This window comes from Talpa occidentalis, unplaced genomic scaffold (assembly GCF_014898055.3).
Source record: "Talpa occidentalis isolate TD23 unplaced genomic scaffold, MPIMG_talOcc4v2.1 talOcc4.2, whole genome shotgun sequence".
In the NCBI taxonomy this organism is placed as follows: Eukaryota; Metazoa; Chordata; class Mammalia; order Eulipotyphla; family Talpidae; genus Talpa; species Talpa occidentalis.
In genome coordinates, this window is record NW_023602073.1 from 144,395,616 (window position 1) to 144,467,704 (window position 72,089).

The following is a 72,089-nucleotide window of genomic DNA, read 5'->3' on the forward strand; positions in this document are numbered from 1 at the left end:
GATTAAATAAACGTGCTGGTCCTACAAGCCGGCTCTCAATTAATTAACTTAGCCGTTCGACTGTTTTCTTCCTTCTCCACCTCAACCCGCCTGGAGAGCCTGAAACGTGAGCCGCACCGAGGCGGCCACACACCCATTTTTGTGGTCAGTGGGCAGCGCCCCATTCCCATGAGTTCTTCCCGATCCTAGTTCTTTCTGGCGCTGGGAGGGAGACTCTGATCTGCAGGTGATTAGTCTTTTAAGCAAAGGAGAAGACACACAGGAAGAGGTTTCAGGGAGTGGCTGCCATTTGTCACTCAAAACCTGCTCTTGGGGACCACCAGGTAGATGAGGACCATCACTCGCGGGAATTGCCAGCAGAGCATGTCTGTGCAGAAAGCTGGGCAGGGAGAATGGTGTCCAGTGACAGGGCATGGCCCCTGCTTGCTCTGGGGTGGGAGGTGCAACCTCAGTGGGGCTTTCCTGGAGACCAGAGGCCTCACTCTTGAAAGATGAGAGCTGGCAGGAGAGCAGTTGATGGCAGGTGGGCATCAGAGTGAATAAAGCTGAGTTATATTGGTGACATTGTGAGTGATATGATTTTGATAATGCTGAAATGAAAGGCTTGAAAGGGGGCTGGAGAGATTGGCAGGCCCCGTTAGAAGGGCCAGTTCCCGCCCAACAGAGGGGCTCATACATTATCCCCTGGGCACTGATGCCCCTTTCTCTGGGAAGTGACACAGGCAGACTTTCATGGCAGGTAGTTTGCTCATAGTCTATAGAATGGGGATGTCATTCTAGACGGGAGAAAACACTGAAGAGACTTCAGTAATAACCCAGAAGTGAGATGAGGAAACAGAGGGTGAGGAGGGGGTTGCAAGGGTAGGGGCTGTGTGGCACTTGGGGCTTCACAGGTTATGGGATGGAGGTGAAGGAAGGGTCTAGGTGGTCCCCATACTCCTGCTCTGGGAGACTGAGTCAGAGTGGGGAGCTGTTAATTAAAGCAGGAGTAAGAGGAGAGTCGTGCCTGCAGGAGCGGGGGAAATACGTCAGTTCTGTTTTGGATTTGATGAGTCTAAGATGAGTGTGTCCTGCAAGTTACTGGTTAAATAAAACAATTACTTAATATTCCCTAAAAGACTGGAACTTTCCTTGAAGAACCTACATTCCAAAAAAGACTCTTGTAGGGCCTCCCTGGTGGTGCAAGGGGTTAAGACACAACACTATGAAGCTATCCTCAGCCACTGAGCATGAGTTCAATCCCCGGCTAGGGAGCTACCCACATGGCGCAGCAGACCTCTCCTGACTCACCCACTGCTCCCCTCAGCAGTGTATTTCAGTCAATCTACCTGTTCTGTTCCCCACTCTGTCTCTGGTGAATCCTCTCACCCCCCTACACCTCTGGCCTGTACCCCAGTTCTTGTATGCATAAATAAATAAATCTTTAAAAAACAAACAAACAAACAAACAAAGACTCTTGTATAGGATTTCATTCCATTGTCATTTGTAAGCAGGCATGTGCATAAAGAGAAGGGATAGGAGTCAGGGGAGAGGCCTATATCTCATCCAGAGCCTCTTGACTTTAAACATATTTTAGTAACAGCAAAGAAAATAAAGATCTAATAGCACTGATAAAGTTATTATTCATTAGAACGACTTGATTCACTCTAATCTCTCCTCCTAATTATGGAATGGAGTTGTCATATTCGAATATGAAATAGGTTGGAATTACCCATGGAAAGTAAACGAGCCCCCGGCATATGAATCGCCCTGGATGATCTGACATCCCCTGTGCACTTGATCAAATGCAGCCCTCGAGCCTTCCGGCAGGTTCCCTTCTGATGGCAGGAAAGGCTCCTGGCCTGGGGACCCAGGAGAAGCTGGGGCTGCCCTGTGCCAGCACCGTTGAGAGAAGCAATTTCTCCAGGTCCTGGGAACCAAGAATCTATTTGCTTTTGTAACAATCCGAAGAATTATGGCATGGCTTTCACATTGGCCTTAAAATGGCTGTATCTCCACGCCGTACTGTTGCAGCAGTTTTCAATGAAATGTGAACGACCATGTGAATAACAAAGGTGTTGACTCAGGGAAGCTGGAGAAATGCCACAAGCTGCAAGACCAGTGGGTTCTAGGGAAGGTGTTTTAGCTTCAGAAGTAACCTAGGATGCATGCCTGTCTTCACCAGGGTTTTGGACACATCCCCTAATTGGGAGGTGATAGCTTAAAAGTATAGGGATTGTTTTTGAAGTGATGCAAATATTCTGTAATTAACAGGGATGATGGAGGCGCAACCGTGCACATATGAAACCCTTAAATCTCACACTGGATGAACTGTATGGTCTGCGAATTAGAGCTCAATGAAAGTGTTAGAAAAAAGCACAAATAACTGAAACTGAAAGCTGATATCATGCTTTTGGATTCCTAATTAATGTGCACTGTGTAGATGCAAAACATTTTATCTGTGATTATTAATTTTTCAAATTTGTAATTCTTCAAATGTTAGAATTGGGAGTATACCCCCAACTCAAAGATAAAATTTCCCAAAGGAAGAATCTACATTTTATAGAATATGCCTACTTTTTTTTTAGTATGCATAGACTTTTACACACACTACAGTGATTTCTTCTGTGAAGGTAGGTATGGATGTTCCAAAGCTAGTGATCTCTGCTATTTGCTGAGCTTTCTCTCTGTGATCTTGTGCCTTGGACACTGTCTTTGTCCTCAAAGATAATCCCCACCTTGGGGCCTCCCTGCTAGTGCAAGGGGTAAGTCTCAGCACTATGAAGCTATTGCAGCCACTGCAGCAGGAGTTTGATCTCCAGCCAGGGAGATTCCCACATGGTGACTCAGACCTCTCCTGTCTCACCACTGCTCCCCTCAGCAGTGTATTTCATCAGTCTGCCTGTTCTGTTCCCTGCTCTCTGTCTCTGGTGAACCCTCTCACTGCCCTCCTTCCCCACAACTTTGGCCTACACCCCAGCTCTTGTATGCAGAAATAAATAACATAAATCTTAAAAAAAAAAAAAGATAATCCCCCCCCACTCCCATTGTTGCTTGTAAGGCACAAATGCCTTCTGGAATTGCTCAAGGGAACCCTTATTTCTAAGCTGCACTGTCCACTTAAAATGTAGATCAGTTTCATTCAATCTTTTGGTGTATGGATCCTCACCACCCTATTTTTAGTTTTCTCACGGATACAAACAATATTAGTTGTCTTAAGATGGGCTTTGCAATCTCTATTGTCTAATAGTAATATAGATATAGCAACTTAACTTTGGGGATCATTTTCCTTTTCCTTTCAAATTTTCTTTCTTTATATTTCAGCTGAGACTTCTGAAAAGAGAACATGAGGGGAGTTTATTTTCTTATTTATTTGCTTGTTTGCAATTATCTGATGATCTCTAATCTTCCACTTCATTCATCGTGACTTATAAAATTTGTTTCTACCAACTTATTTTGTTCTTTTTTACTCTTCTGTTCCTCCTTTCCCATATTCCTTTGGCTTATGTTTTCTACTGGTGAGAACACCTTAAGTGTTAACTCCCATAATGGAGCTAACAAAGTCGAAAATCACTTAACATCTCCAGCTTCCTCCTGAGTGACATAAGAACCTTCAAATATTTCATTTTGGATGAACCCTTTTCCATCCTGCATGCTACCATAATGTTTATTTCTACCTTGTTATTACTCTACCCAAACTTAGGATATTGTTATCCTTTCAAGTAGTCAATTCCTATTGAAATGTATCTATAGGTGTGCCAATTTCTTTGTTCACTTTCCTCTTTGCCCCACTATTTTCTTGAAATAGACCTACTAGAAGCTCCTTCCAGAGTGATAAATAAATTCTTCCCAAACTTTATTCAACTTTTGATTTTTACAGTATGTTTTCTATTGGGAATAGTTACAGATTATAGGAAATTTCAAAGATAATACAGGGAGGTTCCATGCACCCTCCTCTGTAGCCTCTCCCAGTGATGACACCTCGCATAGCTATAATATGGCACTGGTAACAGAGCTTGGCCATTGGTAGAGTTTTGTTTGTTTGTTTATTTGTTTTTATAGATTTCTCTCCTTCTACATGCATTCATTTCTCTGTCTCCCTTTCTCTCTATTTTTATCAGATGTATAGCTTCATGTAACAATGCCACAGTCAGTACACTGCTCCTTCATGACCACAGCTAATTCTGACATTTATGGATGCATGCTCCCCTTCTTATCTCCATCTGACCCCTGACCGTCACTAGAATATTCTCCATCTCTATAATTTTGATTTTTCAGCACCATGATATGATGTAGTATGTAATTTTTTGGATTGGCTCATTTTTGCTCTGCATGATTCTCTAGAGATTCATCCAGGTTGCTGTGTTTATCTGTAACACACTTCATTTTCTTGCTGGGTAGTATTCTATGGTGTAGATTATCATAGACTGTTTAGCTGTTCACACACTGAAAGGCATTTGGGTGGTTTCCAGTTTTGTTTTTTTTTAAATATAATTTAGCTGTTCATATAATTGAAATCTTTGCAGTCTGTTTTCTTCAATGTTATTGAAAGTTATTTTTCATTTAATTATCTTTCTGTTTTAGGTAAAAAAAAAAAATTCCTCCTGGCTGCTTTACTTCTGACCACCAAATTAAAAAGGAAGAGACTTTCTCAAGTGATATATTTCAAAAGTGATATCAAGATACACTTTTTATGCCTAGAATCTTTTAGTTGAATGAATCATGGTTATATTTCATCTTCATATATTTCTGGAGAATCCTCAGTCACTATCTCTTTCAATTCTGCCTCTCCCTGTGTCTTCTACACTCTCCTAATTGACAAAGTTTGAATTTTCTTGTTCTATTTTCTAGTTTTTAAAACCTCTCTTCACATTTGTAGCTCTTTATTCTGTTTGGGAAGATATATTTCCTAGTTTACAAATTTTCTCTTTGTTTGTATCCAAACTAGTGGTTAAGCCTTGAATTATATTTTCAATTGATTTTTCATATCAGTTAATCTCTTTAATGGTACCCATTGCCTTTCTCGTGTTTTTATTGCCTATTTTAAATAAATGGATTACCTGAATTTCTTAGACGTCTGATTCTAATTGTTATTTTTGTTTATGGTGGACAGTTGTCCCATATCTTTGTTATATTGCATTGTGAGCTCATGCTTTCATCAAGGCTTAATCTATGGAAAACTTTTGCTGACTGGGTTTAAGATGCATCTTTCCAGAGAAATATTCTCTTTCCTTAGGTCAGCTCCCCAGGACTTTACTAGTGTGGAACGGCTTTTGCTAAGAGTTCTCAGGCCAAAGAAAATGTGTGAATTCAAATCTGAAAGCCAAGTGCGGACAGACCACTTATTTATTCTAGAGATCTGTTTTCTCTATTCAGGCTAAGAGAGACAGACTGAAACAGCAAAATAATGTATGTGCTGCGATGTGGTTGCAATTCCTGGAAATTGGCATTGAAACAAGCGTAGATTTATTCAGATTTCTCCCTCTAAACAATCCATTTCAGGATGAAAGGCCTAGTTTCTGGGACTGGAAATTGTTCTAAAGGTCATGCCCCTTTGCCAGGGGCTGCCATCACCCAATAAGGTGCAGCAGCTGGGTCCTCTTTTCCCCAACTCCCAAGTGAAATTCATCTTCAGAACTGTGGGGAAGACTGTGCAGTTGCTGTGACTATGTGACTGCCCAGCTTCTCCATCTTCTCCACCTTTCCAGTCCCTCTTCTGGCCCTCCTCTGCTAGCATTGCTCCAGAGAGACTCCCTAGTAAACTGTCCTGCATGCTACCTTCTGTCTGGAAGAGCAGTCTGCCACTGTAGGGCCATCCTCTTCCACTGACCTGCCTTCCATACGGGGCCCTGGATCAATAAAGGTGTCTGGTTACACCCGCCCCCCTCACCCCCATCAACTCATGTCTTCTACCTTTGCTTGGCCAGCAGGACACCTGCCACACCATGGCCAATCACCTCTCACTTTCCATTCTTCTTTCTTCTTCGTCCCTCAGAATTATTTTTATCATCTCCTAAGATCAGCTTTTCATTAAAATGATGTTTTCCTTATTAAATTCATTATTTCTAGGTGTTTTTTGAAACAGGGTTTGTTTGTACAGATTGGCACCTGGCTTTCAGAACAGACTGCTCAATATCATTATTGTTAGCATTGTCATTGTTAATTATTATCATCATTAATGGCCATTACTGTTCTTTCTGTGGAAATGGCAATTTGTTAATTCTCCCATTCTCTACTTTCTTTTTCTTTTAAAGATTTATTTATTTATGCATACAAGAACTGGGGTACAGGCCAGAGGTGTGGGTGGTGAGAGGATTCACCAGAGACAGACAGAGTGGGCAGCAGGACAGGTGGATCTGCCAAAATACACTGCTGAGGGGAGCAGTGGGCGAGACAGGAGAGGTCTGCTGCCCCATATGGGTCAACTCCCTGGCCGGGGATTGAACTTGTGCTGCAGAGACTGCAGACAGCTTCACAGTGCTGTGTTTAACTCCTTGCGCCACCATGGAGGCCCCACAATTCTCTACTTTCTTGATGCTTTGAGTTCTGGCTTTTATCCATCACCTCTCTGTGGGTGCTTTTTGGGTGCTCTGACCCCTCGGTTAACACAGCTTTTTCAGCCCCTGGCATGCTTTCCCGTTGCGCCGCTTTCCCCATGTCTCTGGGGTACCTGCTCACTCACTCCAGGGTAGTCAGCCTACATCATCTTTTCAAAGCAGAGGAAATTTCATCAATATTTTCTAAGTGATATTAATATTCAAAGATAAAACACACTTTAAATACATTTTGTGGAAATGTAAGTGGCAAATAATAGAAATCCTCCATTTTAAGCGCACTTACTGTGCTTTGGCAAACATAGACACACCCAGTACCATCACCCTATCAAGATACAGAGCTTTTCATCTCTCCTGAAATTTGCCTGTGTTCCTCTGGTCAATGTCCCCACAATTCTCAGCCACAGGAAACTGTTGATATCTTTTCTCGCCTATGCATTTATTTCTCCTATCCATTCTGCAAGTGAAATCATACAGCATGTGTGCTCTTGAGTCAGTCATCTCTCAGCATGATGCTTTGTGATCCATCCATGTTCTGGTGCATCAGTGGCTTATGCCTCTTCATTATGGATTGACTTTTGATTGCATGGATATACCACAACTTGTTATCCACTTACCAGTGGATGTACATGTGGGTTGTTTCCAGCGTGGGCTATTATGAATAAGGCTGCTCCAGACACCTAAAGACACACAACTTTAAATGTCCCTATTAATTCACCTTTCCTCTTACTGGAAAGATATGGGGTTCAAATCCTTTCACTTCTTAGATTTCCTAAGATATTTCTGAGAATAGATAAATTGGGTACTGAAACATCAGAGGATTCTCAAAAGATAATTATTCCCTATATCCTGGAACTTGTGAAAGTTCCCTTATATGGCAATAGATATAGGGATAGATAGAGATAAACATGTACAGATATGTCTATGCCTATATAGCCAAAACAAAAAAAGATAAAGTTGTTTTTTGTTTTTTTTGTTGTCGGTTTTTTTTTTTTTTTTTTTTGATTAAGCCATACATCTTGAGACAGAGAGCCTATCCCGGATTATCCAGGTAAACCCTAATTTACAATGACCAGAGTCTTTATAAGAGAGGCAGAGGGAAACTGACATGTGTCAGTCCTACAAATCAGAGGGTGCTGTAAAGACAGAACAAAGAGACTCTTGAAGATATGGGCCTTGAAGATTAGAGGGATGCATCCTTCTGGTGACTGGGGGATTAGGATTAGAGGATGCCAAGTGAAGCTGAAAAGGCTGAAAGTTGAAAGTTCAGCCACCAGAAGCTGAAGGGGCATCAGATTGTCCTCAAAGCCTCCGGAGGGAATGGGTCCCTGCTGACACTGGCTTTCTGTCAGTAATACTGAATCTGGGCTTCTGGTCTTCAGAAGGCATTTCTGTTGTTTTAACTGGTTTATTTGTTTTAGCAGCCATGGAAAACTCATACATTCTCTCTGGTAGCTCTTTGCCCACTTCTCCCCCATACCTCTTTTTTAAGGATAATTGAACAACTAATTTAAGCTTCCACTCTCATCTGATTTCTTATCCTATTCTCTTGTTGAGAGTTCTTATCTCTTGAATCCTGTGAGTTCCTAAATTAGTGTCTCTGGCTTCAGTCTTCTGAGTCCCTCTTAGCCAGTATGACTATTTTCCACATTCCAACCCCTCTGCTCACTGTTTCCACTGAGTGAGTAGCATATGAGTGGGTCTTAACACATATTGCCCAGAAGATTTCTGCAGTGAAATGACTTTGGGAGTGCTCAGTTAAGCCAAGTGAGAGAACGCTATTCCTTTACTAGAGTTTTCTCCTTTAACATGTTATGGGGCACACCTGGGAAAATGGCTGCCAAAGTGATGCCTTAATTTAAGATTAACCCCCATTCCTGTTCTTGAAGCTCCTAGAGGTTTGACCTCTGCACTCTGCTAGGGCTGCTCCCATTTGACTGTGCTGCCCACACACTGCTGGCCCGAGTGGGTCACTCTGGGCCACTTTGCTCTTCTTCATACCAGATTCTGCACTTCAATTAGAGTCCAGCTGGTGAAGCTATTTGGGGTCAAAAAACATGGGAAATTTTCTGTCTTTCCCCCCTCTTTTTGTGTACATGATACAGTCACATCCAGAGTAGGCACACCCAGTGTCCAATTTGAAAGTCACATGGAATCCCGATACACCTCTGATCTGTAGAAAAATACAAGTCATTATTTCTTTAAAACCCAAACAAACACAATTCTTAAAATACGCCATGAGCCAAGTAACACCTGGTGAGGTAATGAAAGATAGACTTGGGGAGCGGTGGGGAAATGAGCCCAAATACACTTGGCTGCGCCATCTGCCTCTCCCCAGACCCGCACAGCCTCCCAGCCATGAGCTGGCCACCCACTGCCCTGGGGCTGCCATGGTTTCCGGGGGACTCAGAGTCTCTTCCCCTGATCAAACCTACCATGTTCACTCCCAGCTGCCTCCTAGTTGAGTTTGTTTTCCTGCTCCCTGGGTTCTTGGCTGCTTTGGACCATTCCCCAATGGTTTCTAACCTGCACCCATCCAGGTCTGACATAGTAACTGGACTTGAGATTTTATTCAATATTTCAAAATTAATGGTAATCTCTAGCAAGATTGTGATGAATAATCATGAAGTCATGATTTGAGGGGGAAGGAGCCCTTTTAAATCAGTCCTAACACAAGTTAGTTGGTGATGATTAGAAGCTCCGATTGGCAATTCTGCATGCCATTGGTGAACACAAATGATGAAGCAAATTAATCAGCAAGCAATACATGTTGTGTGGTTAGTAGACAAAAATTTGTGAAAATGTGCATCCTACTGAGAAAAGTAATAAAGGTGGCCCTTGGTGGCAAAAGAAATTGAGGATTACTGCTATAAATCTTTCCAGGACTGTCTTTATACAAATTCTTTCTCAACTTAATTACTCCCTCTCCGTTGTACTTATTTTTTTCCCCTTTCATAAAGATTATGCTGCCGTTCCCTTCCCTCCCCTTCCTTATTTTACAATGCATGCCCAACACATGATTTACAGCGTTGTTCTGTAGTCCTTTTAAGTGATGACTTAAGGAGAACGGTTCTTAAGTCACAGGAATGGTGCGGTTTACACAGGCATCGTAAACCATGTACCTTGTATCATGCAGCTCACCACACTGGAATCTTCTATGACTTCGTCTCCCATCCAGCTGCAGGCCTCCCAAGTTGAAGATATTGCCAAGGGCAAAGACCTTTTCCCTTTTATTTCTTTGAGGTCTCCCGCAGCTCCTGGCATCATTTGAATATAGAGTAAAATATTCACAAATTTCTTGAACTGATTCAAAGTGGTCTGTATAGAATTTTATGTTATATTAAATAAGCCTGGACAATTAATAAATGATGACAGTAATATATGTTACCCCACACACACTCACTCAAGAAAAGCACATAGAACATTTATTTGACATTCACCAGTGAGAACGGCACATATTAAAAAAACTAACAACAACAAATGTTGGCAAAGTTGTGGAGAAAAAGGAACTCCTCTGCACTGCTGGTGGGAGTGCAAACTGGTCCAACCACTATGGGGAGCTGTGTGGAGATTTCTTGACCTACTAAGATATGATCCAGCAATTCCACTCCTAGGTATTTACCCAAAGGACACAGAAACATTAATTCCAAAGGGCACCTGCACCCCTATGTTTACAGCAGCACTATTTACAATAGCTAAGCTTTGGAAACAGCCCAAATGCCCAAAAATAGATGACTGGATCAAGAAGATGTGGTACATATCACAATGGAATATTACTCAGCAATCAAAAAAGATAAACACATGCAATTTGCAGCAACATGGATGGCGCTGAAAGGGATCATGTTCAGCGAAATAACCTGGAAAGAAAAAGAAATATACCGGATGGTCTCACTCATAGTAGGAATCTAGAAAATCTAAATAAGGGACCAGGAAAAATACCAATTAATACAAAGTAAAAATCAAAATCAACAAGCAACTATAAACCAGAGACACACAATGGGGGGAGAGAGGGGGAAGAGGAAGGACTAGGGTCAAAATAAGGGGGGGGGTGCAATTGTATGAGGAATATAACCAAAATGAAAAATGCATGCATTGTGCAAAAGTGAAAAATGATGTAAGAATTATATAAAATAAAATATTAACTAACTAATAAACAAACAAACAAACAAATAAATAAAAGAAGAGCTTGACATTTGTCTGGGTGTGTTGAAAAGACAGCGGATAACAAGTGCCTTTGTTCTGGCATACTCTCGGAGCAGGTGATTTGGCAATCTTACACCTCACACTGCCCAGGCACTTGCTTGTGGAGCTGCCTGTTGGGACAGCATGAGCAAGTGACTGAACCAGAGGGTTTGAAGTGAGTTATCCCTGGAGCCAGAGCTGCAGGGCTCTGCTGCCCCACGGCTGCCAGGCTTTCTGGTGAGCTGGTTGCCTCGGCGGTAGGTTAGTAAATTTGTAGGTTGCAGGTAATTGACTGCAAGTTCAGCTTACAACAGTGCAAACTTTAGGATGCAACTTGGTCAGACATTTCATTTATTTCTTTTGTCATACAATATGTTAATGAAAATTGAAATGGAAGCAAAACTGCCCAGAATTCACCCTTGCCATAATGGCCAATTTGATTTCTTCTTGTTCTATGTGCTTTTACTAAATGAATATGTTTTTGCTTGGTGATAACTATAATGTAGTTCACATTCTGTTTTACATTTAACATTTCATCACAACCATTTTTCTATGTCACTTCTGCAGCTCAAGGCTTTGCTGCCCAGAGTGAGTGTCACACACAACTTTGTCATCTCCCTGAAGGGAGTGACAGATGCTACTGAGTTTGGTCTGTTTGGGGCACAGCAGGGCCTGCCTGCTGCCCACTCTGCATAGCTGCTTAGCGGGGGTGTATTTTAGCATGAGGGCTGAGGTTGGGAGAAGAGGACCCTTGAGAGTCCATGGAAAAACCAAACTTGTCCATTTTCTTCCCAGAACAGGTCCTGCTGGGGATTGTCATCCTGGGCCTTGTGAGGACGTGAAAAAAGGAAACACAGGACTGGAAATTACTGTTAGTCCCCGGGCGTGGGCCTTGGGGCATAGTAGCTTCCCCACAGGAAGCAAGAATAACGCTTGAGCTTCCAGGTATCCCCGAGGAGCCAAGAGGACCTGGTAGAACCCACGCCAGCTCGGACACGGCTCTAAGCCTCACTAACTTATCCTAATTTCAGTCTACACTGCATAAGTGACTTGATTTCATTTATTCCGATTTCTTCCTCCACCTCCTTTCATCATAGATTTGAGATATCTTGCTCAAGACATCGCAGACTCAGTAAATCTGGCTGGGGTATTAGCATTCCTATCCCTTTTCTTTAGATCTGTATCGTACAAGGTGCAGAGAAAGAAGAGGACGCGCCGGAGAAAGACAAACAAAACGTAAGGCGGGTTGTAAAACACACCGAAGAAACAGGTGAGCTTGGCCATTATTTCTAGACAGGACACACCAGGAATAAAAAATACACAGCCTACTATTCCTCAGAGGAAATGATGCATGAAATAAATGTTATTAGAAGCCCAGGGGGATGCTTTTCCTTATTTGTTAATGTACCTCATGCTGAAAATATGCCAAAGGCTGTCAGCACTGGGCTGCAGAATTATAAGAAGCTTCTCTTCCGGAATCTTCTGGTTAGTGGAAGGCAGAGCCACCTTCCAGAGAGCTTGCACCGCCATGAAGTCTGCACCCCACTTTCTCCCTTTACACCTTGTTTTATGCTGCTGCCTCCTGGCCCACATTTGACAGTGGAATGGCTTTCCAGTATGAATTCAACGTTCCCCCCAACACCCCCGGCCCGGAACACTTCCGTTTACCCCAGAGCATCTTTCTTGCCCTGTATGGAGAAGCATCATGGTTCTCTTGCTCTCTCGCTGCGGTGACTGTGTGGGGAAAAGTGACTGTCGCCTAGACCTAGACCGTCAAAGCAGCGAGCAATGAACTCCAGTCATCCCGTCTCCCCGCGTGACAGCGCTGGAGCCTGAGCACAATGTGTGTCTGTCAGTGACGGGAAATCATCCCACCCAAACACATTAAAAAGATTTGGGGGGTGTCTCTTCCATCTTACTAGTCTAGCAGAGAGAAAGGGAGGGGCAGAGTGAGAGGAGGGAGCACCTGAAACTGGCTCACCAGCTGACAGCTCGCTCCCCTTCTCCCTCTGTCTGATGAAACTTTGTATTTTATACTCCCTGATGGTGCTGGCACTTCCTCTTTTCGTTTCAGCTTTCAAGATTTGTGCCCCAAAATGGCTTTATCTCAGCCCTTATTTTTCATGTCATTTCTGATGTTCAGTCCTGTGGGTTGGGCAGAAAAGGGTAGGGCTTTACCGAGTCTAGGGTAGGGCTGTGTTTATGGGTTTGATGAGCACCTTCCTGGGATGTGGGTGTGTGTGTGAGAAAGAGAGAGAGAGAGAGAGCTCGTAGCAAATGGAGACGAGGAAGAAAGAGCAAAGAGGAGAGAAGAGGTGAGGTGAGGAGGGAGACAAAAGCAACCCTGTAGCAGACGCTTGATCTTGCTTCTTCAGTCCATCATGTCAGGCATGATGGCGTCCCATAGACAAGCCAATATTCTAGTAAACTTAGGATCCTAGGTTTATAGTACCAGTCTGGGCCTTCACTCATTCAGCCAGACATTAATTCAACAAAAATTTAAGATATTGAGTGGCCCCAATGGTTACACATTCAGTGCATCTAACTGCTGGTTCACCTCTTTTGGATCTGTGGTTTCCACCCAAGACTTACTGCAGCACCACACGCAGAGTGGAGAGTCAGCAAGTGAAGTTTGCTTGTTCTTGGGCCATCACCAGGCCCTTTCTTTGCAGCCCAGGGAATGCACAGCCACTCCCAGGCCTCAAAGCTGGGTTCTCATAAGGAAAGTGCCCTAGCCCTCCAAGGTGCTGCAAAGTATAATTCCTCATGTATTAAATACTCACTTGGGGATTGACCAACATGGATTTAAATCCTACAGCAGCCAGAATTTTGTGTCTTAATTTTTACACCTGCAATGAGTCGAGTCTATCGTTGATGTTTTACCTCTTCTTTTTTGATCACCAAACACTTCCCATATTCCCATTGCTAATTCTAGAGTTAGGGACTCCTCAGCCCCAGCCACCGACTGGTAAAATACCCCTTAGGTACTCAGTAAATACTAATTCATGTATAAACTTGAATCTAATTTTCAGTGAGTTGAGAAATGTGAGGTTCTTGTCCAGCTCTTCTCCATGCATTTGAGTGGTTTCGTGGGTAGCATGGGGCAGGTGGAGCCATCAGGAAATGGTGGGTCTATTGAGAGAAAATGCTGAGGAATTTCTTTTTTAATATGCTAAAAATTTACTGACTTCTTACAAAGAAAATTTTAATTCCCTTTAAATATTTTCCTAAAATGATTCAACTATCTTTAGAAAAGAAATCCTTTTAGTTTAAAATAGTTTTCCCAAGTAGAAAGTTATTTTCTTAAAAAAAAAAAAACTCAAAGGAATATATTTTTATAAAGAATGTAGAATATTTCAAAGATTAAAGTTATGTTTCTGGTGGGTATAGTGTTTTATATGTTATTTTGATGTGTCCTTCAGTAATGTATTTGTCTTAGGGTCCATTCTGTAAGAAAATTCACAATTATATGTTTGCTCATAAATAACCAATTGTTTGGATCTAAATTCTGCATCTGAATTTGAAGGAATTCACTGACTTAAGTATTTCTTCTAGATAGTCCTTTAACTACTTTTTTGTCATCTTTTTTATCTTCTAATTTTAGTGTGCATCTTTCCAATATATTTTTTGTACATTCTTTCACTTTTTTTTAATATAAATCTATGTTACCACCTGATTTTGAAATACATTTTTATTGGAACGTGGCCATGCCTGTTCATTTATGGTTTGTGGCTGCTTTTCACAAGAGCAGAGCGAAGTAGTAGTTGAGGCAAAAACCAACATGACCTGCAAAGCTGACAATATTTACTGCCCGGCCCTTTACAAAACAGTACGTCTGTGCCCAGAATCTAACACCATCTCCTGCTCACAACCATGCAGGCTGTTTCCTCCAAGGCCTCTTTCTAAGAAACGCTCCTGGAGCTTCTGTGAGTGGCTCTTGCGAATGTATAGGTTTCGCCTTCCATCACAAGCTGAGAAGTGGTGTCCATAGATTGAAAGGGATGAACATTTTTATCTTCTCCTGATTTTGCCTAACTATATCTCAATCCTCTGTTAGCTCTTTTCAAAGTGTTCTGGTATTTTCTTCTCTACTGATTCCCTTTCCTTTCAAGTAATAACATGATGAACTCTAAGTGTTTGAGTCATGATTTGTTTCCCGATGGACTTTTAGGTCTAGTTTTGATGTTCCAGGAGAGACATCTGAAGATGTCTTCTTTTTGGTTTTGCTTTTTTTAATCCCTTATGGATGCCTAATCAATTGATCTATTTATGTATTTAGACTGAGTAAATTAAAGACTCTTTACTTTTCCTCTTTTATTTGAGGTCTTAGGAGATCAATAGTTTTGATCTGTGTCAATAGTGGAATCTGATCCCTCTTTAAGACAAGTAATAGTATAGGGCAAGGAAAGACAGCATCTCGCTCCATTTTTCTCCTGCTCCTACTGGAAGTCTAAGGATACTGGCCATTCTAGATCAACAATATTAGGTTGAATGGTATGTCCCCAAATTCATGCCCTTCACAGTAAGATAATATTTATTGCCTGACTGTGTGCAGGGCATTGCACTTTTGAAAACAGGCCATTGCAGATATATTTGGTTGAGTAGGTGTCCCGATATGACGGGTGTGCTTATAGAGGAGTAGAAGAGACACAGAGGCAAATCCAGGTAGAGGAGCAGGCCATGTGGATTTGGAGGCAGAGTGAAGTGAGACAATAACCAGTCAAGGAGTTTCGAGCCTTTCCATCTGGCACCAGCATAGGGAGAGAGGATCCTTTCTAGAACCTTCAGAAGAAATCACTAGAGGGTCAGGGACTTAGACCCTCTAGTCCTATGTGAGGCAGTATGCACTGCTGTTTGAGTCAGCCAGCTGGTGTCCTGGGATAGGACAGTCCAAGCAAATGCAAACAGTCACCTTATTCCAACTTCAGGAACTGAGATTTCCCAGGCCATGAAGAGATTTCTAGTCCATTAAGGAACTGGCCTCCTTTGGGTTCCCTTGGACAGTAGTGGTAGCCTGCCAGGACCCCACTAGAAGAGCAGGTTCATTTACCTGGTGCCCTGACCTTGGCAGGCCTGGAAACTGCTTTTGCAGTCCACTTTGGAGAAGTTCTGGCTCTCAATGACCAGGCACCCCTCGAGGTGTCCTCCCTCTCTCTGGGAGCATTTTTTAGATATTTACTTTAACATTTATTTTGACTTGGGTTTTAGGTGATTCCATTTTTATGGAACACCAATACCTCCTTGTATTTTTATTTATGTAAGGGGGAAAAATAGAGGCAGCTTTATTTTTATTTTGTCATCTTAGTACTGCCTCCCCATGACAGATTTTTGAGTGGAAACTTGCCTTTTGAAGATCTTTCAAGAAGATCAAGAAAATAGGCATCTTAGAAAGACAGTTTTCTTTGTGGAACTTTATTCTCTTTGTAACACTTGGCTTAGATTTATGGCAAAATAGCCAAGCCAGTGTTCCCAGCATGCACATCACCGGGCAGGCTGGGAATGAAGAGACAAGCCAGAAATGTGCCTTTGGCAGAGGACGGCACCCTAACTCCTGCACTTGCCCCTGGATGTGGTCTCAGTCCACAAAATCTACGTGTGACTACTGGGTCCTGCCAGTGTGTGCCGGGTGACCAGGTCTACTTGTAGAGCTAGAATTTACTTTCTCTTTCCTAAAAACAAAACATGGCTCAGTTCTCTTAATTGGCAAGTAACAGGATCAGCAGCTCAATTTTAAAGAAATCAAATATTTAACCATGGGAAAGCAGAGTGCTTGACCCGGGTCCTTTATGAAAGTCCGGCGTGGCACCAGCCGCGAGTCATCAGGTAGGGATGAGGTGAGGACCCAGCAGAGCTGGCACTGAGTCGCTTCTAAGCCTTCTTCTTCCCATGGCCGGCTAGTTATTAATAGAGAAGACTCTGTCACCGATTGCTAACTGAGGAGCTTTGAATTAATGGACCCGTTTTGAGGGCACCGTTTAGGGAGAGAATATTTCAGAATAGTCATTCTTATGATCAATCATCCCAGGTACAGTTAAGGTGTAACAATTGTTTCCAATTATTCACTGCGGTTCTTGGAGTCAAGGAACACCAGCTGAACTTATTACGTGTTCACATCTCTGCCTAGAACAGCAGGTTCAGCTTTTATGTCTCCCATTACTCGGGCCCTCCTCTTCAGGCTAATTCTGGATTCTGGGCATCTTGTTTAAACCGATCTGGCAAAAACTGAACAATCGGGAACCTGCGCTCCTGGGACATGGTCTCCCTGTAATAGCTCTTATTCTCTTGATGGGATTTGGGGGAGATTGTTGGAAATGATTTCCAGGGCAGCTTCTCTTTTCCTTATCTAAGCCGAGTCTCTTTCCTTGGTCACCTTTGTTACTTATTTCTGCTTCCTCCCAATTTCTCTTAGCCTTAACAGACTGTGTAATTATTTTTTATCAGCACATTTTGCACTTCCAGGTTGTTAATAAATATATCGAAGGAAATTAGCAACAGAGGATTAACTATAATCAGATTCTTAAGACAGTGACGATTAACTTTGTCTGAGCCTGAGAAATGGCCACTGGCTGCTCATCTTTAGTTTCCGTCCCTGAACCAGTTCTACGATTCCACAATGGGATGTCACGCTGGGCTAGGTGTTTTCACAGTTGCCCCCGTCAAATGTCACTAAAATCTTTTGGAAACCCACATTATTTTGTGCACTGATTTTTCCTTTCTCTACCTTTTAAATAAAGTCCTTTTAGAAAATTCTTTAATCCAAGCAATCATCATCTCCCTAGTACTGAAATAAGTATGTCTTGATTAGAGAAAACTTACTCTTGCAAGTGCATTATGGTCCAGCTCTCAAGAAGTCCCGAGACCCTCCACAAGGGTTGCAAAGAGTGAGGCAAAAAGAAGCTTGGTTTTGGGCCTCCCTGGTGGCGTGTGCAAGGGGTTAAGTCTCAGCACTATGCCGCTATGGGTGGCCACTGCAGCACGAGTTCCATCTCCCACTAGGGAGGTGACCCACAGGGCACAGCAGACCTCTCCTGTCTCCCCGCTGCTCCCCTCAGCAGTGTATTTCAGTCAGTCTGCCTGTTCTGCTCCCCACTCTGTCTCTGGTGAATCCTCTCACCCCACACACCTCTGGCCTGTACATAGCTCTTGAATGCATAAATAAAATAAATCTTAAAAAAAAAATCTTGGTCTTGTGGTGGGGACTCCATGGGGCGTGTTTATGTTTACCCTGAGCTAAGGAAGCTCCCAAGTGGGCTAACAGCGAGACTCAGTCTAGGGCATGTGGACGTTGGATTTACTACACATATTAAAAGATTTCTGGACAAATCATGCTCATGTAATTGTAAAGGATGCAACATCAGGCCTGTATTTCTTTGATCTTTGTCACTTCTTGCCTAAAGCTGTCCAAAACATGGGTCTCTGGGTTTAAAATAAGACATTTAGGCTGGAAACAAGCTTGGCATGACTTTACAACTAGTCTTGTCTCTTTCAAGGCCGTCAAATGACTTTGAATTGGAGCCAAAAAAAAAAAAAAAAGCCATTCCAGGGAGAGATCAAGGATGGATACAGATGTGTGGCTTTCTGACCTTGGTAAACAGCAGGGCTGGAAAAGTGGAGCCTCCTTAGAGATTTTTATCATTTTTATCCTTGAATCCTGCTTCTGGACTGCAAGAACTAGGCAACAGGAGCTTCTACACCTCTCATTTAGGCATGCCATCATTTGGGAATCCTGAAAAAATCCACCCATTTGTACCCATTTTCTGAGCCAGTGAAACCCTGGACATTGCTGATAAACTGACTCTCCTCACATGTGTTGGTTGTGACGAGCCCTGAATTCTTACGCAGCTTTAGGACAGAGCGTGAAAGAGCTGGTGCGTGCCTCTCTTTCTAGAACCCACAGGTCAAGGAGTGGCTGGACTTGACTCTGCATACTTGAGGCTCTAGCAGACAGGAACGCAATCATCACCCATGCTCTCCTTCCACCTTCTTTCCTTTTTTTTCCCTTTTAAAGATTTATTTATTTATACAAGGGCTGGGGCACAGGCCAGAGGTGTGGGAGGATGAGAGAATCCACCAGAGACAGAGCAGGGAGCAGAACAGGCAGACTGACTGAAATACACTGCTGAGGGGAGCAGCAGATGAGACAGGAGAGGTCTGCCGCACCATGTGGGAATCTCCCTGGCTGGCTGGGATCGAACTGGCACCTCGGAGGCTGCGGACAGCTTCACAGCATGGTGCTCAACCGGCTGCTCCACTGGGGAGGCCCTTCCTTTCCTTGTGATCAGTTAAAACCTCTGTATGAAGTTGCCCCGTATGTGCTCATGAGACAGAATATGATCACCATTAACATTATTTTCTTACCTGAAAAAGCAGCTTTAGGAAGATGGAGGGTTTTATCCTGCAAATCACTGCAGAAATACAGTGAAGAGCAGAAGAGTCCCAGGAATCAACGCCTGGGTGTTCCTCAAGTGTGCCTCTTTCCCATGACAGTTCTCAGCTGTTATGAAACGAAACCCACTGCAGGGTACTGCGGTTTCAGAGAAATTACTAGAAGACTAATGTACTTTGTTATGGAGTCAATAGGTCTGTCTCCACCCCTCAAATCCATATATTGAAGTCTAAATCCCTCATATGATGGTATTTGGAAACAGGGCTTTGGGGAGTCCATTCAGAGCCCTCATCTGTGAGGTTAGTGGCCTCTCAAGGATGGTAAGAGACCAGAGCTCTCTCTTCCCACCACATGACAATAGAAGGAGAAGACATCAGTCTGCAAAACAGGGAGGGGGTCCCTCACCAGACATCATTCTTCTATCTCCTTGACCTTGGGTTTTTCTGCCTCCAGGACTGTGAGAACTGAATATTGTCAGCTAAGCTCTCCAATCTGTGGTATTTTTGTTATAGCAGCCTGACCTGACTAAGACAGAGATCTTAAGGGAATTCTGTACAAATTTATTTTCTGCAAAGTGCATAGTAAGACACTAGTGTCATCTTATTTCTGTTTCTTTTTTGTACCTCTTCTGTCAAAAAAGCTTTCTCATTTTTTCGGTTGTAGGGGTACGTTATCTGCACCTTAAACATTCAACAAACTTGCACATTCATCTGCTGTGCATTTTACTTTTAATAATAAGGTATGTCATTATACATACCTGTCAGTATACATTAAAGTTTAATGCAGAGTGAAATTTGATATTCTTTGTTTAACAAGTCTTTATTAGCACATATTTTATTTACTTTTAATAATCAGGTATGTCATTAGATATGTATTATTGATTAATAATTGTTGCTACCTTAGCTTTAAGATCCCTAAATCAAAAGATTGACACCTCTCTCTCCTTCTCTTTCTTTCTCTTTCTTCTTTCTCTCCAATTATGCAACACAATGGATAGAAATACAATATTCTTAATTTATTCCAGGATCTGGAGGTGACGATTACTTCAAATACAACAAATTAATAATACATACATTAAATTAATTCAAATTGAGACAATTCTATGAAAAATTTTGTTAGAAAATTTATGAATTTGACAAAGAGATGATTTCTGGCATAGAGCTGACAATAAATATTTGCTCAATGAAAAGACTTACATTTTAGATCACTTAATTTGGCATATATGGAATTTTCTAATATCCTCTTTTCTGCTTATTTTCTGTATCTCCTCAATCATGAAATATATTGAGTAGACAGAGGGAATTGTGTTCTTTTGATTTATGCTGATAGAATAAATGACTACCATTTGAAGAATGCTGTTTTAAGGACAATAAAATTGCATACAGAATTACATCATTTTGTTGGCTCAAAAATTGCAAGATTTGTATTATTATTTACATTTTAAATACGATGTCAGAAAACGCTGAAGAAATGACAGGTAAGACATCACAGAAATTAGAATCATGCATAGATTGTGTTTATTTCAGAGTCTGCTCTTCCCACTTTTCTGCTCTCTCCATTTGTCAAATCCCAACCTCTCCGTTGAGAGTGTTGATGATTTGGTGGAAAAGGGGGTGAGAAAGAGAAGAGAGACTAGTTCTTCTTCCCTCCGTACTGTACTCTTATTCCATGATATTCCCCATGACACAGCTCATTATATATGGGGGCTGAAGGCAGGAGACATATCAAGGGTCCTTACCCACATTACACTCTCAACCAATTGTCATGTGGATTTCTTTGATGTCTGTTACTCTAGCCCCTTGTTTTGTACAATGGTCTAAGTCGACTTGTAAGGGATGATCTACATCTAGTTTCAGTTCAGCTTCTACTTGTCTGTCATAGGGGACTTTAGCTCACGCATTTGCATATGGTTTTATACATTTATCTTAGGAAATGTTTGTTTGATGGTATTCCTCTCCTGTGGTTATAGCCAGAGCTGTCAAGTCATATCTTTCTGAGCCATTGGTGATTTATTGCGTGTACTGTTTGGAATTTTCGAAAAACATTCAGACAACCTTCCCAGGACTGCAGTGCTATTTCTGCTTCTTATTTTTTTGCTGTCACTCTTTTCTCCAGGGGGAGGTACAGGATTGGGTGTGTGACAGGATGAGAGTGGGGGAGGTATGCTTAGTCTCTGTAAAGTTTCAGTTCATGAGGAAGGAGAATTGCTTTAATTAATGTGTCTCCTAGGAAATCTGAGAGAGAGTGGGGCAATCTCATCACAATCAGAGCTGTCCCTACCTAATTAGTGAGATATTAAAGCAGAATTGCTTAAGTCAACCAATCTCACGTTCATAATCAAACGTGCACCCCGAGTTTGAATGTATTCTGACCCAACCTTTCTACTCTTAATTTATTCCAGGATCTGGGGGTGAAAATTACTTCAGAAAGAGCTGTCCTCTTAAGAAATCTGCAAGTCGGCCTGGTGCCACATTAGTGAGCTGAGCACATCTGTGCTATCTTGAGTATTATCTCTTTCCCAGCATCCAGTCAAGATGCTTTTGTCAAAATTCACTTGTCTTCTAAATTTGGTCTTTAAGGCAAAAAGGTCTCATCAATTAATAAATTCTGCTCAACATACAAATCTGACATAGAAAGATAGGAATAATTTTTATTTTATTTTTTTTGCCTTTTGACATCACTTATTGAACAACTCTTATTTGTGACAAAATGGGTTGTTTTCGATAGAGCAAGGCTTTGTATTTTCTAGAGGTTTACACAGGCAACTGTTTGGGTCAGGTAAGCCCATATCTCATGATGCAGGGTCCTAGGGCACTTTGAAAGGAATGTTTTTTTCTCTGTGTTAAAGGACTGCTTGAAGTATGTCAAATTTAAAGGCAACCCAAAAAAAACAACAGTGCTATGGAAATGAAAATCAGGTATGTAATTGTGCGTAGTAACTTATGAAGTATACATTAAAGTTTAATGCAGAGTGAGATTTGATATTCTTTGTTTAACAAGTCTTTATTGAGCACATATTTTATTCTAGTTCTCTCTAAGCACCAGAAATTCAACAGTGAATGAGAACTAAGTTTCTGTTCTCCTAGCTATTACATTCTGATTGGGATGGAATACAGATAATCAATAAATGAATAAATGAAGTGTAGCCTGTCTGAAACGGTAGTGTGTATATACATATATATATACATATATGTGTATATGTATATATATGTGTATATATATGTGTATATATATATATATATATGCCAAAATAAAGCAGAATTAGAGGTGTGGTGAATCAGGGTGATCAGCAATAGTTGAGAAGACACCTGTTAAACAGATACAGAATATTCTTAATTACAGACATTCAGTTTTTAAATTAGAAGTATGTATGGTTATTGTCTTTGTTTTGTAGGTTAATATTTTCTTAAATGCATTGAGAATACTACTGGGAAGCTGTTGTTCTTTTGAAGTTCTCTTTTTTCCCTTTACTAATTTGTTCTTTCATTTGCATTCCGTGGTGCTTATCTTTGTTCCTTCTCTTCCCCATTGCACGCTTTCCTCAAGTTACCCTTTCATGTATTAAATCGAGCAGCTGAGGGGACTCCCTGGTGGGCTAGCAGTTAAGTCTCAACACTGCCACCACTCCCAAGGCCCACTCCTGTGGCCTGAGTTTAATCCCCTGCCAGGGAGCTACCCACATGGCATAGCAGACCTCTCCTGTCTTGCCCACTGTTCCCCTCAACAGTGCATTCCAGTGGATCTGCCTGTTCTACTTCCCAGTCTGTCTCTGGTGAATCCTCTCACCCCCCCATATCTCTGGCCTGTACTCCAGTTCTTCTATACAAAAATAAATAAAATCTTAAAAAAAAGAATTTTAAATAAATAAATTGAACAACTGGAAAGTTCCCTGCAATCCTTGTCCTGTACATGGCTTAGAAGCTTTAGTTCAAAAAAGGAGGTGGCAATTAAGCTTTGAATTCACCTAAATGAGGTTAGATTTGTTTGCAACCCGCACCATGCATTTCTTTCTTTTTATTTAACAAAGAGACATCATTTTATAAAGGGATGGTGACTTTTAATTCCTGGCTTCCAGACATTCTAGCTGCCACAATAGGATGGGGGAGGGGGAATAAATCCATTCTTGTTTATGAATTCTGACTTTCTATTGCTCTATCAGCCTGCCGCCTTCACCTCCCATCCTTGACTTCCCTTCCTGGGGTTTGGAAAGTTGAGTCTCTCCAAGATTTAGCAAGGAAACTCTTTCTATATCCCCAGCTTACTTTTATTTCTTCTTATTTTTCTAGTATGTTAAAATTTTAATTGTTAAAGCGATCGGAGCTTTTTAAAATTATACTTCCTCATTATGTTGTATGATTCTTGTTTGTCTTTGATGAATTCTTTTGTCTTTATAGGTATACAATTATAAAACTTACAAATAATATCTCCTATTGTATATTTTTGGATATTTTTTTCATTATATGAGTCAGAATTTCCAAAGCAATAATAGCTAACAGAGTAGAATGGACATCTTTTTTATTCCTGATTTATATTTTTATTACTAGTGTTTCACTCTTAAGCCTGTTGTTGGTTTAAAATAGATATTATTTAGCCAGTCATTATGTATTGTATTCATTATGATTTCTTACGATAAAATTTTCTTGGGAAAAATTATTATTGATCTAGTTTTAGAGAGCTGAGGGGAGGGAAGTAGTTTCAGTTGAATTCTGGACACTTATGTTGACATGCAAAGGAGATGTAAGAGAAGAGAAGGAAATGAAATGCTTATACCTGCCCACTTGGCATCTATCACTGGGGAGATACGTGTCTTGCAGAGATACAATGACTTGTTGATTCATCTATGGAATTCAAATGTTCAGTGATCTCCTGGGGCTGACAAGCATAACTTGAAAATTAGGGCACTATGTTTTGATCAGCTGCAGAATAAATAAGGAACTGAAATCAGTTGTTTGAAAGAAATATGACTACAGGGCTTGCGTTTGATCAGCAATCTTCAAATTTTTAGGTGAATGCAGTTATCTGCATGAAATTCCTTGTTTGTTCTTTGTAAAGTTTCCTTATAGAATGACAATATTCTTGAAAAGAGTATTATCAAAACCAAGTTTCTTAGCAGCTTAACCCCTGATTATCCAGGCAGGCAGGATATCTCCAGAGGTTGTCTGAAGGGATCAAGAGAGACGATTTGGATCAAACTGGGCATTTTGTTTAGTATTTCTAAGCAGTGATTCTACTCAACACCCAGGCAGAGTAATCAAACGTATCTTCCTCCTATTCCTTCATTCCCCCCTAGTATTCCTTGGCTTCCTGCAGTGATCCCCGCTCATTCCTCAGCACCAGAGCCAAGCAGCATGTTACAACTGAACTTTGTTATCTAAATCATGCTCGTGTTTACATAGAAGAGGAAAGTTAGTGGTGACTCCAAAAGAAAGCAGACGCAGATGTCACAGGGAAAGCTTCATTTTCTGGGCTGTGATAAATCTTTTTGATTTAACCAAACAACCATACTGACAACAATCTGGGATGGCCCAGAGTGGAGAGCCCAGTGAAAGCGGGAAGAAGATGAAACAAAACAAGCTTTCTTCTAAGTTGAGTCCCAAGAGGAGCCCCAGACCTCAGCCGCACGGCCGTGGCTAGTCCTGGGACACGGGTCATTCCACGGGAACACAGCCCCCCTGGACAACCGCGGGGCAGATTCACCCCCATCACGTTTTCCTGTGGGTTGGATTTCCCGGCATAGTGGGCTGTGAGAGGGAGAGGATATGAAGGTCCCTGGTGGGGGATGGGGGTCAAGTGCCAAACCTGGGCCTCTGGTGTTGTCCTTGCAGAAGCAGCAGGAAAAACAGGCACTTGTTTCTCACTCACTCCCAGCCCCTACCTCCACCTTGCCACAAGCAGCGACATAAAAACCAAACACCAGCTCTGCCTGTCATTGGTTTTCCCCTTATCACTTTCCTTAGGGACGCAAAATGCTGATGTAGTTGAGATCTTGAAATAAGTGATTTATAACTAAAATGGCCCTCTGCAGTGAAAGGTCTATGAGAGATGGGAGAATTTATTTGCTGAGTTACTATGCAAATTTCACAATTAAATCTTAACTCAGCTCCTGAGGGAATATCAAGAATTACTGAAGGAAAGGGGCTTTGACACGATTTTTAAAAAGGAAAGAGAGCAAAGAAATAGCAGCATATGCTACAGTTTCTCCACTCCTCCAAGTCAGTCTCTCGGAGGGAATCGCTATGGAAAGAATCAGGTAGGACAGGGAACAGGGAAGATGTAATCAGGGGAAATGCAAAGAAACCTACTTTCTTATTTGTAAAACTGAATTAATGAATTTTAAAAAATATCCGTTGCTGCAGCGTGCTGTCCAGGGGGAGATGCATTCGGAGACATTCCGACACTCGTCTATTCTTTTCTTCCTTCCCCAGGTGCCCTCAGCCCCTTCCCTCTCTCTGCACATTACCCAGGCTCTGGCTGTGGAGAGCTGACCCTCCCTCCACCTCCCTCCACCTCCATCCTTCTGACTCCCCCTGCTTTCTCAACAAGGTAGCTTTAGCTAGAGACTTCTGTTTTGACAGCGGTCTCTTGGGTCCCTCCCCGGAAAAGGCCAAAGCTCCCAGTGCAGCTAAAATCTTTGCCATTAAACAGCTTCTCACTTCCCTGAACTGCATGCAAATACGTGTGTTCTCTGAGCTCCATGCTTGCCTGGGCTGATGGTTCCAGGCCTGCAAATCCCACACTCAGGGGAAGGCTCCTGAAGGACACTCAGTCTGCAGGTGCTGCCCCACGGGTGACCCACCAGGTGATCCGCGCAACTCGGCTTCCACGGTGTCGGGCGGGCCTCCAGCTCTTACTTCTTGTACAGGAAGGTCCTGTTCCTTTCTCCATGTGCAACTACACATCGAGGCTGCTGGCTTGTCCAGGCTGGCGATAACTAATACTGCCATGACAACACCCTGGCTCATTAGCCGGGTCTCGTCTCCAAGCAGGAAAGAGTGAGTGTAGCAGCCCCACATGCTGGATGCTTGAACTGCCTGCAGACCAACATGGGGGGCTGTCTGTGCCTCAGAATATTGCAAGGTGAGGGTGAAATCTCCACCACTCTCCAGTACCCATTTGATTTAGCCTGTTGTCAAAGTCCCTTCACTGATGGCATCCACCCTAGTGATGTCATTTGGAAGGAGTTGAAGGATTTGAGGCTTTTCTGTGTCTCTGGCCAAGTCAGTGTTACCTTGGAGAGCTGACGGAAGGAAAGATCATAAATGGAGCACAAACAAGAAAACATTCTGGACAGAGGCCTCCTTAAAAAATATTCATTGAGGGGCCTCCCCGGTGGCGCAGCGGTGGAGTGCTGGGCTGTGAAGCTGCCCACAGCCTCTGCAGCGCCGGTTCGATCCCTGGCCGCCAGGCAAGGGTCCCACATGGCGCGCAGACCTCTCCTGCCGCCCGCTGCTCCCCTCAGCAGTGTACTTCGGTCCTTCTGCCTGCTCTGCTCCCCGCTCTGGCTCTGGTGAATTCTCTCACCCTCCCCCGCTTCTGACTGTACCCAGTGCTTGTATAAATAAATAAATAAATAAATCTTTATAAAGAAAATTCATTGAGCACACAGTCTATGACAGGTATTGTTCTGGAAGCTTGGGATACAGTAGTGAAGAGAACAGACAAAATCCATATCTTCGGGGGACTGATGTCCAATAAGAGAAGATGGAAAAAGCAGCAGGAAGCTTCCGTGGGTAGACGAACATGTAATGCTGCCAAGAAAATAAGGCAGAGAGCAGGGGACCAGTCACATAGGTACTGAGTGAAACCCATCTCAGACAAGGGTGCAGCAGGAACAGCCTTGAGGGCAGAGTGTGGCTGGCACGTGGAGGGATGGCAAGAGCAGCTGGGGCAGTGTGAGCTGAAGGAAGAGCAACAGGGAAACACGTCTGGGGGAGGAAGCTCAACCGAGGCAGCTGGGCAGCACTTTGGACTCTTACTCAGAGAGACAGAAGCCCTGGGTAGGTGGGAGAAGCAGCATGATCTGAATTATTTGTAAAGAGCACTTGGCTCTTGAGTTAAAATGCACTTAAGTGAGAAACACAAATCAGGGAAAGATGGAGGAAGATCAGCAAGGAAAACAAAACAAACAGGACCACACCAAACTGAAAAGCTTCGTACAGTGAAAGAAACTTGCACCAAAATTCATCAAAATGAAGATATCCTACTGAATGGGAGGAGATATTTGCACATCACACTTTAACAAGGGATTCATAGCCAAAACAGACAAAGAACTCATAAAAATCAACAATAAAACAACCCAATTAAACAGTGAGCAGAATATCCGAATAGACACCATTCTGAAAGGACATGCAGATGGCCGGTGAGCATGTGAAAAGGTGTTCATCATCATCTATCATCGGGGCAACACAAATCAAAACCACAATGAGATATCACCTCACTCCTGTGAGAATGGCTGTTATCCAAAAGACAAGACAAAGCAGGTGTTGGAAAGGCTATGAAGGGAAGGGAACCCTGACACGCTGTTGGTCGGCAGGTAAATTGGTGCAGCCATTATGGAAAGAACTATGGCAACTCCTCAAAAAAATTAGAGATTCCACTCATTCAGTTATAACATTTCTGGGTATTTACCTGAAAAATGCAAAAACATCAATTTGAAGGAATAGACGCCCTCCATGATTAGTTTATTGCAACATTATATGTTGTGTTGTCAGAAAGTCATGATGTATTTTTTCTGTTTTTCAAGCAAAAATGTGTGATGACTTTTCTGACAACCCAATACAAAAACCCAATATCCAAAATTAGAAACAACCGAAGTGTCCATTGATTGACAGATGGCTAAAGATGTGGTACCCAAGGGAATAATATTCAACTATAAGAAGAAATCCTGCCATTTGAAATGATGTGAATGATCATTGTGTTTGTGAAATAAGCCAGAGGAAGACAAACTGCATGCTTTCACACATAAGCAGCATATAGAGAGAAAACACAAACAAATGCACTAAGTAAAACAAAAATAAACTTTTGGACTATAGAATCAAATTATTATTCACTAGAAGGGAAAGGAAAGCTGGAGAAAATGGGAGAGTGTTGTGGTGAAGGACAGACCTGGGTTTTTGGCAGTGAACTGAAAGCTCTATACACAAGTTGATTTTTAATGATGCACATCTGCAACCACTATAATGTTACATCAAAAATAAAGAGTTAAAATAGGAAAGAAAATGGAGGAAGAGAGTTAGAGGTCATTGGAGTAATCCAGTGACTTGGGAGCAGAGGGGATGTTGACACATGATATGTTGTGATGATAAAGGCATCAGGATGTGGGATAAGATGAAAAGAGGATTCAAGGGTCATTCCTAGACTTTTAGGCTGGGCCAGTGAAATATGGGGAACACATTCACTTAATTGGGAAGGATTCTGGGTGAAAAAGCATATGGAAGAAATAATCAGGAATTTAGTTCTGAGCATTTGAGATTTGAAATCCCTAATCTATGATATTTTGAATATTTGAAGAGAATCGCAATGGGCAGATTATCATCAAGTATAGTCAGTTCTGCTTTAATGGACCAACATGTGCCTAAATATCATCATGCATGCATAATTGTGCAATCAATACTATAAGGTTTGTAGAAAATATAGGGTTGGGACATAACATTCCAAAGCTTTTTCAGAGAGGCATCAGAAATAAAAGCACAGTTTCACACATGTTAGATGCTCATGGAAATTCTCTGTAAAATCCACGATAAATATGGCACTTTGCCCTGAAAAAAATTAGAAATATGCTTGTGCTGTGGTAGAAAGGAGGGTCACCTGAATCCCTGTGGAGAAACATGGCAGGGTGAACGTGGGAGTGATCTCTGCGCTTGGCTCAGGGTCAGCACTGACAGGCGTTTCTCCTGACCTTTTGCAGCTTCAATCCTGTGGCATATTCTTCTGTCTTTCAGTTTGAAAGGCATACAATTATAATAGACACCTGTTTGATCATGACTAAATACACATATACTTATAATGTAGTTATTATATATATGAATGGATATATGACACGTGGACATACACATGTATATATTATATGAACATATCTAATATATTTTATACCATATATTCATATTTATAATATATATGATAATTAAATATCTATAAAGATCTTTCTTAAATTAACTTCTGCATCACCAGAAGCTCTTTCATGGATTTAAAACTGTAGCAGTGTTTGAAACCACTAACTCAGCTGCTGCTCACATCAATAGGAGCCGCTGCCACAGGCCCCATGATTTCTTCTGAAAGTCTCTAATGACAAATAGTAAGGTTTTTTGTAGGAACGCTGTTTGGCATTTTCACCCATGATGAATAGTGAAATTTGGCAATTTCACCCATGGGATGTTGAAAGAGTGGCTGTTGTTTTTTTTTTTTTTTTTTATGTGTGTGTGTGTGTGTGTCTTGTGTGTGTTTATAGAAAGCACACAATTACAAGTGTGTAGGGCACAATTACAGGCTGCAGGCAAAGAGGGCATTGCCACATCCATAGTCTGGGCTTTTGCTTTCCAGGAAGCTCAGTTCAGCCAATGAAGTTTGTTTCTGTTTCTCAGGGACCAAACCACACAGCCGTGTAAGACACAATTCATGTTCTCTTCCAATTGCTCCTTAGCGTACCAGTGTATCTATTGCTCTGGAACAAATATACAAGTTCAGATCAAGGGTTATGAATAACTGTCCTGACACTAGCATAGGAAAACATTTTAAATATGAGAGATTTAAATTGTGTGGAAAGCAAACTTAAGAGTGTTTTTAATCATTGGTGTGCACTTGAAGTCAAGAGGGGCATCTGTGATGGAAAGCCAAGTGTCACTTAAAGGGGACTTGAGTTTATTGAGGGAGAACCAGACCTGGGGCTGTGGGAGAGTTTCAAGAATTCGCCATCTCTAACCGGCTCTGGGGCACAGCCTGAGCAGCCGAGAGGCCTCCCCTTCCAATGGGATCTCCCATGGCCTCCTGGCCCAGCAGGGCTGAGTGGTGAGGATTGCTTAGTAATTGCTTGCCCTGTGCAGAGCTTTACCTTGACCCCAACCGAGCACATTAGCACAGGCCCAGAGGCCCAGCACCTAAATGAAATGTAGCTCCACTCACAAGGAGTCCGAGACTCAGCAAATAAGAACCACATATAAAAATGAAAACTTGGTCCCATATGTCTTTAAACCCATGACGGTTACTGCTGCTCTGATACTGCAAGGGAAAATGACTTAGATTTTTGTTGGGGAGATGGATTTTTGGGGTCTCTCTGTGCAATTTTCTTTAACATAGTGGGGTCTTTGTCACTGTAATGAAAACTGCCTTCAGCTCGAAGGAAAAAAGAGAGGAAAAGAGAGCAACAATAGCAGCCTGGAAGCTGAATTTTCCAAATAAACACTTTGGACACACTGGATTTATATTAGAAACACTGATAAAAACTTGTTCTTGAAGGTGTGAAGATCCAGGCTCTTAAAATTAACGTAAATAGCAGCATCACCGCCATGGGCATCGATGGGGATCTTGAGTGGATGAAAAGAGAGACAACAAAAGAAAAGGTCACATGCAGCAAAGAGTGTTTGCTGCAAAATCTTGGGGAAATTTGTGCAGCTTTGAATAGCACCTCTCATTCTTAATTCATAGATATTCTATAAAATGAAGCATAGAGAAAATAACAAACAAGCGGGTTTGTACATGAACAAATGAGCATTTTTCAATGTAACTTCCGTTCTGTGTGTGTGTGTGAATGTGTGCATGAGTGTGTGCGTGCATGTGTGAGCCTGTGTGTGTGATCACATGCTCATCAAAGAGTACTTTTTTTTTTTTTTAAAGATTTATTTATTTTTATACAAGAGCTGGGGTACAGATCAGAGGCACGGGAGGGTGAGAGGATTCACCAGAGACAGAGCTCCCGGGAGCAGAACAGGCAGAAGGACCGAAATACACTGCTGAGGGGAGCCGCGGGGGCGACAGGAGAGGTCTGCGGTGCCATATGGGTTTCTCCCTGGCCGGCGGGGATTGAACCTGCGTTGCAAAGGCTGCGGACAGCTTCACAGCACTGCACTCAACCCGCTGCGCCACCGGGGAGGCCCACAAAGGTGGGAATGTGGAAAAAAGAAAAATGTCCAAAAAGAGGAAGGTGACCCTAGATCATTCAGCCCCCATGGGAAATGTGTGCTTTGCTAGTGGGGAAACTGGGGCAGCCAGGACGTGAAAGGCAGAAGGACAGCACGCACATGTTCGAGTGTTTGCACATGCATGGCGGACAGCCCTTTATTAGGCAATGGATATGCTGAGTTTCAGGTTTACATTACCAGGAGACTTGGAAAAGTTGAAACTCAGCCTAACTAGGGCTGCCAATGGCCTCTAATGAAAATTTCCATTTGGAGAGACTAGATGTTGACTTGGCATGACACCAAACAAGCAGCCTGCTGCAAAATTTTACACCAATTGTATTTCTCCTAATTAAACCCTGTCTGACCTCAGCATTAAGAAACAATTTGTTTCAGGATATAACCAGCACACATAAGCAATTACATTCTGTTTGCCCCATTAGCATTATTTGGCTCCTTTGCTATCCAGGGCTGCTACAGCAGCAAATGCTGCCCCTGAGCCAGGGCTATAAAAAGCCTGGAGTGTTCGGAGGCTTTCTCCCCCATACTAAGAACTAAGAATATCATCGTATTTTAGCCAAGCCAAAGATTCTGGGAACAGTGTGCTTCTGTGTTTATTATAAGGGAGTGTCTATATATATGAATATTTTTTATGAGTTAAAAAAGACTCTACTTATAAAAAACCTGAGGAAGCTATAATAATCTAGTTTATAATAACCTAAGCTTATCTGGTGTGCTATTTTGCATTTTTCCACTTGCTTGTACTTTTACTTTTTCATAACTGTCAGACTTTGTGAAGCTGGGAATTTAAACCAAAAAACATTGGGTCCTGCAAAACTTTGGAGGGGGCTGGAGACAAATGTTCTCTTATAGAAGTATCACATCCATGTAGCAGAGCCTAAACAAAGAATGACCTTCAACCCTGACCTCTAGCTGCAGACCTGTTTGTGAAGGTCATTTCAGTGGCAGGAGCTCTGGGTCAGGGGTCAAGGAGGGGCTTTGGTCCTCTGGGCCCTGCCACTTGGATCAGCTATGCTCGATCAGGTCCCCAGCTCTCTGACTCTGCATTTCTTCTTTCATAAAATGGCACAGGTGGTACTGGAAGTATTTTTTTCTTTTTTTTTTTTTTAAGATTTATTTATTTATTTATACAAGCACTGGGTACAGTCAGAAGCATGGGAGGGTGAGAGGATTCACCAGAGCCAGGGAGGGGAAAAGAACAGGCAGACTGATGAAATACACTGCTGAGGGGAGCAGCGGGCGGCAGGAGAGGTCTGCGCACCATGTGGGACCCTCGCCGGTGGCCGGGGATCGAACCAGCGCTGCAGAGGCTGCAGGCAGCTTCGCAGCCCAGCGCTCAACCATCTGTGCCACCAGGGAAGTCCCAGGAAGTATTTTTTTTTTCCTCTGAGGTTATCGCAGAGACAGTTGAATCATAGATTATTTTTCTCCATGGTCCTTGAAAGCTGTGGAGTCCTAAATAGATATTAGAACATACTTCATCATAACTTCATCCTGCATCTTTTAGCTGCGGGCTTCCTAGCTTCTGCCACCCTCTATTTGGGAGCTGTGCTGGGAGCGGTGTGAAGGAGGGTGCATGTGTGCTGCGTAGGAAGGAGCCGGAAGGAAGTGGGGGTACATCCCTATCGCCTATAGGAATAAGCAATAAGGTAGGTGGATGCTTGTGCTCAGATTTTGGTCTAATTTTTACCTCTACTGAGTTGCAAAGAAATTTACCATGGCTTTCTTGACTTCAGCTTTTCCACCTGCAGAATGGGAATAAAACCATCTTCCCCCTTTCTACATCACAAAGATGCCGTGGGAACAGGCAAGTGTTGCCTGGGAAGAGCTTTCAGATTCTCAAGCTGTGGGTGTTGGGAAGGGAGCAGGGCTCTCTCCCTGCGTGTTGCAGTGAGGTGTGGCAGGCAGGCTCGCTCTTCAGAGCAGAGCTTCTCTCTGTGAATCAAGAGCACCTTCTGTTGGCAACTAAGTCTCATGAGCCTTAAAAATAAAGGTACAGTGCAGCATAGAAGCAAACTTCAAGGAGACAGAGCACAAAGAATAAGACTATAAGAAAGTCTAAGGAAGAACCTCCACCCTTGGAATGTTACATCATTATGGAAGACATAAGCTCAAAGATTTGAGACTTGGGATCTGGAGTCTGTTACATTGGGGTAAGAACTGCACCTTGAAACAGGAAATTCTGATGTGAGTTCCATATCTGATGATAGCTCCCCATGAGACTTGGGTAGGTCCTTCCCCTGGTATCAGCCTGACCACATGTAACTTCCTAGCTGTCATCCACATTTTCTTTTTTACCTATGTGTGTATTTCCCACCAGTCAAAGCTGCTGAAATCCCTATGTGATTAAAAGATCAGTGATTCTGAAAATCTAGGAATCATCCAGGGTACTTCAGGACAGGCGCGTACCCAGATGCCCTTGGCAATGTGGGGGCTAGGAATCTGCATTTTCAGAGATGCACACTTAGCAAATTAGATGCAGTTGGGATGCCTTCAAAATATACTTGATAAACATAGCTGGCACCCAAAACAGCGCCTGACACAAAGGTGGCACTCTTTAACATTTAGTGAATTAAGGCATAAATGATAACCTGACTTACTCAGATCAAGAAAGACTGCCCATGGAGCAGAAAGTATAAAAACTTACTAATGGGGATTACTTTCGATCTAAAAATTCTAAGGGGCCAAGTTCCCATTAGGGTGCAAGGGAAGGTGAGAACAACGAAGGACTGGGTCAGAAGCCCAAGAGCTCTACAAGGATAACTATGAGGACGAGACCTTTCTGGTTTGAGGGTAAACCACTCCTGCTTACTCTTTCACAGGCCCGCTCTGCTCTCCAAGTCCCTTTACCATCTCTCTTGAGTCAAACTTAAGTCACAACTCTGGTGTTGACATCTGCCCCACCCAGCTCTCTGCAACCCCAGCCATCAGTGATCTTACTTTTCCCTTTACCTCTAAAATTCCCTTGCAGTCCACTAGCTCTCTTAACATTTCAGTGCTGCTGATTGAGCTTTACCTCAAGCTACCTAATGGCTAGTGAACTCACAGTTTCTCTGCAGATGGTTACAGTAAAATACCCGACCAGATGCCCAGTTCAATTTGAATTTCAGATAAACCACACATAGCTTTTGTATTATAAATATGTCCCAAACATTGCATGGGCAGTGCATGGGGCATATTGATACTAAAACATTATCTTTAGTTTATCAGACAATCAAATTGAACTCAGCATCCCGTATTTTGTTTACTAAATGTGGCAACCTTACCTCTGGATGATTTTGCTTGGACCCTTGGATCTTGTTAACCTCTAATTCTTGATTGTCACCAGTAGTTTCCGGATGACTTCCTTTGTGCTGCCTGCTCATCCTGGGTCTACCCAACACTTTCATCTTTCTGCTTTCACTGTCCTTCAATTTGCATCTTCCCAGTCCTTATTGCCCATCTTGGCTTTAAAGCACCACTTCTCTCTAACCGGTATCACTTCTATTGGAGACCATTCCAGACCCCTGTCTCCAATGTTAATGCAGTCTGTGAAGCAGAGTAGGGAGACCTGGAATAGATTTTCTCCTTGTGACTCCTACCTGGCTTCTAGTCCTGAAAAAAAAGGAGTAGGAGGTTAGAAGGAGTAACCCAGCTACAAAAGAGAACTGAGCTACAGAGCCTGGCATTTGATACTATTTTGGACTAGCTGTGGTTCTCCTGAGCAGCATGGAAGTGGAGCTGCCATTCCTTTATTTCTCTTTCTCAGGTCTTGAAAGTCAGCAAAGGAGAGTCTAGATATCAGCAAAATATATTTTTTCGTTATCTTGCAGACATCTCTTTTCTTCTTTTTCATCCCTGACCCTTGCTATCAGATTTCCTTCATCTCATCAAAGCCTATTTCCATATCCTATCTTGTATTCATTCTTCATATGTCACATGTATGTGATTCATGCAAGACTTGCTGATTGTTTTACAGATTTTCTTACTGTTGGTGACTACTCTAGTGTAATTGATAATAATAATAATAACTGATACTTATTCAGTATTTCTTAAGAGCAACCTCTATCAAGCATTACATTTTATACAGTCTCATTCCAGTCTTATATCACCTTCACTCTCAAGGTAGAGAAAAGAGAAGAGGCGATGTCTGTCAAATTGCTTTTCGAATTATGTAATTTGGTGAAGCCAACACTTGACCCCCTCTAACTGAATCACAACCCTGATGTTCACATCATCCTGTTATCCCTCCATTTAATTCACAGTAGGATCTGAGAAACATAATGGCTATTGGTCATTCAGGAATAATGCTCTTTCAAATTTGGGTTATAAAAGAACGAGCTGCAATCTGCATTTGGAAAGCAACGTTAAAGAAATCCAGTCTCCTACCAGGTCTCCTGTACCTCAATTCTACACCCACCCTTTTCCCTGCTAGAGTTTCTCATCCTATGGCTTTGCTCTAGCACACTTCCCCAGAGTCTTTCCCTCAATGATAGACGGATGGCTGCTTCAACCACTGTCTTCACTACTGTGGACTTTTTTTATCATGTGTAACTGAAATGTAACCCATCTCCCCCCGTCCCTCAGAAAAGGTTTCCTCCAGCTACAGGATCTGTAAGATTCAGGAGTATCAGATCTAAATTTGGAGCAGTGACCATGCTGAGACAATTCACTTGAGTCTGAATGTTCCTGAAGGGATAGGATTCTGTTATAATTCTATCAAAGTCCAACGGAAAATACTTCTCTCCCTTTCATAAGCTCTCCTTCTGGAAGAAATTGACCCCAGAGCTACCCTGACAGGGAGCATGATAATGGCAGGGGTGAGCTAGGGTTTCATTTCCCAAATTATCACCCAAACCCAAATCTGTCTGCTTTGTCCCCATCTCTGCTCAGAGGGCCATCTTGCTTCCAAGAAGCAGTGGGATTTATTGACTTTGCTTGAATCAAGGAAGAGTGGGAAACAGAAAGTCAAAAGGTATTTTATTTTTACCATTAAAAATTTGTCAGTGAAAAACACTGCTGTAGTCTTAAAGTCTTGCTTAATTTCTGTAGAGTATCATTATCCTTCCATAGAGTATCATTGTCTCTTGCCCCCCAGAGATAGTGCTGTATACACCTTTTACATTCCCTTTGGGACTTGACCTTTCTGGTGAGCTTCAGATTGAAACACCAAAGCCCTGGGTCTGTGAAACCCAGGATGCAGAAAACTTTTAGGAAATAATAGTGTCAGCTTACTGACACACACGTCCATGGGTCTGGTATACACATGGCCTCAAGGGCTAGGTTCTGGATCATCTGTGGGCAACTCTTCCTGAGGTCCAGTCTGTGCTTGGAATTTCTAGTGGCTCACTGGGCATTGAGTCCCCATGGTCTGAGTATCACTGAGTGGGATGGACAGACGCTGTGACGAAGTCCTCCCTGAGGGCAATAGAAGGTAAAATCTGGCCTTTGACCAATGCATGGGAATTTCCATCACTTCTCAGTTGAGCTTGAGATATTCTCAACTTTTTTACCATGGCACTTTTTCTTCTATTCTAGTTCATTGGAGACACAGTTCTTAGGACACAGTTCCAGCACTAGGCAAGAGTTCATCTTGATCCAATTAGGTAACTGGAAGAAAGAAAGAATACCCCTTGTTACACCAGGAAGGAGGAAGAGTTTTGCCTAGAATCCACTGGTCAGAGTGTGATACGTGGTAAGTTGAGGCAGAGGAAACCTACATGGATAGGACCCATGGGTCCTCCATTTTACTACATTAACATCTAAATGTCACCACTCTAAAGGCCTTTGTGGCCGGTAAATTAAGGATATTTGGATGATTGATCCAAGCAGTGCTTGGTGCCAGGTTCAGATGAGATAATTATGCAAAGTGCTTAGCAGAGGGCCTGGGGGGTAATGAGTGATGAAAAGGGCGGTGGTGGTATTAGCTTCTATTGCTGTGATACAAATTACCACACAGATAATAGCTTCAAGAAACACAAATTGGGCCTCCCCAGTGGCATAGTGGGTTTAGCGCAGCGCTGTGAAGTTGTTCGCAGACTCTGCAGCACGGGTTCGATTCCCGGCTGGCCGGGGAGAGACCCACATGGCACAGCAGACCTCTCCTGTCTCCCCGCTGCTCCCCTCAGCAGTGTATTTCAGTTCATATGCCTGTTCTGTTCCCCACTCTATCTCTGGTGAATCCTCTCACCCTTCTGCGCCCCTGGCCTGTACCCCAGTTCTTGTATAAAAATAAATAAATCTTTTTTAAAAAAAAAGAAACACAAATTTATTACTCCATAGGTCGTCACCCTTACAGCATCCAGCTGGGTTCTCTCTGAGTCTCACCAGGCTGAAAACAAGGTGTTGATTCTGGAGTTGCTCCAGAAGAATCAGCTTTCAAGCACATTTGGGTTGTTGTTGGCAAAATTCAGTTCTCTGGGCTCGGAGGATGGACCTGGGCCCTTGCTTCCTTCCTCCCGTCAGCTGGCATCTCTCCACGTCAGGTCACTTGATTCCCTCTCAAGTGGGTGTTTCCATTTTCAATTCACGGAGGTGTGTGGGCTCTCTCGTGCGCTCTGGCTGCCTCTCCTACCACCAACCAGAGAAAACTCCCTGCTTTTAAAGAACTCACCTGTTGGGTTGGGCTCACCCAGATGATCTCTGTATTTTAAGGTCAGGTGACTGGGACCTTCAGTTATCTGCAAAATCTCTTACTGGGGACCCATATCTGTGCTTTATTGACTCATCGGTGAATAAGAATCTTTAGAATATGCACCCTGAGTTCAAGGGTGATGTCCATGGGTGACTCAACCTTTTGACCAGTCTCTGGGTATACGAAGAGAGACAATAGCCGAGACTAATTTGGAGTCAGATGGTAGAAACCACCTGTTTGGGCTCAGAAGGCAGAATTCATGAGTTTGCTCCTCAGGACAGGAAAGAGATGCAAATAAGAAGTGCATGGAGAAGAGGCACTACACCATGTGGTGGGGAAACTGAGGACTTTTTGTTTTTAAGCATCAGGCTATTTCATATTGTAGTTGAGCTTTTTTCCCCTCTTTTTTTTTTTTTTTCCTTCAAGTTTCTCCACAGTACTGAATTGCTCTCTGTGAAGATTTGAGGGAACTGAATTTCAGGGTTGGACAGATGTGGTGCTGAAGAGAATCCGGGTCAATTACCTAGACGCTGAGGCAGAGGCAGAAGAAGAGCAGAGCCACCGGTGGCCCTGGGATTTTGTAGTGTCCTCAAAGGGGAAACGACCTCCACAAGTTTAAAGGGAAGCACCATGGTCACAAAAGAGATTTCAGTTACACACACAGCCTAGCTGAACAGACAGCTAGAGGTCATCTCCCTAGAACCCTGCTATAGAACTAGACAGCACACATGTTTTTTCCTCCATTAATAAGTTCATCTGGTCATGAGGTCATTCAACAAACCTCTATAGTACCTGTTACACGATACAAGGCATCGCTTTAGGTATTGAGGCTTCAGTGGTGAACAAAACCAAGTTGCTGGTCTCCTGGAGCTTATGCTGAGTTGAAGGACATGGCAATAGTCTAACAAACAGATGCAAAAAAATATCATTTTAGTTGTAAGTGTTAGGAGGAAAAAAGCCACAGGTAGGAAGATGCTGATGCTACAGACTATTTCTGATGAGATGATCAGGGAAGGTCACTCTGAATCAACTCCTGAGAAGGTCAGGAGCGATGGAGAAATGGGCTGTGTGACCATCGGTGAGTGGCCCAGGGGCCCCGCATTGCCCCGGGAGGAGTGTGAGCAGGAAGGAAGTGACATATTCTTTAAATTCTTGCTCAGTTTGCTTTGAAACTGCCTAGGTAAATGCTTTGAGACTATGGATTATGAATGAAAGTGTGTTCTCAACAGATGCATGGAAAAGCCCACAACTGTAAGGGTTTCCAAGGATTCCCAGCCTAACCTAGGGGACCAAGGAGGGCTGTGCCTAAGCTGAGATGGGAATGAAGTCCCAAAAACCCCTCTCTCCAAAACTGTTTGGGGCTCGAGGCCACACTCTTGAGTAAACTTGTCCAAAGGAGGTTGACCATGGTCTCTATGGTGGCATGACAAGAGATGGTGCCCAGAAGGTGAATGGGTGGCAATGTTGTCCTTATTTAGAAAGGCATGGCCCCCAGCTCCCAACCAAGACATGTAGGGCCCTGTCAGGACCCGGCACCCAAACTGGACCTGGTATGTGACAGGTGCCCAAAAACGATTTGTTGAGTGCATGGATTGGGAAAAAGTAATAAAAATGTGATTTTCTAAGCGGAAGGGTTATTTCTGTCAGAACAGAAGTAACTGTCTATTCTCTAAAACTTACACCAAAACAATGATAAACCTGGACACGGATTCAGTGGATTCAGTTCCACAATGGGGGAATTTTATAATAATTAATATTGTTAAACAGAGAACACGGTTGCCCTCACAGGTGAGCTCCAGGCCTTGAACATCCTGGGTGCTGGAGTCTCTGTCAGTCGCGGGACAGCAGCATTCCTCCGAGGGACAGGAAGTTTTTCAGGAGACAAGAGTGATCACTTTATAAGAGCCCCTGACCCTAAATGAGGGTGGTGGGCACTGAGCATTCTGGAAAATGGGGAATTCCCCAGACAGCGGCTGGCTGAGAAGTTGAGTGGAGTGGAGGACATAGTGTAGTTGGATGAGGGGTGTCATGCAGCCATCTGACTCCCGTAAAGTCCATGCTCCCCTCTGGCTTCCCTGGATCTCTTGACATCACTCTCTCAACGTGACTTCTGTTCTTGGCACGGCAAAGTACTACTCACTGGAATCAGAAAGTGGCGGAGCTGAAGGTTTGGAGGCGGTTGGACTCACACCCCCTTGCAGGGAAGACCACCTTCCCTCTCACTTCTTCTGCGCCCGGCCTGTGAATGAAGACTCAACGAAATGAGTTTGGGGGCAGCTGAAGACCCCCGAGGCACGGTGGTCCAATCCTTTCCCTTAGTCCATTTGCTTTTAACTCTCTCTTGAGCAACTGTTCAGTAAAGTTAATAGCTGCAAGCTCTTCGGGGGAAGGTTTGCTAAAATCATGTCCAAGAAAATAAATATAATGAATGAACAATCTCTGGAGAAAGGCTTGACATTTAAAAAAAAATGTAAATTAGTCTCACAAGGATCTGCTATGAAATAGGCAAAGTGCATTAGTACAAATGAGATATTTTTACAGCGATTATAGGAGCCCTCTCCTGGGGACCACACCTGAACTCTTAAAAGCTGAACCAAAACCCAGTTGTGTACCCAGGAATCTAGCGTGACAGATTTGAATGTATTCCACTAATAACTCTTCTCACCCCAGGCCTGCATTTCAGTGCACGGTTCCCCTGTTGTTCAATGAGCTTTGATACAAGGATGCTGGAGCATGGCTTTGAACTCCTCTGAACCCAATTACAGCCAGCCATTTGGAGGTGCCGTGGTGGGTTGGTGGTAGAACAGCGCTCTCTGAACTAGCGCACAGAGAGTTCAAGAAGGAGTTGACTGCGGCGGGTCTGGCAGCCAATTCAGACATGGAACCGTGCCGCCAATGGCACTCCTGTCTGCCAGCCTGAAACGCGGATGGAGAATATAAAAGGGAAATTCAATTAGTTCACCAAAAACGGATTGAGCAAAGCGAAGGGGCAGCCGGTAGCAGCTTTGCTTCTTTGATGTGCGGGAGACTTGTCTTGCTCCAGCACGTTCCTTGCACCAGCTGGGGGTGCTGAGGAGAGGTCTCTCCCCCACGGGAGGGGAGGCATTGCCCCTCCCCAAGGCAGTTCCCAGCTCTTCAATCAGAATGGAAGTCAGTGTTCCAGGTGAGAATCCCAGGCTTTTTCTCTCCAGATCAGCTTGGGACCAATTAAGGTGACCCCAACAGAAAAAAGGGGAGCCAGCAGGCAGGCGATTGCTCTTGTCCCATGGGGCTCGAGGTTGACACACTTTCCTTTCAGACAAAGGGCATGGCCCCAGAGAGTATAGTGCCCAGGATAAATTTAAAAAAAAATAAAATAAAAAGAGGGTGTTTGAGACCAAGCTCTAAGAAAGGGGCGGCATTTTATTTATATCATAAATCTGTTTTGTTTTATGGTCTGACCGTAAAACCTTAAAGTGACATTTTAAATCTGGACTCCCTAACATGCTTCTGTTTTAGTTGATTGAAGCAGACCTGACCTGCCAACCCCTGAAGCCGGGGGGTCGTTCACACTTGTCCTCTTTAAAGTTTGGAGAGGTCACGGGGTGAGGCGCTGGCATGGTTAATTTCTCAGTTTTGCTGGAGAGAAAAATCACCACACCTTTACAAGGAAACGTACCTTTTTGTTAGCCTCTTGGACTCTGGAGACCAGGGGTAGGCAGGTTTTTCCGAAGCAGCCAAAATACATCCCTGAAGGCAGCTTCTCGATCTTTCGCTGGAGCCCGTAGGCAGACTAGTCTCTGCACGAAGTAAACGCTTCCTTGTCTGGCGAGGCAGCCGAGCTCTTCCTTGAACATGGCAGGTGTGACCCTTCCTTGAACACGGCAGGTGTGATGGAGACGCGAGATGTGGGACCTGCCCCACCCAGCCTGGGGCGTCCTCGGGAGGTTCTCATGGGGGATGTGGACGGGACAAGCCCCACGTGCTCTGCCATCTGCGGCTCCCTTGTCCATGGCTCCTTAGTGTTCCCCCTTCTGGCCTGTGTTCCAAGCCCCACTTACTAGTTCTGACAGCCCCTAAATCCCCCAATTTTGTGTCGACCCAAAAGAAAAACCTTCCACTTGTGAGTTTTTGGAGGAGGACACAGGTGACACCCCCCTGAAACCACCAGCACCTTAGTAATCTTGGGGACCCACCCTTTCTCTCTCCCCTCTCTTTGGCTTTCTGCGCCTTCCCTCCAGCCCCGGCTCTCCTGCACAGTCAGAGAGGAGGATTGCCTTGGGGTATTTGCAATCTCTGTTTTGAGCCCTACAATAAAAAGCTGTTGAGTAGCTCCTTCCCTCAGAGAGCTCCGGCTCAGAACACAAAGAAGCCTTGGTGTGGAAGTGGGGTGAACACCTTGCGTTTACTTCTGCGTACAGCAGACAACGAGATAGATGAATGTAATTTTCTGCCCTACTGACATCAGCAATTCTCAGCTTTTGGCTTTTCCTTCCCTCTTCCTCCCAACACATGAGAAATGGCCCCGGTCCTTCCTACTATCCCGGTGACTTTTCCACTTCTGCACATTACTGCAAGTAGATGGAACCTTCCTCTCGCCCAGCTTGCTGCCAGCTCTCTCTCCCTCTCTGTGCTCCCGCCAAAGCCTCCTCCCTGGACTCCTGCCGATGGTCCTTCTCCATGTTCATGGCTCACAAAATCACGGTATTAGCATCAATGTGCCAGGAATTGGGCTGAGCACTTTGCACAAATGATCTCAGTGGGTCTGTACTGGCGTCCAGAGGGTGAGGTGAGTTACTGGGCAGATAATCTATTGATTTGCTTTGAATTTTCTTGAATGTGCAGTGGTGGTGGTTGACCCACTGCAACAAGTTCAAATACCTTTAGCACTTCTTTGTGGGACTGACATCAATGGACCTTCTCGATTTTTCTCCCCATTGCCACTCCTTTGATGGAGCCACTGGGATGAGAGACTTGTCTGACTCCTCCACTGTTCTGCTTTGTTACCTGTGCTTTAGAAAAACCTCTCACTCCTGTCTTCTGCCACTCCTTCCATCCTCACCTGGTCAATCCTGCCCACCCATCAGTAGATACTGCTGCTTGCTCTCCCAAAATGGATGTTCTCTTCATTTTTGCCAAAAGAGCCCCAACTTTGTTTGCAATAGACATGTGCCTCTTCAGAATGTTGCCCTCCTGGGCCTCCCTGGTGGTGCAAGGGGTTAAGTCTCAGCACTATGAGCTACCGGCAGCCACTGCAGCACAAGTTCGATCCCTGGCCAGGGAGCTGACCCACATGGCACAGCAGACTCTTCTGTCTTGCCCACTGCTCCCCTGAGTAGTGTATTTCAGTAGATCTGCCTGTTCTGCTCCCCACTCTGTCTGTGGTGAAATCTCTTACCCCCCTCCCCTCTACCTCTGGCCTGCACCCCAGCTCTTGTATGTATAAATAAATAAAATAAATCTTCAAAATGTTGCCATCCTTGGAGTCTCATGCCTCCTCGGTTGGTCATGTCATCTGTTTCAGATCCACAGAGCAGGAGCAAATGCTCACCAGGGCATCTGTGAAAGTTCCATTCTAATATAATAAGCACAGCTCCTTCCTCCTGATGATCCCTGCTTCTTGCATAGTGTGTGGCTCTGTGCCTGGAGGGAAGCCGCCATCTTGCCACCAGATGGCCAAGAGGAACAGGTTACGGACAGAGAGGGGAGGAAACAACAAGGTGTCTGGTGTCTTGGTGACTTCCTTGGGCAGCAGCACTTGTTCTGCGTAGCATATCTCTGACTTATTATTTCACAGAAAAATAATGGAATTCCCTGAGAGGTTAAATCATCAAAATCAGGTTTCTACAGTCAGATGAATATAATCCCGACATACCACCTGTCAAGGCAGAATTCAAATGGTAGATAGTTTTGAAGGCAACACCCTAGTCAAAGTCACAATCAACTCTGACATGGAATAGAGAGGTAACCTCTTAATCGCTCCTGTTTCAAATTGTCTCTCTAACATTTTGACTATTATTATCTACTCTGCGACCAATTTCAAAAGATGCTTTTCAAATATAGACAAGACCTTGACCTTCTCCAGTCAGCAAAACAATCTCCTATAACATCCCATAATCATGCTTAACATGAAACCCAGCATCTTCCTATGTGTGTTTCCACTGTCTATAAACTGAGTCTTGCTTTTGACACCCCTATCCACTCTCCCCACCTCGTCTTCCTTGGTCTTTTACAAGTCCTTGAAGACCATAAATGTATTCCGAAACCAGCTTTCTCATACTTCTTCTCTTTCCAAATATTGTCATCCCCACGCCTTCTGTTCCTTTAGGTCTCTACTTAAGTATCAGCCCTTAGAGACACTTCCTTGATTATCTGTTCGAGATAAAATACTGCATTCATCTATATCCCTCTGCTTATACTCTGTTATCTTATAGCACTTATCACTACTTCTATGAATATTATATCATATTATATTACATTAATTTTTGTTCATTTGTATTTATTAGCTGCCTTCGTGATTAAAATAGAAACTTCATTAATCAGGGAATTTTATCTGCCTTCCACACCACAGAATCTCCAGTTTAGAATAGCATCTAACACCTAGTAAGTGGCCAATAAATAATTATGGAATGAAGAATTAGAAGGAAGGGAGCTAAGAAGGAAGGAAATAGGAAAGAAAGGAAGGTAGGTCACACATTTTGAAGAGAAACTTGAAATAGTTACAGTGCTCCTTAAGTCAGAGAAAACGAAGGCCTGATTTAGGAGCTGCAATTCCTCTGAGGACGTTTTCCCAAGAACAAGTGACAATTACTTGAGATAACATCTCCCTGGATTCTTCCTTACATCAGAAGATGGTAAAATCGCTAATGCTATGAGCGACACCTTGCTCTTGCAGTTGCTGGAGGGAGTGGTGTTAACGTTGCCACAGCAACAGCACATCTTATGTAAAATCTCCAACTTGCTGCAGATGTGGGAGCCAGTTTAAAAGTTTTCTCGGGGATTCAAAAAATATACACTGTTTTCTGATTTGGCTGAACTGATTGCTTTTGCTTATTCACACAGTGCTTCAAATAATAATGAAATTGCTTTCTAACTGTGTCTTTTTTTTTTTGGAGGGGGGAGCCAGAGACCATGTTGGTATTTATATGTAAATTGATGTCAGAAGTTCTAGTGCCATTGAGGAAGATTGGGAAGAGAAAGTTTGTAACACATTAAATAGAAAATGACTTTGAGTCTCTCTATCGGTGTGACTTCCTGGGGTTTGTAGACACAGGGCGTTTTTCTGTGCTTGGAACGCTCATGTCACTTCCCTTGCTGCGGTCTTCAGAATTTCTGTTTTCTCTGCTCAGTTACAACCAGATATTGTCACAGCTTCTTTCTTCCTTTCCTTTATGTTTGTTCTCCACTCAAATGATTCTTCCTCAGGAGGACTCCCTGAGTGTCCACCCCAAAATGAGTGAGAATAGCGACTCTTGCCTTCTTGCACTTCTTCACTTCAAATTCTGCAATCCTCTGTATCTTTATAATACTGTTTACTGCCTGTCGTTCTTCACATATTTATTTGCTTACTTGCTGTCTCCCTCATGAGAATACAACCCCATGAGGACAGAGACATCCTTGTCTGCTTTGTTGACTGCGTCTGAGAAACATTTCACTGTATAGACATGTAACCATTTACTTATTCATCAATGATGGGTGGGCTTTTTGGTTTTTATCCAATTTGAGCTTCTACTATAAAGCTGCTAAGATCAAATAGATACAGGTCTTTGTGGAGAGGTATGTTTTTATTTCTCTTGGGTAAACACTCAAGAATGGAATTGATCTGTCATTTGTAAGGGTATCTAAATTTATAAGAAACTGTCAGACTTTTTTTCAAAGGCATTGTACCATTTTGGATCTCACCAGCAATGCAGAAGAGTTCAAGTTGCTCCACAAACTTGCTAACTCTTGGAATTTCACTCTTTTATTTTAACCATCCTGCTGAACATGCAGCAGTGTTTCTTCGTGCCTCTGATCTGCGCTTCCTCAATGCAATGATGTGGAGCATCACTTCATGAGTTTCTCCAGTATTTGTCTAAATTCTTTGATGAAAGGGTGCTCATGTTTTGCCCATTTTTATTGATTTGTTTTCTTATTCTCAATGTTTACTATAACTCAATGTAAGAACAATTGCATAAAAATACATTCCTGCACGTTTGTTAAGATTGTTGTTAAAATTACATTCCTTACATTCTCCAAACATAGTTTTTTTTTTTTGAATACAGAAATTTTGCCTCTTATGCATAATTAGAATGAGCTTCATCATGAAATGAGAATTGTGTTCTCATCATATTTTCAATTTTGCCTAGGACACAGGGATGTTAGTGCTGAATTTGGTGTTTAATGATGGGATGATATCATTTTAGGTTTTGATCTATGTGTTCACTCTCCTATTTGCTTTTCTATTTTTCTCTTAAGTCTTTATGGTTTCAGTACGTGCCATTGTTTAATTATGTAGCTGTAAATTTCCTTTGAAAGTAAATGGCATATGTCTCGGTTTCTTCATAGTTATATGTGAATAAAGCTACTTGTAACTCAACATAAGCGAATGTTAGAAATTTCACTAGTATCTTGACTTTGCTAAAATGGTTTTGGTTTTCTTGGATTGACACTCCAAAATGTCCTTTCTACAACATGGACACTAATGTAATTATTTTCCCTGTGTTTCTCGAATACTTTTTGCCTTGAATACTTACAATTATTCCTATTCAGAGCAGAATTTCACAATATGATATATACTTTTAGGGTGTTTAATGAAAGCAAGACATTATTTTTAAAAACAAAGTACATGAATTTGTGTTTATAAATGTGTACCTCTTTAAACGGATAAGGTTTTGACATCAGTAACCATATCTTAACATCTTTATATTCCTCATAATTCTATGCTTAGCAAAATATCTAATAAAATAATTCCCTATGCTTAGCAACATATCTGATAAATGTTACATAATGTAGATAAAGGATAGATAAAGGAGCAGCAGTGATGACTAACGTTTTGCACACCAGTCATTTATTTATTCAGACACTTCTTCTATTCTAGGGCGCACATATGTGAACAGCCCTCAGGGAGCCGAAGAGGATTATAGAGCTGGAGGGAACAGCCATACTGTTCTCCAAATGCAGTGTTATTCCTAGAACCATCATGTCCACTTAGTGATCAAGCAAATGAAATTAATAAGAGAATGAAAATGAAGAGGAGCTGAAGCTGCTCCGTGGGGGACAGAGCTCAAGAGGAGGAGGAGCTGTGGGTGAGGAAGGAGGCCTTGAGGTCTGAGGCGGCAGTGAGCACTCTCACGTTGAATCCAAGGGTTAATTTGGCATAATAAAATCAGCACGAACACTGCCAAAGAGGCCTGAGCAGACCCTCAAGTAAGTAATTAATTCTGGCTGCTTTCCACTCTCTTGCTTTCATCATTCTTAATGTTATCTAATTGTAAAATTATTCTTCAAACCTTGATGGCATAAAGGAAGAAAATGCCAGAGCCAGCCTGTCTTTCTTGAGGGCACGGGTGCCTCCTGCATGTTGGTGGAAGTGCCGAAGACACCACTAATTAAGGGAGTGTGAACACTTGAAAACTTTTGATCTACTTTCATAAAATAGCCTGAAGAGTTCTAGAAAAGCTCTTCCTGCATGCGCTGAGCTACCATCTGATGGAAAGCACAGAGGGGAAGTCTCCCCAACTTCTGTGACTCTCGCAGTGACCTTGAGGGAATCTGCTATGGGGATATACAGAAAAGACAAGTATGTAAGGAAGAGACAGAAGTCTCTGGCCTGGCCTCTGGCCATCACTGCTATTGGGGTGATGGGGGAAAATCCCCAAAACCAGGGTGTGGCAAGGCCCCAGTGCCAAGAGATTTAAATTCATGTCAGTACAACCAGATAAATGAATTCTTCATTGTTAAAGGACTCTCTTTCATCCCTTGTATCTCTTCCTTCAGACATGAAGTTTCTTCCACAGACAAAGTCATTTCTCAGTCCGTGACCGTGGCAGGAGAGACCAAGCTGTCTTTTCCACTGTGATTACCTGCCTCTACTGAAGGTCTCGGGGTCTCTAGGTAGCCTTGGCAACATAAGTGCAAGGCACTATTAAAATAATGACTATTTTCTTCAGTCTAGTTAAAAAATAGAGGAGACAGCCTTGGATGGCATCCTAGTCAGGGGGAAATATCTCATGTGTCTCTGGGGTGAGATAAAAAACTGAGGGCTTGACCTCTTAGGGGCCATTTAAGCCCTTCGGGTCCTCCCCTGTCTCTTTGTCTCCTACAAGAGCAGTGGTAGTATTAATTCTGTGGCTGGCTAAATTCTAACTGGGGTAATTATACTGTCACCCTCTGGTCCCCTAGAGATTCAGTTAGAAAAGTTACTCTTTGATCATGCTCTTAAATCCTACTGCGCTGGGCTTTGTAACATGGCAGGTGAAGAATGGCTATTGGATTCCGCTGCCTCCCTCCGCTGGGTGAGTGATGCTAATTCTATGTATGTATTCTGCTGAGTGCTTGGGGATCCTTCAGGGGAAAGTTGCTGCAGTAAGCATGAGCTATTATTAGTTGAGTCTCAAAACAAGAGATTGTTGTCCTAGGCTATATTCTTTTGATAAATTTTAGTTAAAGCTCTGAACAAACCTATCAAAAGGATGGAGAAGATTGCTAGAAGTTTAGGACTTTCTTGCTAGAAGTTTAGGACACACACACACACACAGAGGTGTGTATTATGTGTACATACAATATATCTGTGTATTATGTATGGATATGTTTTTTGGGAGTTAAAAATAAGTTCCTTTACTGAGGCAACAATTTCCATGATAAAAGTCCAGGGACCTACTGGGTTATAGTTACTTTAGATTAAGTCTCCATGTGGACAGGCCAGTGAGATGTGGGCACTGGGGTTGGCACCTGAGCTGGATCTTTCTGGGTGATTTTGATTGAGGATTAAAGATGACAATGGATGATGCTTTAAAATGGTGATGGAGTCATGGAGACAGCAATTACAGACAGTTCAAGGAAACTTCCCATATGCTAAATGAAAGTCTTAAAAGGAATGACATAATTACAGAGAGTTTGCAGGCTTAGTGCCTTGCTGAGCACAGAGTTTATTTTATTTATTTTTAAAGATTTATTTATGCATGCAAGAACTGGGGTATAGGCCAGGGGTATGTGTGGGGGGGGGGTGTGAGAAGATTCACCAGAGACAGAGTGGGAAACAGAACAGGCAGATTGACTGAAATACACAGCTGAGGGGAGCAGTGGGCGAGTCAGGAGAGGTCTGCTGTGCCATGTGGGTCAGCTCCCTGGCAGGAGATCGAACTCTGGCTATGGACATCTTCATAGTGCTGTGTCTTAACCCCTTGCACCACTAGGGAGGCCTCATGAACATAGAGACACACCCACCATATCATTTCAGTGGCAATTCTGAGCATGCTGTGAATGTCTCTGTGCTTCAGTCTCTTCCATTGGGTATCCTTTCCTTCCCTGATGCTACATTTCAAGACATAGGTTAGCAGTTTTCATAATCCCACATGGAAACTAATGTGTATTAATATGGGATTTGTTTCATACATCAGAAAGTATGGTAACAAATGATAAAGAAGAATCACATTTGTGATCTCAGAAATATGGTAAGAAATGCAGTTGCAAAGTCTTATTTGGACAAAATTACATACTTGTGAAAGTGTGCATTTCCCAGTGTGAACAGTGCTGGAAATGAGAGCGGAAATCGACATCAAATTTCAACACGTGATCAACTCCCAGGGGTTTGGTCATTTTCATTTTTTCAAAGATTTATTTATTTATGCATACATGAGCTGGGGTGTAGCCAGAGGTGCGGGGGTGAGAGGATTCATCAGAGACAGAGTGGGAAGCAGTACAGGCGGATTGACTGAAGTACACTGCTGAGGGGAGCAGCAGATGAGACATGAGAGGTCTGCTGCACAATATGGGTAGAACCTGGCCGGGGATCACATTCATGCTGCAGTAGCTGCGAATGGCTCCATAGTGCTCCATAACCCCTTGCGCCTCTAGGGAAGACCCATTTTTATTTTTTAAAAAGTTCTGCTGAACATGGTAAGTTCCATTTGATAATGAATGTGAAATGCAGTATAAAATGGGTATAGTTTCTTTTTTTTAATAGTTTTTTTTAAAGATTTATTTATTTTTATACAAGAACCGGGGTATAGGCCAGATGCATGGGAGAGTGAGAGGATTCATAGGAGACAGAGCAGGGAACAGAACAGGCAGACTGAAGAAATACACTATTGAGGGGAGCAGCGGGTGAGACAGGAGAGGCCTGCCGCACCATGTGGTACCCTTGTCGGCTGGCCGGGATCGAACCGGCGCTGCAGAGGCTGCGGACAGCTTCACAGTGCGGCGCTCAACCACCTGCACCACCAGGGAGGCCCAAAATGGGTATAGTTTCTCTTTGCTTTTGCCTGAAATGTGATGACAGGCGTAGTGATGCTCTCCCTTCTTCTTCCCCCACCCTCCGCACTGCGGGAAGGTGTCTTGTTCACATTTGTAGAGGGCTGCGCATCGGCAGTGCCTCAGCCAGTATGTCCCCAGGATTCAAGCCCTTGGGGGGTCACCACACACCGCCTGGGTGTTTCACTCTGACAAACCACACATCAGCCCTCACGGTGCAGCTGGAGACTTGGCAAGTGCTGGCACGTTAGGGCTTGTTCTCTAGAAATCTCTCTCCTGGAATCCAGCCTCCATAAGGAAAGAAGATGGTTTTGAGTTGACTGTTGGAGAAAGAGGGATCACATTAAAGGGAATGAAGTCCTGCAGCCAACAGTCACCCTCGGGCCCCCAGACATGAGCCAGGCAGCTGGCAGGTCCAGCCTCGCCGAGTTCCTGTGTCTGCTGCTGCAGGAGAGATACCAGCGGACCCCACATGGAGAACTGCCCCCTCCGCTGCCCCCAAATCACTACCAATTACAAATACTGCTATTTTTAGCCACTGGACTTTGAAGTGCCTCATTATGTAGTAATAAAAACCAAAAATACCACATATAAGCCAAAAATTCTTTGTTGCTATTTTCCTCCGGGGGGAGGTTTCCCTTCCACATTTTGTCAGTTTTCCTGATCAGAACACCCCTGACTTATCCCCCATCTTTCCTCTTCTGTAAGACTTGTCCACCACTTCTGGCAGCCGTACCATCTCCCCTCACACCCTCACAGGGTCCATTCTGCACCCTTGAAAAATTTACTCCAGCACCCCCTTTGTGACTTTGTCCAGGCAGCTCATCACCGAACCCTCTTTGTCCCCGTAGCAGTTAGGACATGCATCTTTTTTCCTGCACTTGACATGTTTGTTTATTTTTGTTTGGGTATATATTTATTGATTTGTTTCTCCAACTGAAACTTAGGGATTAAATGACCTGGTCTTCATGGACTACCTGGCCTTAGTTTCACTCTTACCCCCCAGATGCTGCCACCATATTGAATTCTCTTCCCTCTACCTGAGTTACTCTTCCACCCTTATCCACCACTGTAGGGTAAAGAAAATATGAGGCTTTTCTGCCCTTCCGCCATCAGGATAGATGATGGATCCTTGTCCTGAATGCATGCCTGATGGCGGGCACCTGGAATAGGGTGTGGACATAGGTAGATGGGATTCAGCTGAGCTAAGACTGTGCTTTTAAGGGCGGCGTCACGGGGACGCCAGCAGCAGCAGTAGAAGCCGAAGCCGAAGCCGAAGCCGAAGCCGAAGCCGAAGCCAAAGCCGAAGCCGAAGCCGAAGCCGAAGCCGAAAGAGAAGCCGAGAAGCAGCAGAACGAATGCTAGAGAGCCCAGATAGAGTGAAGACTTGCCTGCCAGCCTCCCAGCCCCCCAGCCAGCACCCCTGCCTGCCATATGCCTGGTGAATCCCAATAAAAGACCTGCAAAAAATCACTGAGGACTCTGACTTCTCCTTTACCCGGTCTGCATGGGATCAGAAAACCTGCACTGTGTCCTGTTCCTGACCTTTACAACCACCCTTTATCCACACTCAGCCATCATGTCCCCCCTTAGCTATCACCTCCTCAGGATGGCTTCTTCAAAACCTGCAGGACTATCGTAGATGCTCCTTCTTTGAACACCATTCATAGCAATCCCCTCACCCCAAAGCTAGCGCTTCTAAAAACTGCTCTACTCCTAAAGCATCCATTTGTACCTCACAAGAGAACAAAGACTCTTGAGACCAGAGAACAGTTCCTCCTTACCCTTTTACTTAAAACAAAGCCCATCACAGAGTGTGTATTCAATAGATATTTGTCCCAACAAAAAAATAACTGAATGATTAAATGAATAAGTGACTGTTCTTCATAAATACCAGCCACATATCCCGGATTTTTAAGGATAGTTATGTTTTCAAATGTTCCAAGCCAGAATTGTGCTCTGCAGGCACAATTGTACTTGCCAAATTTTGGTTCACAGAAATAAGATCCATTTACCTATAAAAGTAAACTATAGTAGGGATATTGCCTTTCTTTATTTAGACTATTCACTTAATGTAGCCTAAACTTGCATTAACTTTTATTAGGAGCCATATCATACTGTTAGCTTATAATGAAATTGTGGTCAAATAAAATCCGCAGGTCTCTTTCAGATGAACAATTGTCAAAATGTATAAACAAACTGGCTGAATTAATAACTGGGAACAGCTAATAGGGAAACCCTATTGCTTAAAATGCAATTCTTTCCGGGCCAAATGTTCGCCCATCTTAACAGTAATTGCACAATGCATTTGCAGCTAAGGCCTCATTAAAACTTCATGCTCACCTGTGCTCCAGCAGCACTGAGGCTGCATATGGGTTAGGGCCATGGCCAGGTGATTGCCTCCTGGGCTGGCCCAATTGTGAATTTCAGTTAGAGCCACAAAAGTCTGCGCCTTTGTGCCATGATTTATTATAGGGAGCTTGTATCCCAGGGGAGCTTAAGCAATTCAGAAACAGCAGGAAGAGGCTGGGAGGCAGGTGAGCAGAGAATTGAGGACTGTTAGAGCTATTGTGACACCTTGTTAATTATTAACTCTGGCAGCAGGCTGTCAAGTTCACCGGAAGGGGAGGGTGGACCTAATTAAGTATCCAAACAGCATTTCTAAGAAACAGATAGAGTCCAGAAACAGGCCGTTTCCAGAGGGTGGGGCACAAAAAAGTGGCAAGTTACCTGAGTCCTAGGGAGCCTGGATGTTTTCCAGAAACACCTGCTAAGTCCTACCTGCCTGGCCGCCTTGCTGGGTGACAGGTGGCAGGTGGATCAAGCTCTCCATCAGAAGAGCCACTGTTGGGTTGGTGGTTAATTTTTAACATGCGGTAAAATGAACGGCACACAAACAGGAGGAGGCAATAATCATTCAGATTCCATTAGGGCGGTAGCTTAAATGACCTTTTGGATGGTATGGAGCCAGGGTACTGCGTGGTTAGCCTCAAATATAAAGTGAGTCTTGTCTGCAGGATAATTTTGGGGGAAATTATACATAAAAGACAGGGAGTCTGAAGGGATCTAGGGGATAAAAATACAGAGGTTGGGTGATTGAGAAAAATGAACCCGTGGCAGCAGGCAGGAAGAAAGGCATCCCGTGGGGGCGCTAGGAGAGAAAAGGGGACCTGCCTGGGCAGATCTGCTTCTGCACTCTTTGTATAAAAACAACAACAAAAAAATGGAGGTGATAACTATATAACTACTCTACAGAGTTGTCATGATGATGAAACGAAATCACTGTAATGAAAGGTGGACCTGCCTGGATCACCTTTTTCTGCATAGCAGGCACTGGATTACAGGAGCCACTTTATGCCCTACCGTTAGGCAGATAGGAACTGGCCAACACGAGGGATGCGCAGAGTAGCAGTGGCTTCTGGATGTCTGGGGAACATTTAGAAGCCACCAGGGACCTGATGACATCACTAATGCGAGGGCCTTGCACCCAGCCGCCTTCCCCGGGCGTCCTCAGGGTGCTCTTGGCACCTAGTGTGGGCACTTCCTGGGGACGCAGAGTTGAGAGGCGCCCCCTGGCGGTACTCGTGTGCAGGACAGCGCTGTCCTTGGCTGCCCCACCTAATTACTCAGTGTCTGTAGATTTTTTTTCTGTTTATGTCAGTGAAAGGTACCCTTTATTGAAAACCCGGGAAATGCAGGGAAGGCAATGGCAATGCAGTGCAACTACTCACAAACACTCCCTTTTGTAACCTTAACATGCTTTATTTCCTTCCAGCTTTTTAAAATTTCTGTACTGACAAGTACTCTGGCTATTTACAAGTTATATCCTCTGTTCTTCTCTCATCTTAAATTTAACCAAAATGGAACAGTCTTTTGTCATTATTACTAAGAATGAAAGGGAATCTTTAGTGACACTTTTGTGTAAGTTGATAAATTTAATGTCTCTCCGTCTCTCTCCTCTTTCTCTGCTCTCTCTCCCTCTGTGTTACTCATCTTCCTGGTATAATCTGACATATTAGTCACTGAAGGTTTTTCACATTATATTATTCTTCTTTTAAAGATTTATTACTTTGATATTTACATATCATAAAATGAAGTTAAACTCTTTAAAAAGGAGACATAAACAAAAGCTCTCCCACTGTGGTGGGTTTAGAACTCACAAGGAGAGATTATGGAATTAACAAAACAAAACAAAAAGAGGTTTGATGAGAAATCTTCAGAAGCAGGCTCAGTACTTGAAGCCCTGTAGGTCTCTGGTGGATGCAGCGCTATTCAAAAATGGGCCATTTGAGAAAACTCTGGAGGCTTCTATTTGCATCATGGTGTTAATCTTTCCTGCTCACTGGCTTCCCCACTGCCACTGCTGAGTAGATGTTGCCCAGTGGGTCTCAGCTGTAAATATTCTTAAAAATAAATAGAGTGCTTCCAGTTTACAATGCTCACTTACTTTGTGCATCTCCAAGATCATCTTTAAAAGTAGGAATTATTGTGTTCATTTTACATGAGCACTGAGACCCACAATGGCTGAGTTATTTTTCCAGGGCCATGTACCTACTAAGTGGCATAACCCCAAGTCTAGGCTTGAGTCACCCAGGTGGGGTGACATCTCCTGACTTACCTGAAAAAACAGAATGTCAGTGACTCTACCTTGGGGTCAAGGTCATGAATGGTTTTCTCTTTGTTGGAGGAAATGGCCTTCACTTAAAGGCCATTCACTGCAGGGTCCAAGTCCTATTCTTCTTCTTAAGAAAAAGAGTCAATTAGTCTACATAATTGTTTGCAGAAGAATTTACTTTTTTTCCACTAGTGTTATTTTTGAACTACATTGAACACATCCGTACACAAATTCACTCTCCTTGCAGGAAAAGAGCACTTTAATACATGTTTTAATTTCCCTTATTTAAATTGCTAATCAGAAGAATAAATAACATGAATCATTTCTTTAGTTTATAGAGTCAAGACCCTTAACAGTACATTCACCTCGAAATTTGGTATGATGCCAAAGGGTTTAAAACATAATCTAAAAAATATCTAATTTTATCATCACAATTTTGTTCTTTTCATTCTGTATGTAAGCTATATAGTATATTTAATATATGTAGCAGAATTAATATGTACTCAATTAATGACAATGTACTTAACATCTACATAGTCTGTGTATTAAATATATATGTATATTAGATATATACGATCTAAGTATTTTCTAAAGGGTAAAAAACTTCAGAAATCTACATTTTCTTCATAAATTATCCCTTTATTAAAGAACTAGAATCAAAAGGAAAATTTATTCTCTATTGAAAGAAGTAATAATATTCCAATTTAAAGCAAGAAATTAAAACACACAAAATAATATTTAGAGAAATATTACCACCTTCTATGTTTTGTAAATAGCAATTTACCTTAATTTGGGATTATGACCAAAGGGCAGTCTTTCTGCTAATTGATTTCCAGATCTATTTCCATTTGCTCCTGTCATTGTGACTCTGTCTAAGAAACAGGAAGTGGGAATTTAGGTCTCCGTGCCTTTCCAGAATATTTTTTGATCTTTTGATATTATAGGTGATGAAAGTCATCTAGCATCATTGCTTTTTCAGTAGGAGGTAAAATTTAATGTATAATGGCAAGTGTTTACTGCAATAAGATTTTTTTCGAGGTTAGGAAATGATCGAAAATAGTTGTACTTTAAAGGAACTAAACTGTTATAAAATACTGTGCTTTCAAATAGTTTGCAATCTGAAATAATATGCCTCTTGAATAAACCAAGACTCTTATTTCACCATTACCTACATAACCTATAACTGGAGCTTTATAATTTATATGGCTGAAAAATAGTCATGTTTTCTTATATTGCCTGTGATTAAACATGAACTCATTAGCTGGCCACTACCTTATGTTTCAGGTTATTTTCAGAGATATGGTAAATCTGCTGAAATTCCTTTCCTAACTTGATTTCTCCCTTTGTTGCACCTTGATGACACATCCAGCAATAAGCTAAATGCTTTTTTATAAATTGCTTCACATAAATCCCTCCACTTTCCTGTGAAGAAAATATTATACTTTCCATTTTGTGGATGAAAAGACTGAACTTCTGACCAACAGAGTAATATTTCAAGCAATTACTGGGAACTCCCTGGTGGTGCAAGGGGTTAAGTCTCAGCACTATGAAGCTATCTGTAGCCACTACAGTGTGAGTACAATCATGAGTTCTGTTCCTGACCAGGGAGCTACCCACCCGGCACAGCAGACCTCTCCTGCCTCGCCCTCTGCTCCCCTCAGCAGTGTATTTCAGTAGATCCACCTGTTCTGCTCCCCACTCTGTCTCTGGTGAATCCTCTCACCCACACCTTTGGCCTAGACCCAGTTCTTAAAAAAAAAAAATCAAGCAATTACTAAATGACAAAGCTGACATCTGAATCCCATCGAAGGCGCCATAATCTGACTTCATTTCTTTTTTCCAGGCCATATTATTTCTGTAATTGGGTTAACTTTATGAAAACCTACAGCTTCAGCAAGTCGCTAAGTACTCACTTTACTTCTGCCCACAGCGAAGTTCTTACTCCTCAGTCTATTAGTACCGAGAGGTGGTGTGAGGATTCCTCTGGCTCCAATAACACAGGGAGCCCCGGGGAGAAATCAGAGGATACGTTAGCATGTACTTAATATAAGTACCACATTTACATAGCTACTGATTACATTTACATTTCTTCACCTGTCTATTGCAGCCTCTACCCAATCAGATGGCAAGCAGAGAAAACACCTAAGAAGAGAAGAATGTATAAAAGAATTCACCCAATTTGTCTCTTAACATCACTAAATCCTCTTTTGTAATTTGCAAAAAAGAAAAGATAGGATAAGCATCCTCGATTCTGACATCACTCTTACTTTGAATTCTGTGGGTGCTATATATTTCTGCGAGGAACAAAATGACTTAGGTCGCTGTTAATTAATGAAGTTGAACAGCTAGAGATAGGATATGCTTCGCTGTGACCCCCCACAACAGTGCCTGTGCCAGGTCCCACTGTGTAGGGGCTGGTTCTTTCTCAGGGGGCCACGGGGGACAGGGGTGCACACAGATGGGGACAGGGCTGGACCAGAATCGAGCCCTGGCCTCTCTGGCTGGGAAGGGATCTGACAACAGCCTCAGTTTTCTACCTGCAAAGGGATGATGCTAAGAAAGGACACTTCCAGTGGAAAGGACTATAAGTAACAGACCCAGCACAGACCAGAGAGCAGAAAATAATGCCAGTCACCCCAGGGGAGCAGGCCCTTTCCTGCCAAGGTGCGCTGTGACAGCCCATGGCTTTTATGTCCTTGATCTCCCAGTGCCCTCATTTTCTCGTGATTGGGATCAGGCTCTTTAGTATTTATCTCCTTGTTAATTGAATGACTAGTTCTGGATAATGGATAATTCTCAATTTTCTATTTTTAGAAAGTGTATAAATATCTAAATTAGATTTAGGCAAAGTGAGCTGCAGTATTTGATGTGCCGAGAACATAATTAGGTTGCTCCGTTTACCTACACAGTCGCAAGCAGACCTTAACTCATTAATCTGTAAAGGACTTTGATGAACCTTTGAACTAGATGAAAATATGCCAGTCATGGCAAAGTTCTACTCTATTCTTTGACAACTTTCAAAGGACAGAAAGTGACTAATGCATTCGGTTTTATAACATCATCGGCCAGCTCTGATCCCGTCCCTCTGAAATTTTCAGAGGATTCTCACTGCCCCAGAGTCAAAGAGGAGACCTAAGGGTGAGCCCCCAGAGCTGGTGCCAGGACTCAGAGACCCAGAATCCAAGACTCGGCGGTCCTTAGACAAGGTGTGCCATCTCCAGAGCCTCAGTCCCCTCGTCTGAGACGCCAGGACAACGATCACGAGACCCGAGAGAGGCGAAACATGAAAGTGAATTGAGAGGCTGCTTGATAGGTCAGGCCACCGAAAACACGAAGCTTTGTCCTCTGCCTCACTGCAGGGGTGCTCTTACCCTACCCTGCCAGGCCCCCTCCACTTCAGGGCCCCCTGTTTTCCATTCCTCTCTCCTTCCCTGCCCGGCTCTGCTCTACTCACTCCCCCAGCAACTCTCCTGGCAAGGGGGCTGCCATCCACCTGCCACTAGGAGCCTCTGCCCATGAGCCACACTGCTGCTTGTTTTATATGGTCACGTCCACACCTGTGCCTCTTACAGCACTGCAGTCCTTCGGATTTCCCTCCTGCTGAACCTCCTGGTTCAGAAAACTGAACGCTCCACTTATGCCTCCCATTCTGGTCTTTGTCCTCTTTGGAATCTTACTCCATCACATCACTCCCCTTTTCTCTTTTTCCCTGAAAATGACGTTTATTGAGGTAAAGTAGGTTCACATCTTTGTATCTGCTTGGGGTGATAGGTTCAAACCTCACCATCTGTCGGGGTCCTCTTCTCCCTCCCCTCCCCGGGATAGGATCGCATCCTCGGCCTACAAACACGCCAGGTGTGTCCACGCCTAACACACGTTTCCTTGCCTTCCTTCCTCAGCAATCTTAGAGTGAATTGGAGGTGGATGCACCTCAGTTTTCTCCCCTCTCTCACTGCTGAAGGCTTTCCTCATAGCCTCCGCCCCACAGGACTCCACAGAAAGGGTTCTTTGCTATTTTGCAGATAAGTCTTCTAATACTTTTGACTGATTGTTCTCTCTAATTCATTCTAAAGCCCTCTGCTTATTTCTTGTTCAAGTGTAGGTCTCACCACATTTCTTCCCTCCCTTGCAGAAAACTTTTGTCTACAAAGAACCGGAGTAGATAATTCTCAAACAGAAACTCAACAAATGGTCAATAAACAGGTGTGAAATATTCGACCATACAAGAAAGCAAAATGACAACTTATTGTGAGGAATTTTTTTGCCATTCTCATTGATAAAGTTGTTGTTTTTAACTTCCAAAGACCTAAGAGTATTGAGTTTAAGGCTAAACGAACACATTTTATAAGCAGAATCCTCTTAACTCACACATGCACAATCCCTACCATTTATATTTTAGTTATCTATAGTCATTTCTTAAGCTGCCATTCTTTATCCTACCTAAAATCTGGTAGTAGTACTGTGGCAATAGAAGATTAACCCACAATGAAATATCACCCAGTCACTAAAAGGATATTGTATATATATATTTTGTATGAAAATATTTTATAATAGATACTCAAGTGAAAAAATGATAAAATGATGCCAAAAAAAAAAAAAAAAAAAAAAAACAAAACTCCCTAGCCTCCAAAATATTTACTCAGGAACTTAGTTGAGTGCCTTCTCTGTGCCAGGATAGTCTAGGTGCTGAGGACACTCATATGAGTAGAAAGTCTGGAAGAATAAGGTAGTAATAATGGTGAAGTTCTCTAGGTGGTAAAGGGATAGCCAGGTTTTTCTACAATGGGCCTACACTGTTTGTACAATAACTTTACAATTTTGGAAAAACCACTGACTGGACACAGCATTGACTCCTTGGATGTTCTAGTTTTAATTCCTTTTCCAGTCCTATTTCCCTTAAGTCTGTCCACTGGATGTCGACTGTATTTTTTTGTTTGTTTGTTTGACAAACTCCCTGAATTTCTTAATGTCATGTCTGTCTCATGGAATGTTTTTACCCCACCTCCTTGTAGACAGGTCCCGCATGGCCTCCTTTTAAGAGTGCCCCAGGAAATAATCTTCCCTTTCTCTGAATGAGAAATTCACATTTCTCCATCTTTGCCTCTCCCAGCTTCTCACGGACCCAGACTGCGTGATCACGCAGGCATCCACGCCACATCCTTTTGGAATTCCTCCCACACTATGGTGCCTCCCTCGGTCTCCTGAACTGATTAAGTCCCCTATGAGTGTTCACCGATCAACTCGACAAATGAATGTCTCCCTCCCTAGGTGATAATTCTTGGAGGGCAGGATCCTATTCTTCTCTGCATCTTCTATATCAGTGTTCAGACAGGGGCATGGAACTCCTGAGCATGAGAACAGGCATGAGAGGCTTACAAGGAGTTGCCTCCTAAGCCTCCACTGCCTGCTGTTCTCACCCCCAAGCTGGAGAGCAGCCTGGGGACCCAGGTGCCCCTGGCCCCCACCCCCACCCTGGCACTGCTCCTGCCCCAAAGCACCTTTCCTCATCACGTCTCCCACTTTACTAAACAAGTAGCTAAATCAAATGTTCTTCTCAGCCATCCTGACTCTTGCTATGGTTCATTGTCTTAAGATGTTAAAGTGTCCTGGGTACCAGAGCAAAGGACGGTTTGAATTTCTTTGTGAATCACATGGCTTCTTCCATTCCCCTCACGAAGTCCCATGAGGGCAGTGACTTGTTTTATAGCAGTGACACATTCATGGCCAGACTCTGCGACTCTCTCTCTCTCTCTCTCTCTCCACCATCAGTTTATCTTTCCACAATTAGAACACAACAGGGAGAGGGTTGGTGGAATACATATTAGCACACTTCTCGGAGCTGAAAAGTTAACTCCTACCTTCTCTCCCAGAGGGGAAGCCCAGCCGGATTAGCAGCTTCGTCATCTTGTTTATGTGGTGGACGGTCTCATCAATTCAATCAGCTAAACCTGAATCTGAAAACTATAAAACATGCGGTAAAATGAAAACGTGCTGTTGTGTTAGCAAGGCTTTTGGAATGCAACGCCACTTTGTTTCTTAGTATACTATGTATAAAATATTAGTATATTTAGTTTAGCATACTTCCAGGTGGAAGAGTAAATGACGTAATTAACAGCCATTTGATAGGAAAGCCTATTAGTTTTCTTCCTGGTCACTGATACAGGATTGTTTAGCATCTTGGTAAAGGGGAGAAAATACATCCTTTTGCATGTCAAATTTTTCTAATAGTTTGCTTTCCAGAAAATTGAAAAGAGGTCCCATGCTAGTTTTCAGTTAATCACAAAAATGTTTGATCACAGACCACTCTGTGACGTTTGGCATATAACTGAGAGAGTTCATGGAATTCAGTGACAGTGCTATAGCAAAATCTCCATTCTCATCTGCCTGTTTATGTCAAGACTTTTTTTTCAGCACTTATATCTATAAAATTGAAAGTGAATTTAATGCTAATAATATAAATTCTGGCAATAAAACATCTTAAAATGTAACTTATTTTTTAATAATTATAAATAACATTAAAATTCGTGAAAATACTGAAGTGATAAGTCAATACAAAAAAAAATCTTAATACATAGATCCTGATGCCAGGTGGAATAAAAAATAAATAAATAAATTGTCATTTCACACCCCTTTTAGTGGCAGACATGAATGATTAAGTATAATGGAAAAAGCAATAAATAATATAAGGAACAATGTAAAATGACGGGCCCTTGGAGAGCTTATTCATATTATTTTTCTTTCTTTTTATTTTTTAAAGATTTATTTATTTATTTATATTTTATTTATACAAGCACTGGGTACAGTCAGAAGCGCGGGAGGGTGAGAGAATTCACCAGAGCCAGAGCGGGGAACAGAGCAGGCAGAAGGACCGAAGTACACTGCTGAGGGGAGCAGCGGGCGGCAGGAGAGGTCTGCGCGCCATGTGGGACCCTCCTCTGGTGGCCGGGGAGCAGCCCGGGATCGAACCGGCGCCGCAGAAGCTGCGGGCAGCCTCGCAACCCAGCCCTCAACCGCTGCGCCACTGGGGAGGCCCTATTTTTCTTTCAATCATAATGTTTTTTATTGAGGTAATTGGTTTACAACACTGTTTATGACTTAAGGGTACAAGTCCACACACTTCAGATACCCACCACCCACCACCAATCATTCTCCACTATCCACTAGACCCCCTCCCTGCTTTGCTCTCCACCACACACCCCTCCTCCACTGCTGTCAGATTTCTAGGATTGGTTTTGTTTTTGGTTTGTCTGCTCCTTTGCTTTGCTTCTTTAAAGTCCACACATGAGTGACAACATCAGTTACTTGTCTTTCTCCTCCTGACTCCTTCCCCTCCCCCAGTACCATCCATGTTGCTGAAATTGACAATAGTGGAGAGCAAATTGCTCTGGTATTTAAGTTCAACCTGATGTATTTCAAAGAGTGATGTGACAATTTTATCTTGAAATGTCCATTGTTAAATGACCAGAATTTCAAATTTTCCAACAATTTGAATTTACCATTAAAGATCTCGGTATCAACCTAAACAATGTGTGAGGGTGTACCTAAATGCCCCAGATTCTTTGGGGGGCACATGAGTAGAGTTAGATGAAAATACCTGCCCAGGAAGACAAAGCGCCTTGCCTTTCACCGGTGCTCAACAAATCTTTAGGTGGATTACACCTAAAGCTATAATTAACAGAAGGCGTAAGCCACTGATGTTATCTTTTCAAAATCCTGTACAGATGGAGTGTAATTCTTGGCTAATTTCCTCCTGGTGAAGAATCCGGTCCACTGGTCATGGTGAAGAGAACAAAAGTGACGCCTGGTTTTCACTTCCTGCATGGTTCAGATGCTTCTCTGGGTTTAATTTAAAAATATAAAAATGAATTCCCTTGAAAATTTCTTTTCTGACTATAAATAATGAGTTAGGCCAATTAATCATTATTGGAAGCTTACATTGACTTTAAAATGTTTTCAAACATAATAACTGAAACAATAATAAATGAGGATTGTGCCAGAGTGTAAGGCTTTATGCTGGATGTTGGCCACAGAATTCTTGCTCAAGGGTGGCTCCCAGACCCACCTTCTCTTCAGTCTTCAAGATCCAATTTCGCTCTTTGTAGAGAGACACGTCTTGTGTCTAGCAGGTACCCTGGTGGTGGCGTCTCCATATAAGTCTTGGTAACACATTCTGCTGACGAGAGCTTATTACTATGAGCTTTGTCAGGAAAAAAGTATGAGTCTACATTCAACTGGCTAAATAAGGTTTTCATGTGACTCACCTTTATCCAACCCAGGTCCTTCCCCTCTCCCCTTGCTCACTGCATCACACCACACTTACCTCTGGCAGCTCTTTAAACACATGAGCTTCTTTCTCCTCTGCCTGAATGATCTCCTCTACACCAGAAGGGCCCGGGGCTCACTCCTTCATTACATTCAGGGCACTGTCCCAAAGTCTCCTCCAAGAAAGATCCCTTGACTACCCTGACTGGAATAACACTCTGCTCTGTGCTCTCTTGTAGCACTCTTGCTAGTAACCACGGTGGGACCAGCCTTAAATTGAGACTGTCCCAGGCAATGGTGGCATCTGATCACTCTGTGCGCAAAGAGTGTCACTAACTTGGTTTTCCATCTATGTTCCTTGAAACAAGAGTTTTGCTTTGTTGCTTAGAGCATCGCCTGTCACATGGTTAGTCTTTAATGCATGGTTGTTGAATGATAATAAAATTAGCATTATATACTGAGAATTGTTCATGTCATTATTCCTTGACAATATAAATTTTAAAGACTTTAATACATATTGCCAAATTACTTCCCAGAAAGATTTTTATCTTTTAGTAACTCCGTGACTCATTTATAATGTCGATCAAATATTAAAATGCATTAGTATTGTTACTAATTTGATAGACAATTCCAATGTGCATTTCTAGAATTGATAGGAACAATAAATGTACTTTCTACATTTATTGGCTTTCTATGATCTTTATTCATTTTTTTAATCCGAACTTGTTGCATACCTATTATAGGCTCCCCTAAATAAGGCATAAAGACAGTAATTGCAAGCTACATCTTCTACACACTAAACATTTATTTAGTGAGTGAAAGGAGTATATTACCTAGGGAATAATAGTGTGAGAAAATTATTTCGATATTGAAAAAATTTAAAAAATAGGATTAAAAACTGCTGCCTAAAGTCCTAGATTACAGAGGTTTGGTTACAGAGATGTACAGTTTTTTAAAAATGTATCCACTGTCTCCTAATTGACTCTGCTACATCTGTATGGTGGAATGGGAAAGCAGCAGATCTTTTTTTAAAGGATTGATTTATTTATGCATACAAGAACTGGGGTACAGGCCAGAGGTGGGGGCATGAGAGGATTCACTAGAGACAGAGTGGGGTACAGAACAGGCTGATTGACTGAAATGCACTCCTGAGGGGAGCAGTGGGTGAGACAGGAGAGGTCGGCTGTGCCATATGGATCTCCTTGGCTGGGGATTGAACTCATGCTGCAGAGGCTGCAGGCAGCTTCACAGTGCTGTGCTTAACCTCTTGCACCACCAGGGGGGCCCAGGAAGCAGAAATTTTAAAAGAACCTCCTTCCACTCCCGCTGACCCTAGAAAGGGAATGGTACAGGGAGATGATAGTGATGCCCATATAGTTCCTATTTGAAGAGAATGAGTTAAATGAATGAGTTAAAATCAACTATAGCACATGATAGCTATGTTAACTGAATTCACTTTAAGTGATATTGTGGTGTGAATTGTCAAAGGAACTTAGAAATAACTGAGTCTTCACTGCCATAGGTACCTCTTGCGGTAAGCTGTCAAGGGAAGCAGTCACAAATGAAAGACTGAGCAAGCTGCTCATGATCTCTCATCTTTATTACTTGGGCTGTGACCACTACCCTCTCAGATCTCCAGGGTGTCATCTGTTCTTGCAGTAGCTTCTTCTCTGAGCTAGATGGCTAGTCCCTAAGATCAATCCTGAGTCTCCAACTAGGTGGTGGAACTAAGTCAATGTGCCAAGAGGAAAAACAGGTGATAAAAGGGAGAAATAGAGGGAATAAGGAAGGTCTGTCCCCATGCTAAGTCTCCTAACCCAAGATTTATCAAACCAGACCCTTTCACCCCCATTTCTGGGCTGCCCTTTGAGAGAGGAGTGAGGCCAAAATGTGCATTTTGGGAGACAGAGAGAGATAAAGACAAAGAATGGTGGTTGGGATTTCTCCAAAGGGAAATATTTGTGATCTTCATTACCATTTTATCTTTCATGGAAGAAACAGCAGAGAAGAAAAATCCACACTCAGATGCCACCAACTTTATCTCTTTAAAGTTATGCCAATATGAAATGCTACAATTCAAGTCCCATCTCTTTCTTCCTGGAGTAGTGTGTCTTGATCCTGGCTTGTCCTTGGGAGGAATGAGTAGGAATAGAAGGAAATGGAAGATAGATCCTCGGTGAGCTTCCCTTTTATGTTCTCCATTTTGATGAGAGGTAATGATAGCATAAAGAATATAAACCAACAAGCATGAAGCTTGCTCTCATCTTAAATGAGGTGAGAATTCTCACAGCCAAATTAAGTCTAGATCTCAGAGAGACTAGACTTTTGCTTTGCTGCAAAAGGGTAACACTTGAAGTAGAGTCATCTAGGGATTGATTAGCCTGAACATTTTCAGAAACATCAAACAAAATAGAAAGTTAACAACAACAACAAAAAAAAAACAAAAGAACACTTGGCGTTAAATAATGTGGGGAAATAAGAACTATACATCAGAAAGAAGTAATATTTTACATATAGATTTTTATTCATTTGTTTTTCTTGAGCTAAAGGATGTTTAACCTCAAACTAAATAGTATTTTTTAATCAAAAATTTGAAACTAGAATGAAAGTTCAACATGTATTCCAATGTTCTCACATTATAGATGAGGAAGCTGGAATGTGATTTCTGAAGATAGACTAAGTATAAATGTCTATGTGCAGATGCAGTCCCTTTTTTTACTAGTCCATTAGATGTTCATGTCTTGTAAGAGAGCAAGTTCATTTATAAAAAATAATGAATCATCAAGAATAAAGCCAGACATACATGAATTTTGAAAACAGCTCCAGGGGGGCCTCCCTGGCAGCCTAGGGGATAAGTCTTAATGCTATCACTGCTGTGGCCTGAGTTCAATCCCCAGCCAGGGAGCTGACCCATATGGCACAGGAGACCTCTCCTGCTGCGCCCGCTGCTACCCTCAGCAGTGTATTTCAGTAGATCCACCTGTTCTGCTCCCCACTCTGTGTATGATGAATCCTCTCAATTCCTCCCCCTGCACCTCTGGCCTACACCCCAGTATTTCTATCCATAAATAAATAAATCCTTAAAAAATAAAATAAAGACAGCTCCCATGTAGCTAAATAACAAAAGAATCGTATCACCAAAGTAACCAAGATCACAATTTAATGACCACTTAAACAAGATCTCAAATATATGATCCTGACACACTTCAAAAGGAAGGCATTTAGTTGGTGGTATGCTAATCAGTAAAGCACATGTAACTTAAATGTGGGTGGCAGTCTCGAGTGAGATAATAGTTTTCTCTACTATAAGCATTTCATTATAAGCATTGCATTTTACCTTCATGACATCTAATGAGCTAAATTTTGTGATCAAGCCTATTTGACAGATGAGAAAAGTGAATGACTAAGGTTGAGTCACTAGATCAAGGTCAAGGCCATTCAGAGTGATAATGGTCAAGCTAGGATACACCAAGTGAATAGTGTTGACAGAAAATTCCAGTAAAATCTGAATGAGAGAGCAACTACCATTTTGTAGAGTACAATTTTATTCAAAATATATCCAGCATCTGGGTAAATGTAATTTCCAGAAGGACTTTCTAAAGGACGTACTGTATTGGGATTCATTTAGGTGTTCTGGACCCTATTTTTAATTAAATTTGATCTTGGTCACTCATGGAATTGCCTTCACAGACTTTTAAATGATGGCCTTGCATTTCCGTGAAGAGTAAGTCCATTGTTGAGTTTTATTTAGGAATTTCGTTGAGGCATTATCTGGTAGTGTCTGCTACACAGAGGTCAATGTGGAAAAATTTACTTTAGATATTGTTGCTGTAAATCCCTTGCTTCTCTTAGGGTCATTTTTGTAGCTGAGACAATTTTTCTTTTTCGTTTTGGATGCCAAGGATCTTAGGATCTAATTTAAAAATTACCTATGTCGACGATGCATAACCAGTACGTTGGAAGCATCTATTTTCATTTACTTCAAATTTGGAATTTTCCCTTTCTTTAATTTTTGCTACAATACAATTCTCCACCATAGTTTCTCTCCTCTTTTCCTCCTCTTCTTTCTTTCCTTCTTCCTCTTCCTTTTCCTCCTCCTTCTTTACCACTTGACGAATATAATTTCATTGTAAAGCACCTTAAATCCTTTGTAGAATCAAGATAGATATAAATAAACTCCAATTGTACTTTGAATGTTGGGGGGGAAATCAATATCTAATCATTTTTAGAACCAGAACCTTTGGGATTCATTTTTTATCTAGCAATAACAAACCACTTTATTAAATGACTAATTATACAATGTAATACAGAAAAAAACCACACAAGACTAGTATTACAAACATCTTAGAGATAATTTTATAGATGATGAAGCTAATGTCTAGAGAGGCAAAATGGGGTGCTCCGTGTTGTTCTGCTAATTAGTAGCAACGAACAGAGCCAGCGAGCAAGCATTATTGATACACTCAGTACATAAAACCAAGTCCAATATTAGGTTTTCCATCTTTTCTAAAATACCAAAAAATAGGGCTGTTCTTTAATATAAAAGCAAATCAACAGTTCCCAAAAAATAAAAACTGTATGAAAATGAAATGTGACTTTTTTCTTTCATTAAAAAATAAAATGTGGCTAGAGTCCAATGAGAAAGCCCAGGAGGCGCTTGCAGTTGAAGCGCAACAGGGTCACCCCTGCACTGCAACTGTACATGGGGTGCCGAGGGAAGAGAGAAGATGAGCCGAGGAAGGCTGGAGACAGCTTTGCAGTGGAAAGAGTTAAATTAAACCTAGAAGGGAAAAAGTGGGAATTAAGCACATTAAGAAGGTTCAAGATATTTAGAAAAATGGGGGAAAGAAGGCATGAGACATAGGCAGGAATGAGAAATGCAAAAGGGCCATTTCCGAAAGCCCAGTGGGGATCTTGAGGATCTTCAGCAAGGAAGGGCATGTTGCCTTGCTTTGGAATCATCTCTACAGAATGAGATGATCAGAGGCAGGAAAGCGGGTCAGCTGGACAGTGTAATAGTTCAGGAGAGGACGAACCATCTGAACAACACAGTGGCATTGAGGAAGGGAAGAAGAAATACTTTTGAAAAAAGTACTTGTTCATCAAATGATGTTGGTGGAGACAGGAAAATGCCAAGTATGTCTTTTAGGCAGGTAGCTTGGGTAACTGGAGAGAGATACTACTTGATATGAGAAGAGAAATGGATTGGGCTTGCAAGGAAGGCAGCAAATCCATTGTTCAACACCCTCCCGTGCCTCTGGCCTGTACCCCAGTTCTTTTATAAATAAATAAATCTTAAAAAAATTCAAAATTCCTTTAAAAATAAATAAATAAAATAAAAGTCAATAGAAATAGAGGTGGCAGCAAAAGCAATTGAGAAGAAATCAGGAAGGCAGGAAGAATACCGGGAGGATTCTGTCTCAGGAAACAAACAAAAAAGTCAAAGATTACAAAAAGTCAGTGAGGGCAAAGTCATGCTATACCAACAAAGGTAAATGAGAAATCATTTTTTAAAACAGAATCGAAACTGTCCCTTGGATTTGGGCAATAAGGAACCACGGATAATGCCTTTGAGATCAGTGTTACTACCTCTTATCTCACGCAGCGGCAAGTCTACATTTTGTAAGAGTACACAGCAGAGGCTCAATATCTGCTCACTAACCCAAAGAAAAGCTTTTCCCTGTAGGTTGGCAGGAAGAATTTTACTTGTTTTATGTGAATTCTGGGTTTTTAAGGACACCAGTAGTGACACGATGAACGTCGACCCATAAATTTAGGTAGCAGTTGAGTGCTTTATAAAAAGAAAATTATTTTCATCTAGAAATCATTTTTGAAAGGTAAAAGAAGTTTAGTTAAACATTTTTTTCGGTCCAATTATTTTCTATAGATTTACTCAATAAAATAAAGATACACACTGGGCGTGAAAGCACCGCTGTTGGAGGGTCGCTCTAGATTTGGCACCCCTCAGCGTGATTCTGGGTGTCCAGAAGTGTCCCGTAGATGACAGCCATCAGTTATCATTACAACATTGTGGAATGAAAGCATTCTTTACTCTCACTCAAGCTGTAGAACTTAAATGATCCCTGCATGAAGTGTTTGAGTGGAATTATTTAGGGATTAATCTCAAGAAATTAATTTTTCCGTTGAAAATATGTTCATATTAACACCGTGAATGGTAATAAAGTTGAATTATTGCCAAGATGGTAGCTATTTCCTCGAGATCCTGCCATTCTGGAGACTTTGTCCCAAAGACCCGCTTAGGCACTGCAGCCCGTTACAAATAACGTGCCCCAGTCCCAGGTGAACACTCAAGACCACCTCGCTGGGTCGGGGTAGAATCAAGAAGGAAAGAGCGTTGGGAGTTGCTGCTGCTATTTTTTATGTCAGGTATTATTTAGCTGCGTGTTTTGGTCTGTTGCTTGTTAAAGCAATATGAAAAACTATGTAATTATATTGCACGAATAATTGATATAAACATATAAAGGATGAATCACAATCATACTTTGTATTTTGTTCTTTCTCTTTTTAAGCCTCTCTCTTTTTACAGTGTGCATGTTGGTTCTAGGCTGAGTGCCAGTTGTATCAATTAAACAGTAACTAATTCAAGTACATTTGCAATCTGTGTTTGAAATGCCAGCCCATACAGTAGTTACCAATTAAGCATGAGGCAGATTAATGGATGCATTGTTCTCCTGGGCTAACTCTACCACATTGTCATTAAGCAGTAAGCCCCAGTGAACCAAAGACTTCCATTTAAAGGGAAAGAGAGATGCAGGCGTACAAAAAAAAAAAAAAAAAAAAGTTAGGCATATTGTATCAAGCAGAATTATTTAACAGGGAAGGCGGCAGATAAACTTTTGAACGGAGAAGAAATGATGGCTGTGTAGTGTTTTTCTCATTCCCTTTATTTTGCATAGATTTGATCAATGGAGAACTATAAAGGTGCAAAAATGGGGGAAAAAAAATAATGGGAACAGATCAGACAGACAAATGGCTCCTGTAAGTTCGCAGTTCTTAAAACAGATGTTCTTTTCAGCTGGCTATAGTATATCATTATCGCCAGGAACCCTGAAGAGAAAGTACAAAGATTTAGTAAGTTAGTGAAAAGGCGGCATATTTCCTGTGCAAAATACTCGGCTCTGTGCCCCCCCCCCCACCCACCATTCACCGTTTAAGGAGACAAATATTGTGGGGAGTGATTTGATCCATTGTAAATGTATAGGTTTATGACTTTTTAAACCAGGAGCAATCGTTGCAAATTAAACTGGTTTGGGCATGCACTAAGCATTGAACAATTGTTTCAGTTTTTATCAGAACAAATGGAAAGAGGTGGAGAATTCTAAAAGAAGCTGTTCGTTCTGGTCCTCCAGCATGTGCGAGTTCCTGTGGAAATTTCTCTTCCTTCTTTCTTTTCTCTTTTTGCTGTTTTGTCATTTTCTCTGACCACAAAGGAAAAGAGCTAAAAAGGGCATATTGTATCAAGCTCTTTCTCAGGTTTTTTTTTTTTTTTTAAGATTTATTTATTTATGCCTACAAGAGCTGAGGTACAGGCCAGAGGCACGGGGAGGTGAGAGTATTCACCAGAGACAGAGTGGGGAATAGAACAGGCAGACGGTCTGAAATACACTGCTGAGGGGAGCAGCAGGGAGACAGGAGAGTCTGCTGTGCCATGTGGGTAGCTCCCTGGCTGGGGATCAAACTCGTGCTGCAGAGGCTGCGGATTGCTTCGTAGTGCGGTGCTAAACCCTTTGCGCCACCAGGGAGACCCCTAGCTCTTTCTTGTCAAGCCAAACAAATATTTTCTGTTTTTGTTATATGCCAGATTCTGGCGGGCATGACAAGGTTAAACAAATGTCTGGATGAAGTGGAAAGCTGATTAACTTTCCAGTTTTCAAACTCTTTAAAAATGATTTTAAAAATATCTAATTGTATCAGTTCAAGATGAAATATTTAAATTTGACCTAAAGAACATAGCTATTTTTTTAAATGCATCCACTTTTTAGTCTTTGACCTCTTTTGGCAAAAGACTCTGCTTTGTGTTCAGGACTCAGGAAGACACTTGCCCACCCCAAGTGTGGACTGGAGGAGCAGGAGACGCCACCACATCCCTGAGGACGGTTTTGCTGGGTGATTCATCTCAGAACATGCCGTTACAGAAGGGGTCTGATTGCAGAAGCTGTGTGTCTGCCTGTCTGTGTATCTGTGTATCTTTCCATCTGGTGTGTCTGTCTCTCCATCTCTTTAGTGCAGAAATGGAAAAAGGGAGTCCTTGTAGTCAGAGCTGCCTTAACGAACTTAAATCATTTTAAAGACTTTCCAGTGTAGCTGTTCTTTCTGCCTGGAGTGCATTTTGGTTTCTTAGCTACCTGGAGCCCGTGGCTCTCCTACTAATGGACACTTGGAGGGCTTTCGCTTCCCATTCCCCTTTCGCCCTCGTTCTCCTGGCTCTTCTTCCTCCCATCTCTTTGCACCTTCCCTCCCTCCCCCAGTACTGGCTCATTGGTAGAGGAACAGAAATGTTGAAATCAATATGAGAATAAATTGCTGCACGGTCTTTATTGTGAAGGCAAGGTTTCTACAGAAAATCCTTGTAATCAGAAAAGAGGGAAGATGAGATTAAACTGATTAAACTGAGAAAGTCAAAAAAGGACAACTTGAAAGATTAGCTCTGCTTCGCCAGGAAGGCCTAATCCCCTGTGCATGCTAAGCGGAGCCGTCCGCCTCCTATCTGCCCCTTCATCGGGTGACCTTCCGCTGCATTAGCACAGAGCTGCTTGATCCCAGGCAAATACTGGAAATTGAAAAGCCAGAATGCCAGTGATTACAGCAGGTATCAATATTATTGTAATGATGCTTCGTTATCATTAGGGAACTTAATTACTTAGGGAGAGTGAGAAGGCCAGACAGCAGAGCCCCGAGTGGCAGCCACAGTCAG

At 42.5% G+C, this 72,089-nt stretch overlaps 1 long non-coding RNA gene across 2 annotated transcripts; it reads left to right on the forward strand.

Moving 5' to 3' along the window:
• The first annotated feature begins 33,092 nt into the window (after positions 1–33,092).
• Positions 33,093–57,053, forward strand: LOC129146349 (uncharacterized). 2 transcript variants are annotated; one of them, XR_008552919.1, is made up of 4 exons: positions 33,093–33,385; positions 36,750–36,906; positions 46,904–47,232; positions 57,000–57,053. It is a non-coding gene; the product is annotated as an uncharacterized LOC129146349 (long non-coding RNA). The 2 variants fall into 2 exon arrangements; XR_008552918.1 differs by lacking the exon at positions 57,000–57,053 and having other exon boundaries at positions 46,904–47,674.
• Positions 57,054–72,089: the final 15,036 nt, after the last annotated feature.